We start from the raw sequence: 72089 nt of genomic DNA, 5'->3' as shown, positions 1-72089 counted from the left end.
TCCCTTATCGTTTAAGAAACTGTCTATTTCTGTCTTAAATTTATTCAATGTCCCAGCTTCCACAGCTCTCTGAGGCAGCGAATTCCACAGATCCACAACCCTCTGAGAAAAGAAATTTCTCCTCATCTCAGTTTTAAATGAGCGGCCTCTTATTCTAAGGTTAGTTCTATCCTCTAGTTCTAGTCTCCCCATCAGTGGAAACATCCTCTCTGCGTCCACCTTGTCAAGCCCCCTCATAATATTATACGTTTCCATAAGATCACCTCTCATTCTTCTGAATTCCACTGAGTAGAGGCCCAACCTACTCAACCTTTCCTCATAAGTCAACCCCCTCATCTCTGGAATCAATCTAGTGAACCTTCTCTGAACTGCCTCCAAAGCAAGTATATCCTTTCGTAAATATGGAAACCAAAATTGCCGTAGTACTCCAGGTGTGGCCTCACCAATACCTTGTATAACTGTAGCAGGACTTCCCTGCTTTTATACTCCATCCCCTTTGCAATAAAAGCCAAGATTCCATTGGCCTTCCTGATCACTTGCTGTACCAAAATGCTATCCCTTTGTGTTTCATGCACAATTACCCCCAGGTCCCATTGTACTGCATTCGTATGCAAACACCTTCTGCTTATCAATGTATTTCACGGTCTTTGATTTATAGAGTAGCAATGATTTCCTCTGGTGGGTAATCAAGCACGAGGGGACATAATTAGAGCGAGGTTTAGATGAGGTAGGGTGGGAGGAGGCTCGTGTGGAGCACAAACACCGGTATCGACCAGTTGTGCCGAATGGCCTGTTTCCATGCTGTACATTCGATGTAGTTCTATGTAATAGCAATTAGCATTGCGAACTCTGTCAGATTTAAGATAAAAATAAACATAGAAACATAGAAACATAGAAAATAGGTGCAGGAGTAGGCCATTCGGCCCTTCAAACCTACACCGCCATTCAATGAGTTCATGGCTGAACATGCAACTTCAGTACCCCATTCCTGCTTTCTCGCCATACCCCTTGATCCCCCTATTAGTAAGGACTACATCTAACTCCTTTTTGAATATATTTAGCGAATTGGCCTCAACAACTTTCTGTGGTAGAGAATTCCACAGGTTCACCACTCTCTGGGTGAAGAAGTTTCTCCTCATCTCGGTCCTAAATGGCTTACCCCTTATCCTTAGACTGTGACCCCTGGTTCTGGACTTCCCCAACATTGGGAACATTCTTCCTGCATCTAACCTGTCTAAACCCGTCAGAATTTTAAACGTTTCTGTGAGGTCCCCTCTCATTCTTCTGAACTCCAGTGAATACAGGCTCAGTCGATCCAGTCTCTCCTCATATGTCAGTCCAGCCACCCCGGGAATCAGTCTGATGAACCTTCGCTGCACTCCCTCAATAGCAAGAATGTCCTTCCTCAAGTTAGGAGACCAAAACTGTACACAATACTCCAGGTGTAGCCTCACCAAGGCCCTGTACAACTGTCGGAACACCTCCCTGCCCCTGTATTCAAATCCCCTCGCTATGAAGGCCAACATGCCATTTGCTTTCTTAACCGCCTGCTGTACCTGCATGCCAACCTTCAATGACTGATGTACCATGACACCCGGGTCTCGTTGCACCTTCCCTTTTCCTAATCTGTCACCATTCAGATAATAGTCTGTCTCTCTGTTTTTACCACCAAAGTGGATAACCTCACATTTATCCACATTATACTTCATCTACCATGCATTTGCCCACTCACCTAACCTATCCAAATCACTCTGCAGCTTCAGACAGAGAGAAAGAGCGAGAGAGACAGACAGAGAGAGAGAGAGAGGGGGTGAGAGAGAGAGAGAGTGAGAGTGTCATGTATTCTACTGTCATTGTAATCCATATATAAACTAACCTAAGTTGTGCACTGTGAGAACATTGAACACTAGGTGGTGAACTTGTGGGAGACACTCCTAACCTGGACTTTCAGGTATAAAAGGGGATGCTCCACCCACCTTCATTATTTCAGTGCTGGAATAAAAGTTACTGGTCACAGAGTGACCTTCTCTCTAGTATGGGCCTCGTGTGCATTTGTACTGTATAGTAAGGACATATTATTGGCGACGAGAAACTGGGATTTAAACCACGCGAGTATGGCCACTGGCAGCACAGAAGAGAGGTACTGTGTTGGTGATGATTGGGACGATTTTATTGAGAGACTACAGCAAAGTTTTGTCGCTAAGGAATGGCTGAGACAGCATTCGGCCGACAAACGCAGGGCTCATCTCCTGACAGTTTGTGGATCCAGGACGTACTCCCTGATGAAGGACCTTCTAGCGTCAGAGAAGCCGGCGGACAAGACGCTCGAAGAGCTCAGTATGTTGATCGGGAAACACTTTAAACTGGCGAGCAGCATGCACATGGCGAGACATCGGGTTTACACGCACCGGCGGCAAGAAGGGCAAAGCGTTCCAGACTTCATGGCAGACCTCCGGCGACTGGCGAGCCTATGTAAGTTCCCAGATGTATGCAGAGCGGAGATGCTGCGAGACTTTTTTATTGAGGGCATCGGGCACGCTAGGGTTTTCAGGAAACTGATTGAGACCAAAGTCTTGACCCTGGAAACGGTGGCTTTGATAGCCCAGACATTTATCTCACGGGAGGAAGAGACCAGAATGATGTTTGATAAAAATCTTGGTTTAAATGCAGCAAATGGACAGGGAGTCAACATTGTTAACGTGGCACACAGTACTCCAGGCAGTTAGGGGCAATCGGACATGCCCGAGCAGGTAGTCAAACCCAAAGGGGGAATTCAACAGAGACAATGGCTAGCTGAACGGCGATTCATGCCATCGCAATGGACAATGCGGCCAGTAATGGGGCCATCAACACCTGTCAATGGTGCGTTTAAGGATAGTTACAGAGACAGTCAGAGACGATCGACTGGTAATGGACCTTTTGTTTCCAACAACGGCTCATGTTGGAGGTGTGGAGGCAAACACCCAGCCAGAGCTTGCAGGTATCAGCAATACACCTGCAGAAATTGCAACGTCAGCGGTCACTTGGGGCGTATGTGCAGGAAGCCTTGATGTACGAGGAGGATGGGCCCGATGTAAGCCCTACGAGGCCAAATGGACACTGGGGGAAATTGCTGGAAGCTGAAGTTCAGCGAGTTCATGTGGAGCACGTATATAGTTCATACACCAGGACGCCACCGATAATGATGAAAGTGCTCCTCAATGGCATCCCAGTATCAATGGAGCTAGACACGGGGGCCAGCCAGTCCCTGATGGGTATCAAACAGTTTGACAAGTTGTGGGCATCCAAGGCCAGAAGGCCAAAATTATTGCCGATTGACGCACAGCTACGGACATATGCAAAGGAGATCATTCCGGTGCTAGACAGCGCCACGGTAGTCGTGACCCACAAAGATGCAGAGAATAGGTTGCCACTCTGGATTGTCCCGGGGGCGGTCCCGCACTACTGGGGAGGAGTTGGCTTGCTGTCATGAACTGGAAATGGGGCGATGTCAATGCAATTTCTTCTGTGGAGCGAGTATCATGCTCACAGATCCTGGACAAATTTGACTCACTATTTCAACCCGGCATTGGCACTTTCATGGGGACCAAGGTAGTGATTCACATAAACCCGGACGCCAGGCCAGTAATCACAAGGCCAGAGCAGTGCCGTACGTGATGCGGGAAAAGATAGAAGGCGAATTGGACCGCCTGCTGAGGGAAGGCATCATCTCGCCAGTCGAGTTCAGTGATTGGGCGAGCCCGATCATGCCGGTGCTCAAGGCGGATGGGTTGGTCAGGATATGTGGTGATTACAAGGCCACCATCAATCGGGTGTCACTCCAAGACCAGTACCCGCTACCGAGAGCGGAGGACCTCTTTGCGACGCTATCCGGTGGCAAACCTTTTTCAAAATTGGACCTGACCTCAGCTTACATGACCCAGGAACTGGCGAGTGAGTCGAAGAAGCTGACCACCATCACGACACACAAGGGGCTGTTTGAGTACAACAGATGTCCGTTCGGGATTCGCTCGGCCGCCGCAATCTTTCAACGAAACATGGAAAGCCTCCTCAAGTCGCTTCCAAGGACGGTGGTTTTTCAAGACAACATCCTCATCACGGGTTGTGATACTGAAGAACACCTCCACAACCTGGAGGAGGTGCTACGCAGACTGGACCGGGTAGGGCTGCGACTGAAAAAGGCGAAGTGCGTCTTCCTAGCTCCAGAGGTAGAATTCCTGGGGATGAGGGTAACAGTAGACGAGATCAGACCTACTGCGTCCAAGACAGAAGCGATCCAGAGAGCACCCAGACCCCACAACATGACAGAGCTGCGTTCGTTCCTGGGGCTCCTGAACTATTTTGGTAACTTTCTTCCCAAATTAAGCACGCTGTTAGAGCCGCTACACGTGCTCCTACGCAAAGGTCGCGATTGGGTCTGGGGGGACAGCCAGGAAAGGGCTTTTGATAGAGCACGCCATTTGTTATGTTCCAACAATCTGTTAACGCTATATGACCCGTGTAAGAAACTTGTTTTAACGTGTGAATGCCAAGGGTCAGTTACAGCCGATAGCTTATGCCTCCAGAAGTCTGTCCCAGGTAGAAAGGGGCTATGGGATGGTAGAAAAGGAGGCGCTCGCATGTGTATATGCTGTAAAAAAAATGCACCAATACCTGTTTGGCAGGAAATTTGAGCTGGAGACAGATCACAAACCCCTAACGTCCCTTTTGGCCGACAACAAGGCCATAAATGCAAATGCATCGGCCCGCATATAGAGGTGGGCACTCACGTTAGCCGCCCATGACTACACAATTCGGCACAGACCGGGCACTGAATGGGGACTGGGCAACCACGTACAGGGCATGCCCTGAGGAATTCAAACCATTTCACAGGCGCAAGGATGAACTCTCGATTCAGGCCGATTGCCTACTATGGGGAAACCGAGTAGTCATGCCCCAGATGAGCAGAGAGGCGTTCATCCGAGAACTCCACAATGAGCGCCCGGGCATTGTCATGATGAAGGCAATTGCCAGATCACACGTTTGGAGGCCAGGGATCGGTGCAGACCTGGAACTTTGTGTTCGCAGGTGTAACACGTGTGCCCAGCTGGGCAATGCGCCCAGGGAAGCCCCCTTTGCCCCTGGTCCTGGCCTGCCAAGCCTTGGTCACGCATCCATGTGGACTACGCAGGTCCTTTCATGGGAAAAATGTTTTTGGTTGTACTAGACGCCTACTCCAAATGGATTGAGTGTGACATTCTCAATTCAAGCACATCCTCTGCCACGGTAGAAAGTCTACGGGCAATGTTCGCCGCCAATGTTCGTCTACCGGACATCTTGGTCAGCGACAATGGCCCGTGCTTTACAAGCATTGAATTCCAGGACTTCATGGCAGGAAATGGTATCAACCATGTCAGAATGGCACCATTCAAGCCGGCCTCAAATGGTCAGGCGGAACGAGCAGTGCAGATAATCAAACAGGGGATGCTCAGAATCCAATGGGGTTCCCTACAAAGCCGCTTATCACGCCTCCTGTTGGCCAATAGATCCCGACCACACTCGCTCACAGGGGTCCCACCCGCAGAGCTGCTAATGAAAAGGACGCTCAAAACCAGGTTATCATCCCACCATGAAAGAAATTGTCGAGAGCAGGCATCAGTCACAATATGACTACCATGATGGGAATGTGAGGGCGCGATGTATTGATGTAAATGATCCTGTCTTTGTCCTCAACTACCATGCAGGGCCCAAATGGCTCGCAGGCACTGTGGTTGCCAAAGAGGGGAATAGGATTCTGGTAGTTAAACTTACCAATGGACAAATCTGCCGCAAACATGTGGATCAAACAAAAAGGAGGTTCAGCAACCCCATAGAAGAAGCAGAGGAAGAACACGATATAGAGTTCACTCCACCACAGGTGACCGAACACCGGAACCAAGTGGAGGAGAGCCCAGTCACTGTGGGCAGTCCGGACAGGCCTGAGGCACCGCAAACAGCAGACACTCAGGCCAGCGCCCAACAACCGGAGCCCCAACTCAGGCGCTCCACAAGGGAGCGTAAACCATCAGAGAGACTTAACCTGTGATCCCAATAAGACTTTGGGGGGGAGGTGATGTCATGTATTCAACTGTCATTGTAACCCATGTATAAACTGACCTAAGCATTTATACTGTATAATAAGGAGAGAGAGAGAGAGAGAGAGAGAGAGACAGAGAGAGAGAGAGAGACAGAGAGAGAGAAACATAGAAAATAGGTGCAGGAGTTGGCCATTCAGCCTTTTGAGCCTGCACCACCATTCAATAAGATCATTCCCTCAGTACCCCTTTCCTGCTTTCTCTCCATACCCCTTGATCCCTTTAGCCGTAAGGGCCACATCTAACTGAAGAAAGACTTGCATTTATATCATGCCATTCATGACCTCGGGACATCGCTTTACAGCTAATAAATTACTTTTGGAGTGTAGGCACTGTTGTACTGTAGGAAACGCAGCAGTCAATTTGCGCACAGCAAGCTCCCACACACAGAAATGTGCTAATGTCCAGATAGTCTGTTTTATTGATGTTTATTCCAAGGTAAATTTTGACCAGGATACTGAGGAGAACCCCCCACTCCTGCTCTTCATTGAATAGTGCAGTGGGATCTTCTAAGTTTACCTTAGAGGGCAGACAGGGCCTCGGTTTAACGTCTGTATGTCGCCCGAGGAGTCTGAGATTAATTGAAATGTTTAACTGCTGAACAAACTGAAATTAACCATCAGTGTAGTCTTGTGCTAACCTGTGTGACTCAGTCATCATCATCATCATCATCATAGGCGGTCCCTCGAACGAGGATGAGTTCACAGGTGTTTCAATGAAGGACCCGATGTTCCAGTCATGAACTCCGGTTGAGGGGGTGGAAGATACCTGTGGGTGGATTTTTTTAACATGTGGTGACCGTTGCACATCAGCCACCACACGGGCTTGACAGAGCTCGGCCTTTATCCAGTGGCAAGGGTTAACCAGGACAACTGGAGACCAGCTCTGCTGCACGGTCCTAATGCGCACACATATCGCAGTGTGGGCTGCCCGTGCTGCCCCTGGGCCCTTGGCTCTTCTGGCCCCCTTACATTCACTGTGGAATAGTGCCTGTCCCACACTCTGGAATTCCATCCCTAAACCTCTCTGCATCTCCACTTTCCCCTCCTCCTTTAAGGCCATCCTTTTTTTGACAATGCTTTTGCTCATCCCTTCCAATATTTCCTTTATTGGTGTCCATCTTTGTCTGATTCTGACTCTAAGCATCTCCTGACTCTCCAAAATTTTTCCACCATCTAAAAGACACAAGTCAGGAGTGGAACTCTCTCCACAGCAACAATGAAGGACAGCAATATATTTCCAAGTCGGGATGGTGTGTGACTTGGAGGGGAACTTAGAGGTGATGGTGTTCCCATGCACCTGCTGCCCTTGTCCTTCTAGGCAGTAGAAGTCATGGGTTTGGGAGGTGCTGTTGAAGAAACCTTGGTACCCTGTTGTTGCAAGGCTAATTTTCCTGGTTCTATCACCCCCCCTGGAGCACCTTCAGGTGAGGCCCAGAAAACTGGAAAATTGGGAGACCTGTAAGAGCGGGTGTCCAATCCAAGAAGGCTTCCCGCAAAGCTCCTGTTTGCAGAAGGGTCCCGCGAAAGTTGCTCCAGAAGCAGTTGCCATGGTGCAAATATAAAACTTTCATTGCATTGGTGACATTACCATGACTTGCGACCCAATTTCTTGTTGCAGCATCAGTTATAGGTTGTGTGCAAGTTGCCCACGTAAAGAGAGGGTGCTGTGAAAAAACTGAAGGGGCGGATTTGGATTTGATGGGGACCCAAAACGGAGGAGTTGCATTGGTCGATATTCTGTTCCATTGAAGGCAACGGCACTGGGTATTGGGCGGGGCATATACCGGGTGGCCAATGTGATTCCGCCCCTACTGCATCCCTGCTCACGTTCAATTTCACCCCCTGAGTGTTTTGAAATTGCACATGTTACTCTCTAGCATTTTCTCCACAGGGTTTCCCTCAGAATGTGTGGTGAAGGTACTCCCACAGTGCTGACTTTGTCGTCGTGGTTTAGTACAACTGAGTGGCACTCTAGGCCATTTCCGCGGGTAGCTAAGAGTCAACCACGTTGCTGTGGGTCTGGAGTCACATATAGGCCAGACTGGGCAGGAACGACAAATCTCCTTCCCTAAAGGACATTAGTGAACCAGATGGGTTTTAACGACAATCCAGTAGTTTCATGGTTAGCATTACGGATACTAACTTTTTATTCCAGATTTATTTAATTAACTGAATTTAAATTCCCCAGCTGCTGTGATGGGATTTGAACTCACGTCTCCAGATTGTTAGTCTAGTTCTCTGGATTACGAGCATAGTGGTTACTGTACCCACCGTAAATCTACTTTGTAATCAAAAGAGTAACTATCAGAGGATCCGGCTTATTGCACAGATGTACTTTTTGTCAGCTAGTTATGGGATACCTGTTATGTATGTAAACATTGTAACTGTGTAACACTTTCCACCAGAGGGCGCCACTGTTGGAGGCCCAATGGTCAACTGCACACTTCGTGCAAGGGAGTATAAAAGGTTGTCTGCCATGCTGCTTAGGCACTCTGGAGGTGTATTAAAGAGACTAAGGTCACATCAGTTTTAGCTCACAATACTCAGTCTTGTGGAGTTCTTCCATACTTAACAATTTGCGACGAGTAACAGATTACAAACTTTCACGTGGTCATGGCTGCTGTTGGTATTTTAGAGAGACTTGTAGAGGGTGATGATTGGGAAGCCTTCATTGAGCGTCTCGACCAGTACTTCGTGGCCAACGAGCTGGATGGGGACGATAAAGCGATCAAGCGCAGGGCGATTCTCCTCACCGTGTGTGGGTCCACAATATTTGGCCTCATCAAGAATCTGCTAGCACAGGAGAAACCAGCGGAGAAGACATATACAGAGTTGTGCACCCTGGTTCGGGAACACCTCAAGCCGAAGGAGAGCGTCTTAATGGCCAGGTATCGCTTCTACACGCACCACCACTCCAAGGCCAGGACGTGGCGAGTTATGTCACCGACCTGAGACGCCTTGCGGAAACTTAAAAATTTGCTTGATTTTTAGGGGAAATGCTGCGGGACTTTTTCTGCTTGGCATCGGCCACGAGGTCATTCTTCGCAAGCTGCTGTCTGCCGAATCCCTAGCCCTGAGCAAGGCCATCACGACAGCCCAGGCATTCATATCCACGAGCGATAATACCAGACAGATATCTTCCCAGCATCGAAGTTCACCGGCAAGTACTGTGCATAAAATAACGTCGCTAGCAGGCAGAACTGCATATGGCAGGGCCTACACTTCTGCAGCTGTATGACCTAGGATGACTCAGAGTCCGCCATTGGGCGTGATTGCAAATCCATTAGCACCATGTTGGCGCTGCAGGGTAATCATCGAGCCCATCAATGTGGATTCAAGCACTACGTGTGCAAAGGCTGCGAAACAATGGGGCACCTCCAGCGAATGTGCAAGAGTTCTGTGACTCACCACGTGGCAGAGTCGGCAGAGGATGATCGATCCGGCGCGGATCACGCAGAACAAACAAGAGAGGCAACTCAACCCGAGGAAGAAGTGTGTGGGGTACACACTTTCATCAAGAGCCCTCCTATTATGCTGAAAGCAAATTGAACGGTATTCCGGTATCAATGGAGTCAGTCAATTATGAGCCAGAAGGCTTTTGAGAAACTGTGGGGCAACAAGGCACAAAGGCCCAAACTGAGCCCGATTCAGACAAAGCTGCACACCAACACCAAAGAGCTCATACCAGTCATTGGCAGTGCGGCAGTTAAGGTATCGTATGATGGAACTGTGCATGATTTATCACTCTGGATTGTACCAGGCCATGGCCCAACGCTATTCGGCAGAAACTGGCGAAGAACGATTTGATGGAACTGGGACGACATCAAAGCACTATCTTCAGTGGATGATGCCTCGTGCGCCCAAGTGCTGAGCAAGTTTCCGTCGCTATTTGAACCAGGCATCGGCAACTTTACAGGCGCCAAGGTGCAGATCCATCTCGTCCCCGATGCAAGGCCCATTCATCACAAGGCTTGAGCAGTTCCATATATGATGAGAGAGAAAGTCGAGATCAAACTGGACAGACTTCAAAGAGAGGGAATCATATCGCCAGTCGAGTTCAACGAGTGGGCCAGTCCAATTGTTCCGGTGTTGAAAAGCGTTGGCACGGTCAGAATCTGCAGAGACTACAAGGTAACGATCAACCGAGTCTCGTTACAAGACCAGTACCCACTACCCAAGGCAGATGACCTGTTCGCAACGTTAGCGAGGGGGAAGTCATTCACCTAGTTGAACCTAACCTCTGCCTACTTAACAGGCACTGGCTGAATCTTCGAAAAGATTGATGTGCATCAACACGCACAAAGGACTGTTTATATACCACAGGTGTCACTTTGGGATTCGTTCGGCTGCTGCCATCTTCCAGAGGAACATGGAGAGTCTGCTGAAATCGGTTCTGCGCACCGTTGTGTTTCAAGACAACATCCTGATCACCGGCCGTGACACCACCGAACACCTGCACAACTTGGAAGAGGTTCTAAGTCAACTAGACAGAGTGAGACTCAGGCTGAAATGCTCCAAGTGTGTTTTCCTGGCGCCAGAGGTTGAATTTTTGGGGAGAAAGATTGCATCAGATTGCAGACGGCATCAGACCCAACGACTCAAAGACAGAGGTCATCAAGAATATACCCAGACCACAGAATGTGATGGAGCTGCATTCGTTCCTGGGACTCCTCAACTATTTTGGAAACTTTCTACCCGGGTTAAGCACTTTGCTGGAACCGTTGCACATGTTGCTACGTAAGGGTGATGACTGGGTTTGGGGTAAATCTCAAGAGACAGCCTTTGAGGCCAGAAACCTACTTTGTTCTAATAAGTTACTTGTACTGTATGACCTGTGTAAACTATTAGTGCTAGCTTATGATGCATCTTCGTATGGGGTCGGCTGTGTGTTACAATAAACCAATGTATCGGGCAAACTTCAACCGGTTGCATATGCGTCTAGAAGTCTGTCTAAGGCTGAAAGAGCCTACAGTATGGTCGAGAAAGAGGAGTTGAATGTGTATGTGGGGTTAAGAAAATGCACCAATACCTATTTGGACTTCAGTTTGAGCTTGAAGCCGACCACAAACTGCTCATTTTGCTGTTTTCAGAGAGTAAAGGTATAAACATCAATGCTTCGTCCCGCATCCAGAGATGGGCACTAACATTGTCCGCCTATGACTATGTTATCTGCCACAGACCAGGCACGGAGAACTGTGCTGATGCCCTCAGTTGGCTACCATTGCCCACTACCGGGGTGGCAGAGGCGCAGCCCGCAGACTTGCTTCTGGTCATGGATGCTTTTGAGAGCGAGGGGTCACCCGTCACAGATCGCCAGATCAGGACCGGGACCAGCCAGGATCCTGTGCTATCACTTGTAAAAAGTTGCATCCTTAATGGGAGCTGGTCGGCCATTCCCGGGGAAATGCAAGATGAAATTAAGCCGTTCCACTGACGCAAAAATGAAATGTTCATCCGGCGGATTGTCTCTTATGGAGTAATCACGTGGTTTTTCCAAAAAAAGGCAGGGAAACGTTTATACGCGACCTACACATTACCCACCCAGGCATAGTCATGATGAAGGCTATAGCCAGGTCGCATGTTTGCTGGCCCGGCATTGACTCGGACTTAGAATCATGTGTACACCAGTGCAACACGTGCTCACAACTGAGCAATGCACCAAGGGAAGCTCCACTGAGTCTGTGGTCATGGCCCTCCAAACCTTGGTCCAGGATCCACGTAGATTTTACTGGCCCTTTTCTCGGAAAGATGCTTTTAGTTGTAGTGGATGCTTACTCTAAATGGATTGAATGCATAATCATGTCATCCAGCACATCCACTGCCAACATTGAAAGCCTCTGGGCCATGTTCGCCACCCATGGCTTGCCCAACGTCCTTGTCAGTGACAATGGACTGTGTTTCACCAGCTCGGAATTCATCGAGTTTATGACCCACAATGGCATCAAGCATGTCAGGTCTGCCCCATTTAAGCCCGCATCGAACAGTCAAGCAGAACGGACAGTCCAAACTATCAAGCAGAACTTGAAACGCGTGATGGAAGGCTCCTTGCAGACCCGGTTATCTCGGGTTCTGCTCAGTTACCAGATGCGACCCCACTCGCTCACTGGGATCCCCCGGCAGAATTGTTAATGAAGAGAGCACTCAAAACCAGGCTCTCCCTAATCCACCCGGATCTAAATGATCATGTGGAAACCCGGCGTCATCGACAAAACACATACCACGATCGTGCGGCTGTATCGTGAGACATTGATGTTAATGACCCTGTGTTTGTCCTGAATTACGGTCATGGTCCTAAATGGGTTGCTGGCGCTGCCTTGGCCAAGGAGGGGAATAGTGTGTTTATAGTCAATCTATTGAATGTACAAATGTGCAGAAAGCGGTTCTTTGACAACCAGGAACAGCCTGAAGACATCACCATCATCGATCCACCAACACACACGCAACCAGTAATCAACCACACTGTCAATCAAGAGGATGAACCCACCATTCCCAACAGTCCTGGCAGACCAGCCGTGCCGCAGTGCAGCAATGGTCTGACCAACTCACCCATGCCAGAGTTTGAACTCAGACGATCAACCAGGGAGAGTAGGGCCCCGGATCGTCTCATCTTGTAAATAATTTGTATCAAAGACTTTGGGAGGGAGTGATGTTATGTATGTAAACATGATAACTGTGTAAGACTTGTCACCAGAGGGTGCAACGGTTGGAGGCCCAAGGGTCACCTGCACACCTCGTGCAAGGGAGTATTAAAAATTGTCTGCCATACTGCTTAGGTACTCTAAAGTTGTATTAAAGAGACTAAGGTCACATCAGTTTTAGCTCACAGTATTGTGGAGTTCTTCCATACTTAACAATACCATTGCCAGCAGATATGAAGATAGCAATGGCTGTAGCTCAGCCTGGATCCGGACTCTGCCCGTGTTTCCTTCCATGCTGAAATGAGGACGGGGAGGTGGGAGGGAGGCACAAACACAGTCAAACTCTAAATTATAAATATTCTCCATGTACCAGAAGCAACACATTGGCATTCTCAATATTCTTTCTTTTCTCTTGTGCAGTTCTGATGTGTAACGGTGAAGTTATGAGTAATGGCAGACATCTTTCCGCCATTGACATTTATTCTGTAAATAACATTATGCAGAGAAGAATTGTTTGATGTGGCAACAATATGTCCCAGCCAATGCTCACTTTCAGCAGCCAGACGGGTTGTCAACATGTACCTCCGCAGACTTACTAAGAACAGCGCAATTTATGACCATGTCCTTAAGTGTATTCCCTCGCTGAGGGTCATCATTTACTGACGTTTTTTTCCCCCTCCTGTCAGAGAAGAAGCTTGCTGGAACAAACTTTGTTTGTGGCTGGATTGCTGGTTGAAGAGGCATACAATCTCCGTTAACCTGAGAGAGATTGTGCCGGATGAAGTGTTGGCACCATGCTCTGCAGGTACAAGCTTTTGTTCCCTTGGCGAGTCATAACTTGTTTTCGCTGGCGTGGAGGCAGCAGGTCCATTTCTCTTGGCATGAGGTATATAATTTGTTACAGGCATGACACTCCATTGCCTATTTATTTATTTATTTATGCCAATGTCTTTGAAAGGCATTGACATCTCGCTGACATATGTTCCAGCAGCCCTATGTTGCTTCTCTGAAGTGCCCATTTTGTTGAAGTATGAGCCCAAACATTATGTGAAGGGTATCACTGCTAAATCCAATCCTGTCCTCACCCGACATCCATCCAAGCAATATTTTCCAACAAGAGTCACCAGTAATTAGGGGCGGCATCAGGAAGATGCATCTGGGACTTTCAGCCCTCCTCACCACACCACGTAGTCATCCCCATCATCATAGGCAGTTCCTCGGAATCGAGGAAAACTTGCTTGCATTCTAAAAGTGAGTTCTTGGGTGACTGTACAGTCCAATACGAGAATTACAGTTTCTGTCACAGGTGGGACAGACAGTAGTTGAGGGAAAGGTTGGGTGGAGAGCCTGGTTTGCCGCACGCTCCTTCTGCTGCCTGCGCTTGCTTTCTGCATGCTCTTGGCGATGAGACTCGAGGTGCTCAGCACCCTCCCGGATGCACTTCCTCCACTTAGGGCGGTCTTTGGCCAGGGACTCCCAGATGTCAGTGCGGATGTTGCACTTTATCAGGGAGGCTTTGAGTTTAACCTTGAAATGTTTCCTCTGATCACCTGGGGCTCGCTTGCCGTGTAGGAATTCTGAATAGAGCACTTGCTCTGGGAGCCTCGTGTCAGGCATGCAGACTATATGGGTCGTCCACCGGAGCTGGTCGAGTGTGGTCAGTGCTTCGATGCTGGGGATGTTGGCCTGATCGAGAACAATGACATTGGTGCGTCTGTCCTCCCGGGGATTTGCAGAATCTTGCGGAGACATCGTTGGTGGTATTTCTCCAGTGATTTGAGATGTCTGCTGTATATGATCTACGTCTCTGAGCCATACAGGAGGAAGCATCTGGGACCTTCAGCCCTCCTCACCATATCATATAGTATAACTTCACCATTACACACCAGAGCTGCACAAGAAAAAGGAAAGGACATTGAAAATGCCAACATGTTGCTTCTGGTATATGGAGAATATAGTTCAGAGTTTGAGTGTGTTTGTGCTTTCCCCCACTCATCCTCCATGTTTCAGCATGGAAGGAAACACGGGTAGAGTCTGGATCCAGGCTGGACTACAGCCATTGCTACCTTCATGCCTGCTGGCAATGATATCCCATATAAACCGGTCCATCGGGGAAGTTAGTTGTTTATTTTTGTGTCTTTAAATGATGGTCCGAACCAAACCAATCTCAATTAGGTAAGCTCTAATTCTTTGAAAATGGACCCAGAAGTCTAATACTTCAGAACCCGAATGTTGTTTGGTTCTTGCCTCTACGTGGGCAGGCGTGTGCTGGTGCTGAGCTCCAGGATGCTCAAACTCCTCATGCAGGACTGACTTCTATTAAAATACAGGATCAGATGTTTCAAGTGGTTTGAATCCAAAACCCAGATAAAGCCAAATGTGAGTCTTGAGTGATCATGACATCACTGATCTAAACTCACATCAAAATAAAGTTCCACGTCGCTTTTTCAATTGGTGTGAAAATGTAATTACATTTTATGGTGTATGTAGGCACCTTTAGTAATGATTCCACGAGGCAGGGTACGATACATAAACTGTGCAGACCTGTAGTCTTTTATTTGCAGCTCCTGAGTGCAGACAACAAGCTGTGAGTTCCCTTTTATACTGGGTTACCTGCAGTGTGCAGGCAACCTCTAGGTCTCCAGCAGCAGCATCCTCTGGTGTATAGGCAAGGTGTGTACTGTGTAAGGGTACATTCAGTGTTGCATAACAGTGTTACAGACATCGCACAGTAAATAGACATGCATACACAACAATACTCCCCCCTGAACATTTTTTATATCCTTATTGTCATGCCCAGGGGAGGTGATCAGTGGTGGGCTATGGGAGGTTGTGGTGAGGGTTGTGTGGTTGCCAGGTGTGACCCCTGTGCTTGAGGCTGGCCTCATGCGTTTCCCCCCCTTCACACACAGACCAAGTGGGTGTCACTGTTGTGGGCTACATTCAGGGAGGTAGCCACGGCAGCAGTGGGTGGCGTGTATACACTGTGATGTGGGTAGTTGTGGGGTGGTGGGCAGGGCCACAAGACTGGGTGGGCTCCTTGTCCACCAATTGAGATGAGGGTCAGGTCATCCCAGGGTTTACCAGGGAAGCTGGAGGGTATTGGCCTCATGCTCCTGGCGTTGGCCCTGGTGGCCAGGGGTTGTAGGGCTGGTCTGGTGCAGGTTGCCATTGGTGGTGGCTGGGCTGCCCATTGACCACTGTCCTTGTAGTGGGTCTGCTCCCACTGCATGTGTGTGTCCTGCAAGGGACATCACATTCGTTCCAAAGTTCCAGGCTACATGGTCAGGTAGCCTGCTGAACCTGGGGGTCTCCCACAGGGGGATTCCATTGGCATCAGCATGGTCCCTGTAGGACCCAATGTCCTTTGGCAGTGTCCTACCGGTATACATGACACCTTGGCTCTGATCACACATAGTCGAGCCTGCATTATACATTCTAGCATTTGCATCACTTTTAGGTGTCCTGGTTTCAAACAGACATAGTTACATTAGGCATTTCACAATCTCTATCATTACTGTTAAGCATAATAAACTTGTTCTTAACCTTACTGACACCTGCATTCATATCATTAGTCACCATAATCACAATTCATTGTTACATTGCATACATTTTTATACTTGCACCCTTTAATTGCATCTTTAGCTTTAAAGTCCGTGTACTCAAATAGTTGGAACTTCCCCTTTAAATTTTTTTGGTTACCGGTCTCCTTTAAGGGAGCTTTCAAATCCGATTGGCTGCTCGATGTCACATGATGCTCCTCCATGTTGACTCATGGCATGGAGGAGGCCATTTTGAATGCAGGTCTGCTGCTTGGTGTGCTGCAGCCATTTTGTGGTGCTCCTTTCTTCCACAGTCTTGTGGTGCTGCAGCCATCTTGTGGTCTTGTTGCAGGCAGGCTGTGGTGCTCTTTTCTTCCACATTCTTGTGCTGCTGCCAATCGAGCGGCCAATCGGAGCCTTCAAATCCGATTGGCCGCTCGATGTCATGTGATGCTCCTCCATGCTCACTGGTGGCATGGCGGTGGCCATTTTGATTACAAGTGTTTCTCCTTGTGCTGCTGGTGCTGCAGCCATTTCCTGGCTTTCCTGCAGGAGGGCTCTGGTGGTCTTTTCTTCCACAGCACCACTTCGCCTGATGTGGATCCGGTTCATCCAATTCCTGCCCAGCAGCGTGGGACCGTCGCCGGCTACAATCCACAGGGGGAGTTTGTTCACCTTTAGAAATGACTCCACGAGGCAGGATTTTACCTTTGGTATAGGTGAGCAGCTTTGCCTGAAAGGAGACAGTTTTGGTCGAGTGGCAGGATTCATCCAAATTTTTTCAAAGGTCATTTGGCTCATCACAGACTAGCTCACCCCTGTGTCGATCTCCATGGAGACTGGGACCCCATCGACGTCCACTTCCATCATCCACGGAGAACTTCCAGTGGAGCAGGTAAAGATTCCATACTCTTCTTCCAGGTTTGAACAGCTTCATCTTCATCTGTGTCGGAGCCCCGGTGATTAGCCAACTCTTCAGAGACACAGTGAGTACAGCCTTTTCTGCACATTCTCTGAAGGTGCCCTTTCTCTTTGCAGCCTTTGCATGCATAGTCTTTGTAGTGGCACTGGTGGGCCCTGTGGTTTCCCCCACAGTGCCAGCACGGGGCCATCTGGTTTGCCCCATGTGGTTGACTCAGGGTTGCGGGACTCGGAGCAGCATTTCTGCCTTCAGAAGTGTCCATGCGGTGCACTGCTCTCACCGGTTTAGAGTCCTGGGTCAGTATTTGCCTGGAGTCGCTGGCCGAAACCATGTAGGCCTGGCTCATTTGAATTGCTTTCTGCAGGGTGACCGTGATGTCAGCCGAGAGCAATTTGTGTAGGAGGCCTTCGTGGCCGATTCTGATGACAAACATGTCCCTTAGTGCTTCATTAAGGTGGTCGCCAAACTCACACGGTGCAGCTAGTCTTCTTGAGTGTGCAGCATACTTGGCAATTTTTTGGCCCTCAGGTCGCCGGTAAGTGTAGAACATGGTGCCTGGCTGTGAGGATGCTTTCTTTCGGTTTGAGTTGTTCCTGTATGATTGTTACAAGTTCCTCATAGCTCTTGGTGGTTGTCTTCTCCGGGGCTAGTAAGTCCCTGACGAGACCATAGATGGTGGGCCCACAACTGCTAAGCAGGATGGCCCTGCGTTTGTTCGTTAGTGTAGCTGGTGTGTCCCCGTCCAGGTCGTTGGCCATAAAGAAGCGTTCCAATCTTTCCACAAGAGCATCCCAATCTTCCCCCTCTGTAAAATGCTGAAAGTTGCTGAGGTTAGACATGTTGAGCATATAGTTTGTGACCTCGTATTCCCGTCCCCAGTTTTGGTGTATGCAGGCACTTTTAGAAATGACTCCACGAGGCAGGGTATGGTACTTTAACAGTGTAGACCTGCAGCCCTTTATTTGCAGCTCCTGAGTGACGACACCAAGCTGTGTGTTCCTTTTATGTTGGGTTACCTGCCGTGTGCAGGTAACCCTTAGGTCTCCAGCAGCAGCACCCTCTGGTGTACAGGTAAGGTGTGTACAGTGTAAGGGTACATTCAGTGTTGCATAACAGTGTTACAGACATCACACAGTAAACAGGCATGCATACACAACACATTTCTCCAAGGGAATTCTATTTTCTTGACTGACACTGAGCATGTATATGTCTCTGTTTTGAAAATGGCGCTCTCTGGGTACAGGATTAAACAATCAATCATCTCCGTGAATCTATGTTTCCATGCAGAAGCCAGGACCATGGGGCTTGGATTCACCTTTTCTCGGCAGTGTCACGACAGGGCTGGACTTCCTTGCATCTCCACCACACCTCCGTGTCCCCGAAGCATTTCCCAAGTGATGCAGTTCAGCCTCCCGACGGGATCCCTGCCACTAGGAATGAGCCCGCGTCTTCTGGGTCACAAAATCCAGGTGCCCCGTCTACTCTCTCACATGTAAAAAATCCCATGACACTATTCAGAGAACAGCAGGGGGGTTCTCCCCGGGCATCCTGGCAAATATATTTATCCCTCAACCAACATCACTTAAAAAAAAACGATTATCTGGTCGATTGCTGCGCGTGGGACCTTGCTATGCACTATTTGGCTGCTGTAATTCCTATCATCATCATCATCATAGGCAGTCCCTCGAAACGAGGATGACTTGCTTCCAAGCAGAAAAGGGATGAGTTCACAGGTGTTTCAATGAAGGATCTAATATTCTGGATCCCGAACTACATCCCGAAGGATGGAAGATGCCTGTGCGTGGATTTTTTAACCTGTGGTGACCGTTGCACACCAGCCACCACACGGGCTTGACAGAGCTCGGTCTTGGTCCAGTGGCAAGGGTTAACCAAGACGACTGGAGACCTGCTCTGCTGCACGGACCTAGTGTGCACACATATCGCAGTGTGGGCTGGCCTGTGCTGCCCCTGGGCCCTCGCCTCTTCTGAGCCCCGAACTCACACCTCTCCTGGGCCCCAATCACGTCCCTCCATGAACTCTTGCCGCTCCTCCTCCCCGACCTCACTGCTCCTGCTGTACCTGCCCACGCTGCAGTCAGTCGTCGCCCTCCTGCAGCAGCACGCGCTGCTCCCTGCAGTGGCATGCCACCACACGCTGCTCCCTACAATGGCCCCGGCCTGCCGATGGTCTCGCAGGCCGGGACCGCACCTACCTTAGCACATATTAAAACATATTACAACAGTGACTACACTTCAGAACCATTTAATTGGCTCTAAATCGCTTTGGGATGTCCTAAGGTCATGAAAGGCACTTTGGAAATTCAAGTCTTTCCTTCTTTGCAGCGCCAAGAATTGTGACCAGCCAGTTAAAGAGTTGGGAAGAGGCCCGAAGAGCATTTAAAGATTTATTTTTTAGGCCTTGGCTGAGATTGTTAGGGTCGTAATTGAGGACGAGGAGGCTCTGCGATGCCCTCTCCCTCTCTTAAAAAGACATTTGGGGCCTCATTCCCACTACTGAGCCTCCTGGCACCTTTCTCCAGATGGTCCTGAGGAGTGGCAATACAAAAGAAAGAAAGAAAGACTTGAATTTATATAGCGCCTTTCATGAACACCGGACATCTCAAAGCGCTTTATAGCCAATGAAGTACTTTCGAGTGTAGTCACTGTTGTAACATGGGAAATGCGGCAGTGAATTTGCGCACAGCAAGCTCCCACAAACAGCAATGTGATAACGGCCAGATAATCTGTTTTTGTTATGTTGATTGAGGGATAAATATTGGTCACGACACTGGGGAGAACTCCCCTGCTCTTCTTCGAAACAGTGCCATGGGATCTTTGATGTCCACCTGAGAGAGCAGACGGGGCCTCGGTTTAATCTCTCATCTGAAAGACAGCACCTCCGACAATGCAGCACTCTCTCAGCACTGCACTGGAGTGTCAGCCTAGATTTATGTGCTCAAGTCCCTGGAGTGGGACTTCAACCCACAACCTTCTGATTCAGAGGTGAGTGTGCTATCCACTGAGCTACGACTGACATAAGAGGGGTAGACAGCAGGAAAATCAGGCAGGAAGCCAGGCCCTGCCCCCCGCCACCCCCCCACTCACGACATTTCCATGGAGGGAGGGGAAAGGGTGGCTAGCGGCAAGAGCAGGGGAAGGAAATGGAATTCAGGGTGGGACAGCAGAGGAACAACCAGACCTGAGTGTCAGCAGCCTATTGGAACCTTGATGGGACATAACTCAGCTCAGTGCTGTACACACCTGACATCCGTGCATATGCCAATCTCCATCCATGTACTGTGTGCTGGCTGGGGGGCAGTGCTGTGCGGCGAGGACAGGCTGGTGGAGGACCTTTGTCTTACGGATGTTTAGCGTAAGGCCCATGCTTTAATATGCCTCAGTAAATACGTCGACGATATCTTGGAGTTCAGCCTCAGACAGTACGCAGATGCAGGCGTCGTCCGCGTACTGTAGCTCAACGACAGAGGTTGGGGTGGTCTTGGCCTGGAGGTGGCGAAGGTTAAACAACTTGACCTTGGAAGTGGCGACGTTGATGGCTCAGACCTTCATGGCGGGGGAGGAGGAAACCAAGACAATATACGCGCGCAACTCAGCTTCCAACGTGGCGATGGATCAGGGAGTTAACATTGTAAACGTGACTCAGAACCCCACAGGCAGGTAAAGGCAATTCGACACCACCCAGGCAGCAACAGACTCTAGAGTGGGTCCTCAACAGGTTGAATGGCAGGTTGAATGGACATTTACGCTATCAATGGCAGGTTGAATGGACATTTACGCTATCAATGGCAGGTTGAATGGACATTTACCCCATCACGGTGGACAATGCGTCCCGGGATGGGGCCATTGACACCCACTAACATAGTGCTCAACAGTAATCAAAGAGACAATCAGAGAGGAATGCCTGGTAACAGCCCTTTTGTTCACAACAATCTCAGCTCATGCTGGAGGTGCTGGGGCAGACATGCTGCAAAAACCTGTAGGTTTCAACAATTTATCTGTGGACATTGTAACTTCAGTGGACATTTAGCCAGAATGTGCAGGAAGCCCACAGCGAGGCTAATTTACAAGGCAGATGAACCAGAAGAGGGGTCTGCAAGGCAGGTTGATGCTTGGGACAAAGCAATGGACACTGAAGTTCAGCGGTTCATGTGGCAAACATCCACAGCTCATATACCAAAATACCACCTATGATGATGAAAGTCCGATCACACGGCATCCCGGTATGCATGGAGCTGGACACAGGGGCCAGCCCGTCACTTATGAGTGTCCAACAATTCGAGAAACTATGGCCACTCAGAGCTAGCAGACTCAAACTAGAACGCATTGACACGCAATTACGGACGTACACCAAAGAGATCATCCCAGTGCTAGGCAGTGCAATGTTGGTGGTCACACATAATCGATCAGAGAACCGGCTGCCACTCTAGATTGTCCTGGGAAATTATTCCGCGCTTTTGGGGAGGAGCTGGCTAGCCGAGATGAACTGGAAATGGGGGGATGTGCACGCCATTTCATCTGTGGAGCGAAGCTCATGCTCACAGGTCCTACAGAAATTTGAGTCACTATTTCAACCTGGTGTCGGGACTTTCAAGGGTACCAAAGTAGTGATACGCATCATCCCGGACGCCAGACCAGTGCACCACAAAGCCAGAGCTGTGCCGTATGTGATGCGGGAGAAAATTGAGAGTGAGTTGGACCGGTTGCTGAGAGAGGGCATCATCTCGCCCATTGAATTCAGCGACTGGGCGAGCCCCATCGTCCCTGTCCTAAAAACGGATAGCTCGGTCAGGATCTGTGGCGACTACAAGGCCACTATCAACTGAGTGTCACTACAAGACCAATACCCGCTTCCCGAGAGCGGAGGATCTTTTTGCCACGCTGGCAGGCAGCAAGCTGTTCACCAAGTTGGACCTCACTTCAGCCTACATGACCCAGGAACTGGCCGAAGAATCCAAGCTACTGACCACCATCACCACGCACAAGGGGCTGTTTGTCTACAACAGGTGTCCGTTTGGCATTCGATCAGCGTCCACTATCTTTCAGAGGAACATGGAAAGCCTGCTCAAATCCATCCCTGGAACAATCGTATTTCAGGACGACATCCTTATCACGGGTCGAGACACCGAGGAACACCTCCACAACCTGGAGGAGGTGCTACGCCGACTGGACCGGGTAGGCCTGCGACTAAAGAAGTCCAAGTGTGTGTTTTTGGCCCCAGAGGTCGAGTTTTTGGGCAGGAGGGTTGCCGCAGACGGGATCCGGCCTACCGAATCCAAAACAGAGGCGATTCATCGTGCGCCCTGGCCCGGCAACACATCGGAGTTGCGTTCATTTCTGGGACTCTTGAACTATTTCGGGAACTTTCTGACGAACTTAAGCACATTGTTGGAGATGCTACACGTGCTCCTGCATAAGGATTGTGAATGGTTTTGGGGGGACTGTAAGGAACGGGCTTTCAATCGGGCGCGGAACCTGCTTTGTTCTAATAAGTTATTGACCCTGTACGACCCCTGTAAGAAATTGTTTTTGACATGTGATGCATCATCCTATGGGGTTAGGTGCGTGTTGCAGCAGAGTAATGATGAGGGTCAACTTCAACCTGTGGCTTATGCCTCTAGGTCGCTCTCCCAAGCAGAACGGGGATATGGGATGGTTGAAAAGGAAGCACTCGCATGTGTCTACGGGGTGAAAAAGATGCATAAGTACCTTTTTGGCAGAAGGTTCGAGTTAGAAACGTACCACAAGCCATTAACATCCCTGCTGTCAGACAGCAAGGCTGTCAATGCCAATGCATCAGCTCGCATACAGCGATGGGCTCTCACGCTGGCTGCGTAATGACTACACCATACGGCACCGGCCAGGCACAGACGCGCTCAGCAGGCTTCCACTGGCCACCACTGAGAGGGCAGCGGAGCAAAACGCTGAGATGGTCATGGCCGTTGATGCCTTTGATAGCGCAGGTTGCCCCATCACAGCCCTCCAGATCAAAATCTGGACCAACAGAGATCCCCTCCTATCCTTGATTAAGAAATGTGTCCTGTTTGGGGATTGGGCTCCCGCACATGGAGCATGCCCCAAGGAGGTCAGACTGTTTCACAGGTGGATGGATGAGCTCTCCATCCAAGCCGACCGCCTACTATGGGGCAGCCGGGTAGTTATGCCCCAGAAAGGCAGGGAAGCATTCAACAGGGAACTCCACAGCGAGCACCCAGGCATCGTGCTAATGAAGACCATTGCCCGGTCTCATGGATGGTGGCCGGGAATTGATTCAGGTGCACGACAAGTGCCCAGCTGGGCAATGCCCCCAGGGAGGCCCCACTCAGCTCGTGGCCCTGGCCCACCAGGCTATGGTCACGTATTCACGTACACTATGCGGGCCCGTTCATGGGAAAAATGTTCCTCATTGTTGTTGATGAGTACTCGAAATGGATCGAGTGCATCATTTTGAATTCGTGCATGACATCCACCACTGTGGAGAGTCTGCGTGCAGTCTTTGCGACCCACGGCTTGCCGGACATCCTGGTTAGCAACAACGGCCCGTGTTTCACTAGCTATGAATTCCGGGAGTTCATGTCCGGTAATGGCATCAAACATGTCAGGATGGCACCGTTCAAGCTGGCTTCCAATGGCCAGGTGGAACGTGTGGTCCAAATCATAAAACAAGGCATGCTCCGGATTCAAGGACCCTCCGTTCAATGCCGCCTATCGCGCCTCCTGCTGGCCTATAGGTCCCGACCGCATTCGCTCACGGGAGTCCCGCCCGCAGAACTACTCATGAAACGTACATTTAAAACTCGGCTGCCCCTCATTCATCCAGTCCTATCAGACATTGTTGAGGGCAAGCGCCAGTCCCAAAATGAGTGCTATGATCGCAATTCAATGGGGAGATGTATAGAAATCGATGACCCTGTATTTGTTCTTCATCACGCTTTGGGGCCCAAGTGGCTTGAGGGTACTGTAATTGGCAAAGAGGGGAATAGGGTCATAGTGGTCAGACTTAACAATGGACAGATATGCCGCAAGCATCTGGACCAAGTTAAAAAAAAGGTTCAGCATGGACACTGAGGAACCTGAGGAAGATCATGAGATGTTGCCCACACCACCGCCAGTGAACGAGCAACAAGAACATTCAGCAGCCTGCACAGTCCCTGCGGCCAGCCCGGACAACCCGAATCACCACAGGTGACAGAGACGCATGCCAAGGCTCAACAACCAGAACCCCAACTGCGGCGCTCCACGAGAGAGCGTCGACTGCCTGAAAGACTTAATCTTTGACCCCATAAATCGTTGGGGGGGGGGAAGGTGATGTCATGTATGTAACCTTCATGTAACAACACTGCATACTGTATACACCTAAGAAATGCACACCTTGACCACAGGGGGTGGACTTGTGGGAGACACTCCTCACCTGGTCATCCAGGTATATAAGGGGAGGTCCCACACAGGGTCATCACTTCTTGGTCCTGTGAATAAAGGTTCAGGTCATGGAGTGACCTTGTCTGCAGAATGTGCCTTGTGTGAATTTATAGTAGTGTGTCAGGGCACTACAGTTTGAATGACGAAAAAATGTAATTTGCACTACTTTGGCGTGGCACCTGAAGGTGCCCGGTTCTCATGGAGCTACACTCCAGTCTGGTTCCACCCTTTCTGAAGAGGAGGGTATAAAACTGGAGCGAAAAACACTTGCCCATCCCCAGTTTCAAAACAAAATAAGAAAACCTAAAGGGAAGTTTAGCTGTATAGTTTTCAAACTAGAGTTTTCAAACGCCTCGATTTCAAAATTCTCATTCTTATTTTCAAATCCCTCCATAGCCTTGTCCCTCCCTATCTCTGTAATCTCCTCCAGCCCCACAAACCGCTCCCCCCCCCACCCCACCGCCTCCAAGATATCTGCGCTCCTCTAATTTTGCCCTCCTGAGCATCCCTGATTATAATCCCTCAACCATCGGTGGCTGTGCCTTCTGTTGCCTGGGCCCCAAGCTCTGGAACTCCCTCCCTAAACCTCTCCGCCTCTCTACCTCTCTTTCCTCCTTCAAGACGCTCCTTAAAACCTACCTCTTTGACCAAACCTTTGGTCACCTGCACTAATTTCTACTTATGCGGCTCGGTGTCAAATTTTTATCACATAATGCTCCTGTGAAGCTCCTTGGGACGTTTCACTATGTTAAAGGTGCTATATAAATACATCTTATTATTGTTGTTTATCCATAAAGGAATTATGTAGTCATTTAAAATCAACCTGCTTGGTTCTATCCAGCAACCACTGCTGGAAAGGATGCATGATCCAGCTCGGTTATGATGGCACCTATGGATAAACAGCCCGGCAACACTCTCATCTCTGCTCGCACAGGAAGAATGATCGTTAGGCAAGCTACCAGAGGGCACACAGTGCATGCAGGGCTGTACCTCAGCAATCCCTTTGGCAGAAGTGAGGAGAAAATTGAAAAAAGAAAAGAGTACCTCTTCGCAGCACAGTCTGATGTGACAGACGGTGATTGAGCTTCCAAAGAAGCAATCTGTGGATATACAGCAATGATCTCCACTCTTTGCTCTCAGCATCCTGTGTTCCTAAGTAATCAACCAACCACCGAAAATGATAAGGTGGCTTCGGCTGTTCAAGTCTTCAAAAGTTGACTATTTTGACATACTGTACTTTGTCAGGTATCAGGCAGAGCCACATCAACTGTCAGCGCAAAGCTTAATCAACACAAGATATCAATGTGGCAGATTTTGTCTAATTTTAACCCAGGATGAAGCTGAGGTATGTATATCTCCGTATAACTTCAAGTACTTAACTGGCCGCCTCTCTCATGCTGTCTTTGAGAACCATACACAGTCGTGGCATGTTGTGTGGTGAGGAGAATATTAAGGAGCCTACGCATCATTTCCTTTAATCAGGGAGCCATTAGCAATGTCTGTGAGGGTTCTGTTACAGAGGGCTCTGTCAGAGAGGCAACCAGAATAGTGTGCTGTTATATAGGACAGTGTGATAGTGAAGGCTGTGATGCATAAAGGCTGTTTTATGTGGGTTTTCTGTCACTGCGAACTGCAGTTAATGCTGTCCTATCTGTTGGATCAGTGGCAGTTTTATTGGTTGGGGTGAGTCCAATAAGCTGAACTGTGAAAGATTGCAATATAATGAGTAAGAGTCAATCAAGAGGACATTTTATGCAAATATGTGGTTTCTGCATTTAAATATATGACACAATCACTTTTGTGAGATGGAATCGACAGCAACAGAGCAAGTGTTGCTCGGTCCTGATGAAGGTGAGTTTGGAGCATCAGCTCATGTGGGAAATGTTGGCCAGAGCCAAGATGGCAGTTCCGACATGTGTCATTGGCAATAGCCATTTATGTTTGCTGCCAATGACCCTTTGCCACCTTCGTCAGTGATTATTGGCTGACTATTCACAACCAGGCCCAATCCTGCTCTCACCCGTAGGCCACACAGAGGCCGCTAAATGACACTCACTAATAGGAGCTGACTGAGTTTTCGGCTCGCCAGCACAAGGATGCTGAGGTCAATGATTGTGCTTCCTGGTCTATGCTGCTCAGTAGCCCACGGCCTAGTGTGTTTACTTACTGAACAGTTTGGGCTGATCCTGTCTTGCCTTTTACATTGTCTGGAACCCTATCAATATGAACTGCGTTGGAGACAGTTCAGAGAAGGTTCACGAGGTTGATTCCTGAGATGAAGGGGTTGACTTATGAAGAAAGTTTTAACAGGTTGGGCCTATACTCATTGGAGTTTAGAAGAATGAGAGGTGACCTTATTGAAACGTATAAGATTCTGAGGGGGCTTGACAGGGTTGATGCAGAGAGGATCTTTCCCCTTGTGGGGGAATCTAGAGCTAGGGGGCATCATTTCAGAATAAGGGGTCACGCATTTAAAACGGCGATGAGGAGGAATTTCTTCTCTCAGAGGGTCGCGAATCTCTGCCCCAGAGAGCTGTGGAGGCTGGGTCATTGAATATGTTTAAGGTAGAGATAGACAGATTTTTGAACGATAAGGGAGTCAAGGGTTATGGGGAGCGGGCAGGGAAGTGGAGCTGAGTCCATGATCAGATCAGCCATGATCTTATTAAATGGTGGAGCAGGCTCAAGGGCTGTATGGCCGACTCCTGCTCCTATTTCTTGTGTTCTTATGATTATGCAGTTTCCCCAGCTGGTGCTTATTGCCATTGAGGGATTTTGAAATAAAATAAGTTGGGCTACGCAGTCCATGGACTGTGCACCATTATTTGTAAACACTGAGTTCCACATTGGGGCCGAAATTCATCAACTCACCTCCCACTGCCGCCCACTGCCTCCCACTGCCTCCCACTGCCTCCCACTGCCGCCCACTGCCTCCCACTGCCTCCCACTGTCTCCCACTACCTACCACTGCCTCCCACTGCCACCCACTGCCGCCCACTATCTCCCACTGCCGCCCACTTCCCCCCACTGGCTCCCACTGCCTCCCACTGCCTCCCACTGTCTCCCACTGCCTCCCACTATCTCCCACTGCCTACCACTGCCTCCCACTGCCGTCCACTGCCTCCCATTGTCTCCCACTGCCTACCACTGCCTACCACTATCTCCCACTGCCGCCCACTGCCTCCCACTGCCTCCCACTGCCACCCACTGCCTCCCACTGTCTCCCACTGCCTCCCATTATCTCCTACTTCCGCCCACTGCCTCCCACTGCCACCCACTGCCTCCCACTGCCGCCCACTGCTGCTGGCATTCCTCTGGAAGATCCGCCCAGTGCCACTGTCGAGGTGGCCTGGAGCGGGTGGGAGGGGAGAGCTGCCAGGAACTGCCCACTGACGTAGGCAGACGGCTGAGAGGCACAACTGAGCTCCCAACCGCCGAGCTCCCAGATTCCTGCGGGCAGGAGTCAGCGGCAGAACGGGGTGGATCGCAGGCTGTAGGCTGGTCTGTCCCTGACGGTGAGTGTGAAGAACCTGAAAAAAAGTTAGTGAATATTGAATATATTTTTTTCCACAGCGACTTACCTGGATGGGGTCCCCTGAAGGTCTTCTGATAGTTTTTAAATTTTTTTACTACTGAATTTTTTTTCAGCTGTTCAACCCTCCGTGGGCCCGACTCCATCCTCGGTGGCACTTGGGCGGCAAGCGCCTCTGCCGCCGAGAATGAGAGCTCCCGCCCGCTGCCACCCAGATTGGCGGCATATGACGTCCATTTATCGCCCGCCGACCTTCGAGGGACTTCGGCGATGAATAACCCGCCCAAAGTACCGTCCGGCGCCTCGGTGGTCATCGGCGGCACTTTGGGCGGCACTTGCAATCTACAGTTCATAAACAGGCCATTTGGCCCAAATGGTCTTTGCTGGTGTTTATGCTCCATTCGTGCCTTCTCCCAGTCTAATGGCCTCTCCCCACCCTGTCTCCGTATCTCCATATCCCTCTATTCCCTCATGTATGCACAAGGAAGCTTGATAAATTGCTGCAGTGCACCCTATTGCTGGTACATACTGTAGCCATGGTGCGCACTTGGGTGAGGGGGGTAAACATTGAGTCCAGTGCCAGGGCTGCCAATCAAGAGGACTTCTTTGTCTTGGATGGTGTCCAGCTTTTCGAGTCTTGCCAACCAAATATAAATTGAGAAAGCCCAACTTGGCTTGATGAATGCTTTCTTTCACCGTCATTCCTTGCTATTTCTATGCCATTCAACCATGATGACGTCAGGGCCATGTCACACCCAGCCAACTTCACAAATGATTGACTGGATCAGGGGAGAGGGGCTTCACTGTCCTCCTATTTGGTAGCAGCTGTAATCTAAAAGAGGAAAGAAAAATAGTGGCATCCATTTATATAGCACCTGAGAACATCTCCCAAACATCTCAAAGCACTTCACACACAACAAATTCACTTCAAATGCCACGATTGTTCTTTTTTTATGTAGGCAAACAGGCCAGCCATTTTACATATTCAAGATTGCACAAACAGCGCTGAGATGAATGACCAATTCATCTGTTTTTGGTGGTATTGATTGAAGGAGGAATCTGGGCTAAGATGCTTGAAGATCCTCTTGCTGTTATGCAAATATTACCATCGAATATTTAACATCCATGAGAACAGACAGATGAAATCTGGGTTTAATGCCTCGTCTAAAGGATGGCACCTACCACAGTGCGATATTCCTTCAGCATAGGTGAAACCTGCGAGTCTGAAGGGGGAGTGAGTGACCAAAGCAGAGCTCTGTCATGCCTCCAACAGGGACATGTCTGTATTATTATTAAGCAGCCTTCTGTTTTGCCTCGGCCCTAAGCTCTGGAACTCCCTCCCTAAACCTCTCCGCCTCTCTACCTCTCTTTCCTCCTTTAAGACGCTCCTTAAAACCTCTTTGATCAAGCTTCTGGTCAGCTGTCATAATTTCTTCTTATGTGGCTCGGTGTCAAATTGAATTTTTGTCTGATAACACTCCTGTGTTGCACCTTGTTATGTTTTACTACGTTGTGGTTATATCCTTTTAAGGGGACTTTGTAGACAGTGTAATGTAAGTTAGGGAAACTGGCTTCAGATTGGTTGAAAGTGAGTTTTTCTGCCTTGCTGACCAGGGGACAGGCAATGTACGAAAGTGTCCAGAGATACTGAGTACAGTTTTCTTGCCTCCTCTCCCCCGGCCTATCTGAGTGCTGGTCAGGCAGCTCGCTCACACATTGTGCTCCATCTGACAGGACCTGACCGTGCCACCTATTTCAGCGTTTGCGTTATTTTAAGAGGTTGACAGTGACAATCCTCAACTTGCACCATGGCAGGGGTTTGTGGCCAGAATTGGGAGTGGAAATTCAATCAATGTTACAGGCCTGAGGGGTTCTGCAGCACAGGCTTTGGCCACCAGCTGCAGTATCTTTGGACAATCATCTTGGTTAACCTTTGCCACTGGACCATGACCTAGCTCTGTCAGGCCCGTGTGGTGGCTGGTGTGCAACGGCCACCGCACATTAAAAAAATCCACACACAGGCATCTTCCACCCTTCAAGATGTAGTTCGGTGTTATGTATGCAATAAAGGTTCAAACTGAGTACTGTTTAACTAAGCAAGGTACAACCTTGCTTCGCTTTATTTTGGCCCAAAGTGCCTGACTCACAAAATGGCTGGCCTTTTATACCAGAGCAGCACCATGTGCATGCTGCTCAGTGGCCTCCAGCAATGACACCATCTGGTGGCTACAAACAGCATGTGCATACATGACATTCGGGACCTGGAATATTAGTTCGTTATCTGGAACATTGAAACACCTGTGAACTCATCCTTTTTTGGCATGGAAGCAAGTCATCCTCGCTTCGAGGGACCGCCTATGAAGATGATGACTTTGGACAACAGCCAGATGATCTCCAGCCCTAGCCATCTTCTCGAAAACAACAGGTTTACCTTTGTCTCAGCTCTATCCACCCGCTGCCTTGCCCGTCTCCGATCCTCCAATCTAACCGGGCAGGAGACAGGGCCTAAGGCCTGGCCACTCTTGGCATTGCCCCAAAAAAATGGCCATTTGGCATAGAGCAGAAATTGAGACAGGGGATATGATTACATCACTTTCTCCTCATTAGAATGGAATTTGAATGTTTGCACCTATTCTGTCACCCTCCAGGAGACCCCCCAGAAATCCCAGGCCATTGCAAAAATGGCACCATGGACTTCTACAATTTTTTTTCCTCTACTTTGGTTCCAAGAACTGAACATTTTTCAAGTGTAAAGTCAATTAAAGTCATCCCCATTTACTTATCCATGGGGATCATTTGGCCTAACTGGTTTCCTCCTTTGACATTGTCGCCTGTATTGATAAATGAATTGTGTCAAAAGATTATCGGGCACACTTTTGTCTACACGGCTGGGTGGTGATCTGGCAGAGTGAATCACAACAACAACAACAACAACAACAACAACAACAACAACCTGTATTTATATAGCACCTTTAACGTAGTAAAACATCCCAAGGCGCTTCGCGGGAGTGTTATAAAACAAAATAAATAAATTTGACACCGAGCCACATAAGAAGAAATTACGGCAGGTGACCAAAAGTTTGGTCAAACAGGTAGGTTTTAAGGAGCGTCTTAAAGGAGAAAAGAGAGGTAGAGAGGCGGAGAGGTTTAGGGAGGGAGTTCCAGAGCTTGGGGCCCAGACAGCTGAAGGCATGGCCACCGATGGTGGAGCGATTATAATCAGGGATGCTCAAGAGGGCAGAAATTGAGGAGCAAAGACATCTCGGTGGGGGGGTTGTGGGGCTAGAAGAGATTACAGAGATAGGGAGGGGCAAGACCACTACAGTAGACCCCACTCTGATTTTAGTTCCATTGTGATGTAGGCCTTTAACCTCTAACCCTCTGACCCAGAGGTAAGAGTGCCAAAAGGGCATGGAAATGCTTGCAGGCAAATACTTCAAACAAATAAATTGTCAAAATGATGGCTTAGAAATGCCATGATTTTTTTCAGGGAATAAAATGAGCACAAATTGATTATGCCAGTTTCCCACACCAAAATTGGTCCTTTATACTTATCTGCTGCTCCCCCAGCATGCCAGAAATGGTTTTATAATGGCTCCACTCTAATTTTCATGTGTCCCAGCACATTACTCGCATTTTACATGGGTTTTATGCCAATTACTGCTCCAATGATCATGCAAATGAGCTGACCCAAGAAATCCTTGTGTAAATACCTCTTCAGGCCATAGATGGGTGAAACTCATTTTCCATTGTCATTTTTATTGAGTATGTAGGCACCTTTTGTAATGACTCCACGAGGCAAGGTATGATACTTAAACTGTGTAGACTGTAGTCCTTTATTTGCAACTCCTCGAGTGAGGACACCAAGCTATGAGCTCCCTTTTATACTGGGTTACCTGCAGTGTGCAGGTAACCCTTTGGTCTCCAGCAGCAGCACCCTCTGGTGTACAGGTAAGGTGTGTACAGTGTAAGGGTACATTCAGTGTTACAGACATCATATAACAATACAAGCATGCATACATAACAATTATAGTAGTTCAACTCACCGCATGGAAATTGGGTAAATTCAATGCCTGCTGTCACACTAAGTCATGCAGCTAGTGACCTGGAAGTTCTGCAGTGGTTCTACTGATCATTTGTGGTAACTTTGGTGACAGATCAGCAGATTCCCTGTAGAAATGGCTGAAAACAGCCATTTACACCATTAGGGACCATTGATATCCTGCCGAAACTATGGCAACAGATCAGGGCCAGTGTCTGGTGTAGTATCTAAGCATTTAAGCATTCCCCTCCTAGTCTCACACTATCTTGATTTGGACAGATATCACCATTCAATATCCTGGAATTCCCCACCTAGTACCATTGTGTGAGCACCATCACCACAAGGACTCCATAAATATTGGCTTTGATTCCTGCAGCTGATCACATTACAGTGACTACATGTCAAAAAGTATTTCATTGGCTATAAAGTGCTTTGGTCGTGAAAGGTGTTATATAAATGGCAGTCTTTCTTATTTTCGTTCTTTCACAACTGGAAAGTGAGTGTGTGGACATTGGTTGGGAACAGGGTCTGGCTCAATTGTGATGCCCTCCAACATTGATGTTCATTGTTCAGGCTCCGAGATGAAGAATGGCCATTTAAGCAAGGTCCCCGAGGACTGCTGGCTGGCACTAATGAGGCAGTACCCCAGTGAGGAGTCAAGGCCTTCAGGAGAAAAGGGGAGAAAAATTGGGGGTGGGGGGTGAATTATCACACATGATCTTCATTTCATCGTTACTATCAGCAACGAAACATTGGCCCTGAAACTCCTATTACGGTGAATGAGAAAATACTTTACCGTGCGGATGTCCCAACATCAATGCGCTCCGTTGCGCAAGAAGAGGAGGCCTCGAGTCCGTGATCTCTGGGGAGCGTTCGACCAAAAGGTAAGTACTCATCTTTTGTCCTATTTTTAGTCGAACGTGAAGAAGAAACCGAGATTTCAGGGCCATTATTTTTTAATAATCTGTATTGCAACACTTCGCACACTGATGGCCGCTATAACTAGAATTACTGAGTCAGGAGCAGCAGCATACTGGAACATTATCTTTGCTTTTCCTACATTATTCTGTGAGTTATTTCTGATATTACACTGTTTCTCATGGAGAATTTTGCTTCTCCGTTTACTTGTCATGGTCTATAAATTACATGCAGACTGCATCAGTAGCTTCAGTAAAGAGTGGGATACATCTTTGAAAATGATTTCCCTCTGTCTTTTTATTCTATAAATATTGACTGCAGTTCAGGCTTGTGGAAATTACTGATCAAAGGGTTACCGAAGAACCTGAGACTTTGGAAAGACAGATTTAGCCAGGACAAACCGGGGATAATTCCCCTGCTTATCTTCGAAATAGTGCCATGGGATCTTTTACATCCATCTGAGAGAGTAGACAGGGCCTCGGTTTAATGTCTCATCTGAAAGACGGCACCTCTGACAGTGCAGCACTCCCTCAGCATTGCACTGGAGTGTCAGCCTAGATTTATGCGATTAAGTCTCTGAAGTGGGGCTTGAACCCACAACCTTCTGGCTCAGAGGCGAGTGTCCTGCCCACTGAGCTGACACTTTAGTACACTTCAACCAATGGGAGATCGTTTACTGACTGCACCCTGCCATTGGAAGGTGTTTTCACTTTGCTTTATTCTCTCTCTATATAATGTTCAGCCTTCCTCTCCTGAAGGTGCTGACTCTTGCAGGGGTACAGCTCAGGGCACGATTCCAGCCCTCCAGTGCCGTACCTAAATGGCAATTCTTCACGTGTGACCTAGGGCACTGTCTGTTGGCAGGCTGTTCAACCATAGAGGGCAACACAGAGAAGCCGAAAATAGAAAGAGAAAATGCTGGAAACACGTCAGCAGGTCAGGCAGCATTTGTGGAGAGAGAAACAGAGTTACCGTTTCAGGTCGATGACCTGCCGTTTTAACTGCCTCCACAGTATTTTGCTTTTGTATTACAGAAAAACCTAATCCTGTTTTCATCAGAGATCCACACACAAGCATTTTCCTTCAGAGGACAATTAATCTCTTCCCCCACCCCACCTAATCCAGAGGTATTGAGTCCAATTAAAGTACCTACTCGCTGTATTCATAGACTTGTGACCTTCTGGTCGCTATAACTTACTGCCACATTGGCACCCAGGCTGTCGGGGGTATTTTCGATTGTACTTTTAAGTGGATTTTGTTTATAAATGGGGCGAAATGTTTTATCTCTTTTGCCGCAGGGTATGACCTGTGTGTTATTTGTCAGCATGAGCGTGGAGGGAATCAGTTGCTGATGTCCCTTTTTCTTCCTGGCTGGAGTACAATCCCACAAGTACTGGCTGCCCTCTGTTTTGTCACTTAATTAACTGTTCTTCATTTTGTGTGCCAAGGCAGTAAGTGTCAGCAGGCTATGTGACCACAACATGTGTTATTGCCAAGCCAGATGCTCTCTTCACTCATAATAAAAACATAAGGAATAGAAACAGGAGTAAGTCATACGGCCCCCTCGAGCCTGCTCCGCCATTCAATCAGATCATGGCTGATCATCGACCTCAACTCCACTTTCCTACATGATCTCCACATCCCTTGAGCCCCCTAAGGTACAAAAATCTATCTATCTCAGCCTTGAATATATTCAGAGACTCAGCATCCACGGCCCTCTGGGGCAGAGAATTCCAAAGATTCACCACCCTCTGAGTGAAGAAATTCCTCCTCATCTCTGTCTTAAATGGTCTACCCCTATCCTGAGACTATGCCCCCGAGTTCTAGACTCTCCACCCGGGGGAAACAACCTCTCAGCAACTACTCTGTAAATCCCCTTCAGAATCTTGCATGTTTCAATGAGATCATCTCGCATTCTTCTGAACTCCAGAGAGTATGGGCCCATCCTACACAATCTCTCACCATGAGACAGCCCTCTCATCGCAGGAATCAATCTAGTGAACCTCCATTGCACCGTCTCCAAGACAAGTATATCCTTCCTTAGATAGTGCCCCTGACTAAGACTATTCTTTGCTTTTGTCAGTTACTCGGTAACAGCAAAAGTTCCACACTCATGTCTGGTCACTCTTCACCCAACTGCGTTGAGTGTCTGGGTCCCATTGTATAATTTTAAAGTATATGATATCACCTGTGGTGTATGCGCATGATATCACCTGTATGCAATGAAGGCACCTCGGATTTGAGGAGATTCCTCCGAGCAACAGCATTTGTGACATGGATGTTTTTTAAGACTAATGAAGCTCTTTATATAGGGTTGGAGCTGGTGTTAATGGGACATGTTGGTGCCACTTCAACCCAGGCTTGGCATGACTAGATCACGACACCCGGCTTTACCTCGCCTCCTCTTCTACTTGTTTTCAATCTTGCTGGTATCCTGTCAGATGATTATTTCAAGAACAAAAGAAATGCAGCCAATTCTGGATCTTGGCTAAACTGCCTGATCTGCCTCAAATATCACTGAAGTCAATAGAAGGGACGTGTGTCACAAAACATGGAATGGAGTTTACTAAATACACATTAACATCTTCAGATAGCATGGTTGTGGTTGGGGGGGTGGGGTGGTAATTATAGCCTTTGGCAGTGCCATTAAAGGGCAATATCAGATCACCCATCTGATTTTCCTTTACATTGTATTACCTAGTATTTACAGCACAGAAACAGGCCATTTAGCACAACAGATCCACACGAGCCTCCTCCTACCCTGCTTCAGCTTTTTCCCATCAACATATCCTTCTATTCCTTTTTCACTTGTGCTTATCCAGCTTCCCCTTAAATGCATCGACACTATTCACCTCAATCACTCCCTGTGGCAGCAAGTTCCACATTCTCACCACTCTGGGTGAAGAAGTTTCTCCTGAATTCCCTATTGGATTTATTAGTGACGGTCTTATATTTATGGCCCCTAGTGATGAAGCGGGAGAGGGAAAGAGGCAGAAGTTGGCAGTTGTGCATTGAGGGGAATGAAGGAGAAACTGAGTAGCTTTTCTGAATGGGGGAAGAAAAGAGAGTGTGAGCCTGGAATCTGGGGGGAGGAGAGGGGGTAGGGGGGAGAGTGTGAGCCTGCACTCTAGGGAGAGGAGAGAGGAGAGAGGAGAGAGTGTGAGTCTGCACTCTGGGGAGAGGAGAGAGGAGAGAGGAGAGAGTGTGAGCCTGCACTCTGGGGAGAGGAGAGAGGGGAGAGTGTGCGCCTGCACTCTGGGGAGAGGAGCAAGGAGAGAGTGTGAGCCTGCACTCTGGGGAGAGGAGCAAGGAGAGAGTGTGAGCCTGCACTCTGGGGAGAGGACAGAGGGGAGAGTGTGAGCCTGCACTCTGGGGAGAGGACAGAGGGGAGAGTGTGAGCCTGCACTCTGGGGAGAGGACAGAGGGGAGAGTGTGAGCCTGCACTCTGGGGAGAGGAGAGAGGGGAGAGTGTGAGCCTGCACTCTGGGGAGAGGAGAGAGGGGAGAGTGTGAGCCTGCACTCTGGGGAGAGGAGAGAGGAGAGAGCGGAGAGTGTGAGCCTGCAATCTGGGGAGAGGAGAGAGGGGAGAGGCAAGAGTGTGAGCCTGCACTCTGGGGAGAGGAGAGAGGGGAGAGTGTGAGCCTGCACTCTGGGGAGAGGAGAGAGGGGAGAGTGTGAGCCTGCACTCTGGGGAGAGGAGAGAGGGGAGAGGCAAGAGTGTGAGCCTGCATTCTGGGGAGAGGAGGGGACCTGAAGAAAGAGCACAGGGCTCAGGTGCAGAAGATTCACAAAGAGCATGTAAATGAGCTCCACTTAGTGGACGACTGATGTAATAACAATAAAAGTTCATGTGGCAAGGTCATGTGACACAGTTCTTGTTAAGGAGACATCTTGTGTGTGTGTGCTTGTTTAGTGGTGTCTAAAGATATCACAGATTGGTGAAGAGGATAGGATTTTTGGATTCCCTAGCTGATATTTTTGTTGATGGATAATCCTGCCAACAGATGGAGAGACTTTGAGAGGTTCTTTGTTTTGCAGAACAGCTAAAAATCCACGGTAAATTTTAAACACACTTTGCTGAACTGTCGACGTAGCCAGAGTCCAGATGGCCGCGCCTGTGGGAATAGGATGGTTGGATGAGTTCCATCCAGACCAAGAGACTTTCAGAGCATATGTGGAGTGGCTAGACATGTTTCAACGAAGCTCCCAATGATGTAAACCATAATCGGGTGGTTTTAGAAAAGATTTTCTAATTTTCTTGACCCCGAGGTTTATGAAACCCTGAAAAATGTGCTTGTTACCGACAAGACAAAGGACACGCCTCTGACTGAGATTCAACAGCATTAGTCCTGAGCTCCTAGAAACTGCTCAAAGTTATCATTTTGGAAAACAAAATCAATTAAATGATAAGGGTATCAATGAGTACATTGTAACTTTAAAAAATCTATCCATTCACCGTCATTTCAGAAACTTTCAGGACTGAACATTGCGTGACCACTTTGTTTGTGGGATGAAAAATTAAGCAATCAGAAGGAAGTTGTTGACAATCCCTAACTTGACTTTTGATTTTGCTTGTCAGACAGATATGTCGTTGGATATGGCCGACCAATACTCCCGAGAATTTTGCACGCTTTCAAGTCGTCAGACAACCGAGGTGACTCGACTGCAGATTAAAAGTAAAAGGCAGTTGGGCCCCAAGGTTTCAGCAACTGACCAAGGTATCAGAGCATTGAAGTCATGCTATCGATGCCTGGGACAACACATCGCTCAAAGCGATGTGAAGGCAGAGTGCTTCTGCTTCAAGAAAATAGGGCATCTTGCGAAGACGTGCCGACTGAAGAGTAAACCTAATTTCAATGCTAGAAGTAGAAATCTCCAGAGACTACATAGCATGGAAGAGAAGCAACAGGAGGAGAAGGTTCTGGAGATACACGTCATCAGGAGCATGAGGGTATCTAACAACAATTCGCGAAGTATTGTCATCCTCGTAGACGTTGCAGGAACCAGGATAACCATGGAGACCGACACCGGTACATCCATGAGTGTAGTACCAGAATCGCTTTATCTCAACAAGTTGAGTGATTTTCCACTGGAGAAATCGAAAATAGAACTGTGAGGCTACTCAGGAGAGCAAATCCCTGTTATAGGAAGTATCACCACACCGGTGAAATACAAGAATCAGTTTCAGAGCTTGCCTCTCATAATAGTGGCAGGAGACAAGCCTGCCGTGATAGGTACAAATTTGTTGGGATCACTGACGTGGATTGGAATGAGATTTTCCTGTGGAAATGAAATTTGCATCGAAAGACGATGTCATCAAGCAGTATTTGAAGGTGTTCCGCAAAACAGGCAGTCCGATCCAAGACTTCAAGGTGAGTGTCAGAGTGCAGAAGGACGCAAGAACTGTTTACTGCAAGCCACGTACTGTACCATACACACTCAAGGAGAAAGTTGAGCAAGAACTCAAAAGACTAGAAACTGAGAACATTATTGTTAAGGTTGATCTAAGTAATTGGGCCCCATTTGTTGTTGTACCTAAGTCAGATGGTAAGGTAAGGTTGTGTGGTGATTATGAAGTAACTGTAAACTGAATGCAGAGATGGGCTTTGATTTTGTCAGCATATACATATGACTTTGAGTACAGATGATCAGCTGATAACAGTAATGCTGATGCTATGTCCAGGTTGCCATCTCCATCACAAGTTACACCCAATGGAGAAGAAGTGTTCTATATTTCATACACTGATCAGCTGCCAGTCACAGTTGAAGAGATTGGTTGGGCAACCAAACATGACCCAGTTATGTCAAAGGTGTATGTTTACATAGGAAATGGCTGGCCAAACCAGGAATCAGAGTTAGATATTCATTCATACATCATTTGTAGGAATGAATTGTCAATGGATAAAGATTATATCATGTGGGGACAAGAGTGGTTATTCCAAATAAGTTCAGATCCAAATTGTTTGGAGATCTTCATGACCAGCACCTGGGAATGTGCTTGACCAAGAGTTTTGCATGCAATTACTTATAATGGCCAGGTTTAGATAAAGATATAGAGTACATCGTCAGTCAGTGTACGACATGTCAATCGGTAAGCAAGAAACCACCATCATTACCATTACAACCATGGAAATGGCCTCCCAGGGTGTGACAAAGGTTACATGTAGATTTTGCTGAGCTAGAAGGACAACAATTGTTCATTTGGCCGCAAATATATTCAGAAGAATTTGCACAGTTCATGAGCAGAAACGGTGTGAATCATACCAAAGTTCCATCGTATCACCCTGCTTCAAATGGTGCAGCAGAGCGCACAGTACAAGTTGTAAAACGTGCCCTCATCAAGCAAATATTGGATCCAAATCCAAAGAAACTGCAGTTGTCGTTGGACCACAGACTGGCAAATTTTTTGATTACTTATCACAATACTCCTCATACAACTCCTGGTAGAACACCAGCAGAGTTGTTTCTCAAATGACAGGCACACACCAGGTTCTCATTGTTCAAGCCAAACCTGGCACAGTCAGTAAAAGAGAAACAATTAAGACAGAAAGAGAGTCATGAGAGTGTGAAAAAGTGTGAAATTGAATCAGAAGGTTAGAGAGAAGAACCATCACCAAAAATGGGTAAAATGGTTACCAGGAAGAGTGGAGAAGATATGTGGCCCTTGCACATATTTGGTCAAGATGTTTGATCATGGAAAGGTTAGGTTTGTTCACATTGATCATATTTTAGCTAAAGATGTGGAAGGAGTTGAAAGATGCAATGATTTGATTATTTCTAATAGGGCAGATAGTCTTGTTACTAGTAGAGTACCAGTAGCAAATCCTACATCAGAAGTATTAAAAACAGATGCAAGGGAAAGTCAGAATTTCAGTTTGAGGAAGTCAGGCAGACATAGAGTCTGAAGCTGTAGAGACTTCAAATATAGAACAAGGTTTGCCCTTGGAGAAAAGCATTCCTCAGGATCAGCCTAGAATGAGTCTAAGTCCTACAACAAGATTGGAAAGTTCTGTTCAAGAGCAAAGGTGTCCTCTTCGAAACATAAAACCAGTGGTTACGTTTGATTTGTAAATATGGAAAAATAAGTGATTTTCTTTGTTTTGTGATTTGTTTTGATTAACTTCTTCAATATGGAAGGAACAGTGTAATAGAGATCCACCTGGTGAATAACAATTACTAATGTAATTACAATAAAAGGTCATGTGGTGAGGTCATGTGACACAGTCTTTGTTAAGAAGCCATCTTGTGTGTGTGCTTATGTAGTGATGTCTAAAGATATCACAGAGCACAGTTCTCAGGTACAGGAGATTAACATAGAGCACAGTTTTCAGGTACAGGAGATTAACATAGAGCACAGGGTTCAGGTACAGGAGATTAACATAGAGCACAGGGTTCAGGTACAGGAGATTAACATAGAGCACAGTTTTCAGGTACAGGAGATTAACATAGAACACAGGGTTCAGGTACAGGAGATTAACATAGAGCACAGGGTTCAGGTACAGGAGATTAACATAGAGCACAGAGTTCAGATACAGGAGATTAACATAGAGCACAGTTTTCAGGTACAGGAGATTAACATAGAGCACAGAGTTCAGGTACAGGAGATTAACATAGAGCACAGGGTTCAGGTACAGGAGATTAACATAGAGCACAGTTTTCAGGTACAGGAGATTAACATAGAACACAGGGTTCAGGTACAGGAGATTAACATAGAGCACAGGGTTCAGGTACAGGAGATTAACATAGAGCACAGAGTTCAGATACAGGAGATTAACATAGAGCACAGTTTTCAGGTACAGGAGATTAACATAGAGCACAGAGTTCAGGTACAGGAGATTAACATAGAGCACAGAGTTCAGGTACAGGAGATTAACATAGAGCACAGGGTTCAGGTACAGGAGATTAACATAGAGCACAGAGTTCAGGTACAGGAGATTAACATAGAGCACAGAGTTCAGGTACAGGAGATTAACATAGAGCACAGGGTTCAGGTACAGGAGATTAACATAGAGTACAGAGTTCAGGTACAGGAGATTAACATAGAGCACATGGCTCGTGTACCAATGCCAGCTCTTACACAGTGTGATATTTTAATCTGCTGGAGACAACCAGGAGTCCCATTGGGAGTTCGGTACTTCAGGTTAAATGTTATGGAATTTCAGTTACCCACTATCGGCACTCCCAGGTAAGGCTAGATGCAGAGTAAAACCTCCTCTACTCCGTCTCAACATTATAGCTTAGCCCCAACCTTAAAAGCTACTGTACTAGTGTGACCTATTCCATCTGCTGCAGCAGGCATCCTGTCGCCTCCTCTGAGTGCAGATTTGTAATTTAGTGCTGAATTTGGGGCAGTTTGGGCTGAATTCGCAGCCCACAGCCAGCAAGAATTGAGTTAAAACTGCTCAAACTCATTTCACATTGGATAACATTTCTTGAGCTTCAGCAATTATACTTTAATAGATGTGCAGTCTGAAGGAATGCAAAATTCACAAGAAAACCCCCCTGTGTTTGGTCTCATTCGAAAGGAAATTTAATTTGGGATTATCTACCGAAAAGTTTGGAACTCTAAAGTGCTTATGGAAGAAACTACGAACTTTAATAGAATTATGAACTTTTACAAGACAAATTCAAGCCTGTGGGCGGACCTAGGAAACAAAAGAAGCCCACTTGATTGTTGGAACTGTCTGGGTGTGAGGACTGAGTTAACCTGTCTGGAAGAATAAGTATTTGAAAATCCTTCTCCACAAGAGATATTACCATCACAAAATCATCCAGAGGTAGCTCCCGATCAACATGGGTCTGGACAACCATTTCAGCATATACATCACAGAGAGGCCCAATCCAGCCTGTATGCGAAAAACTAAGCACAAAAGGACATTGCAATTACCAAACTAATATTTCCATCAGGAAACAGTTTTCGAACATCAACCCACCCAAAACATATCAACTTTAATGAACCCGACAAAATATTACAAAGAAGAACCAAGCCCGCCAAAATTATACAAAGGATTTTGAAGAGATTTGGTGGCAAGATTACAATCCTTGAAATCGTATAACTGGCCACTGTTTTCAACAGAGGTTAGAGAGAGGTGGTTGCTACTACCTCATCAAGACAAGGAGAGAAACCAACGCGACAGTTGTAAACTAACTTCTCCAGCCTTGAAGTCTTGAAGTCTTGAAGGAAGGAAGAACATCACCATCTACTATTAACTATCAAAAGGATTGGTAAGCATAAGTCGCTGCCTGCCCTGGAGTCTAACCTAGCTAGAATTAGGTATTGGGAGGTGGGAGGTATAATTTTACTGCAACCCCCTTTGAATGTGTAGTGTATGGTACTTTATTAAAGTGATTATAAGTTTGACCTTGTACCTTTTCTTGTATTCTTCTTTATTAGAGTGATTGTAAGTTTGGCCTTGTATTTTCTTACGAGAGTAATAAGCCTGTATTACTTTGACTGTAATAAAAACAAAGTTCTTTGCATCAAACCAGTGTCCTTTGCACTTTTGTCACCCCCCACCCCAAAATTTAGCTGCCCATCTCTGCAGCTGCTAAATTTTCATGTAATTCGAATTGTGCGCCTCAAATGGGACCGGCGGGCAATTTCACTCCCCTATAACTGTTCACCGCACTCCCAAGTGTGGTCTAACCAAGGTTCTTTACAAGCTTAACATAACTTCTCTGCTTTTCAATTCAATCCCTCTAGAAATGAACCCCTGATCTTTGTTTTTTTAATGGCCTTATTAATACTATCGCTACTTTGAATGATTTGTCCACCTGCAACCCCAGATCCTTCTGTTCCTCTATCCCATTTAGACACTTATTTTCCAAGGACCATTCTTCTGCTGGGGGGGTTCAGCACAGAGAGTGTTAATACTGACGGATACTGAAAGCCTTAGGAAAGTGGATGCTGTAAATGTTACAACATTTGGCTTGGCATTTTGGTTTTTGTGTGATGCAGTACTGAGTGACATTTTGAATCACTGATCCATAAAAAAACTGGTGATAGTGATTAATATTAGTCATCATTATCTCCTGTGCTGTCAGTGAATTATGTCAGCTTGCTGACTATGATGAGCTATACACAGTTAAAGTGATGAATTTCTGGAATTAGGAGATGTCTTAGATATGCTTATAGATCTGATACTTACACACCTCCTCGGGGACTGGATCGACGGCACGAGGAATGGAATTCTGGAACAGCAGCGGGAGCAGACATGGAAAGAATAATGTTGGTCAGTTTTTAAACTTCCTAATCTTCAAGGAGGGAGAGAGAAAACGGGTAATTATACACCGGTTAGCCTGATATCGGTAGTGGGGAAAATGTTGGAATCAATTATTGAAGATGAAATAGCAGCGCATTTGGAAAGCAGTGACAGGATCGGTCCAAGTCAGCATGGATTTATGAAAGGGAAATCATGCTTGACAAATCTTCTGGAATTTTTTGAGGATGTAACTAGTAGAGTGGACAAGGGAGAACCAGTGGATGTGGTGTATTTGGACTTTCAAAAGGCTTTTGACAAGATACCACACAAGAGATTGGTGTGCAAAATTAAAGCACATGGTATTGGGGGTAATATACTGACGTGGATAGAGAACTGGTTGGCAGATAGGAAGCAGAGAGTCAGGATAAACGGGTCCTTTTCAGAATGGCAGGCAGTGACCAGTGGAGTGCCGCAGGGCTCAGTGCTGGGACCCCAGCTCTTTACAATATACATTAATGATTTAGATGAAGGAATTGAGTGTAATATCTCCAAGTTTGCAGATGACACTAAACTGGGTGGCGGTGTGAGCTGTGAGGAGGATGCTAAAAGACTGCAGGGTGACTTGGACAGGTTAGGTGAGTGGGCAAATGCATGGCAGATGCAGTATAATGTGGATAAATGTGAGGTTATCCACTTTAGGTGTAAAAACATGAAGGCAGAATATTATCTGAATGGCGGCAGATTAGGAAAGGGGGAAGTGCAACGAGACCTGGGTATCATCATTTGTCAGTCATTGAAAGTTGGCATGCAGGTACAGCAGGCGGTGAAGAAGGCAAATGGTATGTTGGCCTTCATAGCTAGGGGATTTGAGTATAGGAGCAGGGAGGTCTTACTGCAGTTGTACAGGGCCTTGGTGAGGCCTCACCTGGAATATTGTGTTGAGTTTTGGTCTCCTAATCTGAGGAAGGACGTTCTTGCTATTGAGGGAGTGCAGCAAAGGTTCACCAGACTGATTCCCGGGATGGCGGGACTGACATATGAGGAGAGACTGGATCAACTGGGCCTTTATACATTGGAGTTTAGAAGGACGAGAGGGGATCTCATAGAAAGTTAAAAGATTCTGACGGGACTGGACAGGTTAGATGCGGGAAGAATGTTCCCGATGATGGGGAAGTCCAGAACCAGGGGACACAGTCTTAGGATAAGGGGTAGGCCATTTAGGACTGAGATGAGGAGAAACTTCTTCACTCAGAGAGTTGTTAACCTGTGGAATTCCCTGCCGCAGAGAGTTGTTGATGCCAGTTCATTGGATATATTCAAGAGGGAGTTAGATATGGTCCTTACGGCTAAAGGGATCAAGGGATATGGAGAGAAAGCAGGAAAGGGGTACTGAGGGAATGATCAGCCATGATCTTATTGAATGGTGGTGCAGGCTCGAAGGGCCGAATGGCCTACTCCTGTACCTATTTTCTATGTTTCTATGTTTCTGAAGAACCTGGATTGAGCTGGACCCCAAGTATATATTATAATATTTCTCTGACTATCTCTCAGGCAAACCACTCTAATGACCTTTGCATTCGGTAAAAATTACACAAGGAATGAAGGCTATAGTTTACGGAAACTACAAAAGAATGTGAATGGAGGGAAGGATCAAACCCCAGAGCTGAACCAAAGATAATCGTTGCCCAGTCTCATCAGACTTGCTCTTTTTAATGCAGGGAAGACTGAATGGAAGTGTCTGACCATACACTTTCAGTTCTGATGGCCACCTTTTGCCAAGTGAAAAATCAGACAGAAGGTGGGAGATGGGCAGGATAGAGATTGCTTGTGATATAAATTCACTGAAAGCCAGATAGAACCTCCATAACAAATCTAATGAATTCCGCATCACGTGAGACAGAAAGAATCGGTAGGCCAAAAGCAAAATACTGCGGATGCTGGAATCTGAAATAAAAACAGAAAATGCTGGAAATACTCAGCGGGTCAGGCAGCATCTGTGGAGAGAGAAACAGAGTTAACGTTTCAGGTCGACGACCCTTCGTTAGAACTGGCAATCGGTAGGCGATGGGTTACATAAGAACATAAGAAATAGGAGCAGGGGTAGGCCATCTGGCCCCTCGAGCCTGCTCCACCATTCAATAAGATCATGACTGATCTGATCATGGACTCAGCTATTCAAAATCTTGACATTTTCTGTGCTAGCGATCTGCCTGTTCCATTATTTGCTCCAACTTCCGTCTCCATTCTCCTGAAAAGAGACGCTATCGGCCCCTGTTCTCTGCTTTTCCAAATATTCCAATTTCTTGATTTCTTCACTGAAATCAATTGTTGCAACGTTTCAATTTTACTCAATGTTGTAAGCAACCCAACCTGATTCTCTCCTCATTTTTCCCCAGCTGCTATTACGTTCTTCACTCTGCTTCCATCCGTCCTGTCTAAAGGCATTGGGGGCAAAGCTCCCCTGTTGTGTGCCTCCCGTCCGCGCGTTTGGGGGGCGCTAACGGGGCGTGAAAGTGTTTTTGCCCGGGGGGGTTGGTGGGGGGGGGGGCAAGGGCAGGGGGCATAACCGACTCCTGTCCAGACCCATACAGCTTGCAGCGAGGACGCGGTGTTACTGTATTTGCGGCTCTGCTAACTCCCGCGCGCAATTTCACGAGAGTTAGCGGGGCTGCGAATACAGTAACAACGCGCCCCCCCCGCTGGTAGCGCCCTGGGCCACTGCGCCTCTGGCGATGATGTCATCGGCATGCGCGCCGACCCTTTTTCGCCTCGTGGTGAACCGGGGCGCACACCGACGCGGGGCGAAAGTTAAAGGTGAGGTGCGCTTTGCGACGCCATTTTTATTTCTCCAACTCACCAGTCGGGCCGTTGTCCACCGATGTGGCAGATTTCGGGTCGCGATCGTGCAGCCCTGCACTCCGTCTCAGTGCTGGGCTGTGGCCATGGCACTCCGCATCCCTCGTGGCCCAGTGGAGGCCCATCAATTGGCCTGCAGAGTTTGCAGCATTCTGCCCCTTTAATTTCGCTATGAAATAAACCAGCTGAACTGTAATAGTTCCCCTAGTGGATTACTGCTCCACCTCGTGGACTACTGTGGTACTGCAACTGCTGATTTAAATATAATAAAAGTATCATGTGACAAGGTCACATGCCAAGTTCCTGCAGAGCCATCTTGGTATGTGTGTGTTTGTGATGCCGTAAAGAAGGTATCACATTGGCGAATGACGATAGGGTTTCTGGATTCCTAAGCTGAAATTTTTGTTGGTAGATCATCCAGCCAAACAACAGAGAGATTTTGAGAGATTCTTTGTTTTGCAGAACAACTAAAAATCCAAGGTAAATTAAGCACACTTGGGTGAACATTGTTGACATTGCCAGAGTCCAGATGGCTGCGCCTATGGGAATAATAGGGTGCTTGGGTGAGTTCCATTGCGACCAAGAGACTTTTGGAGCGTATGTGGAGTGACTAGAAATGTTTTTCACTGCAAATAGTATCGTTGAAGTCTTTGATGATGAAAACCATAACTGGGTGGTATTAGGAAGAAAACGGGCTATTTTCCTGACTGAAGCAGGCCCCGAGGTGTATGAAATCCTGAAAAATGTGCTTGTTCCCGTCAAGCCAAAGGACACACCACTGATGGAGATTCAGCACTACAGACCTGAGCCCTTGGAAATTGCTGAAAGTTATTGTTTTGGAACACGGGATCAATTTCATGATGAGGGTATCAGTGAGTACATTGTAGCTTTAAAAAAGCTACCCATTCACTGTCAGTTTGGAACCTTTCAGGACCGAGCATTGCGTGACCACTTTATTTGTGCGATGAAAAATGAAGCAATCAGAAGAAAGTTGCTGACAACTCCGAACTTTTGATTTAGCTTGTCAAACAGCCATGTCGATGGACATGGCCGACCAATATTCCCAAGAATTTCATGCCATTTCAGGTCATCAGCCCACTGAGGTGAATCACCTGCAGGTTAAAAGTAAAAGGCAGTTGGGGCCCAAGGACTCAGCAAATGGCCATGGTAACAGTGAATTGAAGTTGTGCAATCTGTGTCTTGGACAACACATTGTACAAAGTTGTCCATATGTAAAGGCAGAGTGGTTTCTTCTGCAAGAAAACAGGACATCTTGCGAAGGTATGCTGATTTTATCAAGGAGGCTTTGAGGGTGTCCTTGAAATGTTTCCTCTGCCCACCTGGGGCTCGCTTGCCGTTTCGGAGCTCCAAGTAGAGCGCTTGTTTAGGGAGTCTCGTGTCGGGCATGTGGACGATGTAGCCCACCCAACGGAGCTGGTCGAGTGTGGTCAGTGCTTCGATGCTGCGGATGTTGGCCTGATCGAGAACACTGACGTTGGTGCGTCTGTCCTCCTAGTGGATTTGCAGGATCTTGTGGAGGCAATGCTGGTGGTACTTCTCCAGCGCTTTGAGATGTCTGCTGTGTATGGTCCACGTCTCTGAGCCATATAGGAGGGTGGATATCACTACTGTCCTGTAGAACATAAACTTGGTGCCAGATTTGAGGTCTTGGTCTTCAAACACTCTCTTCCTCAGGCGACCGAAGGCTGCACTGGTATACTGGAGGTGATGTTGGACCTTGTCATCAATGTCTGCCCTTGCTGAAAGTAGGCTCCCGAGGTATGGAAAATGATCCACATTGTCCAGGGCCGCGCCATGGATTTTAATGACCAGGGGGCAATGCTGTTTGGCAGGGTCAGGTTAACGGAATGGTTTTACGAATGTTTAGTGTAAGGACAATGCTTTCGTACGCCTCACTCCTTGATAAAGTGCAACATCCCCACCGGCATCTGGGAATCCCTGGCCAAAGACGGCCCAAAGTAGAGGAAGAGCATCCGGGAGGGCCCTGAGCACTTTGAGTCTCTTCGCTGAGAGCGTGCAGAAACCAAGCGCAGGCAGCGGAAGGAGCGTGTGGCAAACCAGATTCCTCACCCACCCTTTCCTTCAACCACTGTCTGTCCCACCTGTGACAGAGACTGTAATCCCACATTGGACTGTTCAGCCACCTGAGAACTCACTTTTAGAGTGGATGCAAGTCTTCCTCAATTTCGAGGGACTGCCTATAATGATGATGATGCCGACTGAAGGGGAAACCGATGTTCAATGCCAGAAGTAGAAATCCGCAGAAACTACATAGCAATGAAGAGAAGCAACATGATGAGGAGGTGCTGGAGAAACATGTCATGAGGAGTCATCATCACCATAGGCAGGCCCTCGAAATTGAGGAAGACTTGCGTCCACTCTAAAAGAAGTAGTAGCAGGACATTTGGAAAAGCAAAATTCGGTCAGGCAGAGTTAGCATGGATTTATGAAGGAGAAGTCATGTTTGACAAATTTGCTGGAGTTCTTTGAGGATGTAACAAACAGGGTGGATAAAGAGGAACCAATGGATGTGGTGGATTTGGACTTCCAGAAGGCATTTGACAAGGTGCCACATAAAAGGTTACTGCACAAGATAAAAGTTCATGGGGTTGGGGGTAATATATTAGCATGGATAGAGGATTGGCTAACTAACAGAAAACAGAGAGTTGGGATAAATGGTTAATTCTCTGGTTGGCAACCAGTAAGTGATGGGGTGCCGCAAGGATCAGTGCTGGGACCCCAACTATTTACAATCTATATTAACGACTTGGAAGAAGGGACTGAGTGTAACGTAGTCAAGTTTGCTGACGATGCAAAGAAAAGCAATGTGTGAGGAGAACACAAAAAATCTGCAAAAGGACATAGACAAGCTAAGTGAGTGGGCAAAAATTTGGCAGATGGAGTATAATGTTGGAAAGTGCGAGGTCATGCATTTTGGCAGAAAAAAATCAAAGAGCAAGTTATTATTTAAATGGAGAAAGATTGCAAAGTGCTGCAGTACAGCGGGACCTGGGGGTACTTGTGCATGAAACAGAAAAGGATAGTAGGCAGGTACAGCAAGTGATCAGGAAGGCCACTGGTATCTTGGCCTTTATTGCAAAGGGGATGGAGTATAAAAGTAGGGAAGTCTTGCTACAGCTATACAAGCTATTGGTGAGGCCACACCTGGAATACTGCATGCAGTTTTGGTGTCCATATTTATGAAAGGATATACTTGCTTTGGAGGCAGTTCAGAGAAGGTTCACTAGGTTGATTCCGGGGATGTGGGGGTTGACTTATGAGGAAAGGTTGAGTAGGTTGGGCCTCTACTCATTGGAGTTCAGAAGAACGGGAAGTGATCTTATCGAAACTTATCAAATTATGAGGGGGCTTGACAAGGTGGATGCAGAGAGGATGTTCCCACTGATGGGGGAGACTAGAACGAGAGGGCATGAAGTTAGAATAAGAGGCCACCCATTTAAAACAGAGATGAGGAGGAATTTCTGCTCTCAGAGGGTGTAAATCTGTGGAATTTGCTGCCTTGGAGAGCTGTGGAATCTGGGACATTGAATAAATTTAAGACAGAAATAGACAGTTTCTTGAGCGATAAGGGGATAAGAGGTTATGGGGAGTGGGCGGGGAAGTGGAGCTGAGTCCATGATCAGATCAGCCATGATCTTATTGAATGGCGGAGCAGGCTCGAGGGGCCGTATGGCCTACTCCTGTTCCTATTTCTTATGTTCTTATGTATATTCCTATCATCATAGGCAGTCCCTTGAAATCGAGGAAGACTTGCTTCCACTCCAAAAGTGAGTTCTTAGGTGACTGAACAGTCCAATACGAGAATTACAGTCTCTGACACAGGTGGGACAGACAGTTGTTGAAGGAAAGGGTGGGTGGGACTGGTTTGCTGCATGCTCCTTCTGCTGCCTACGCTTGGTTTCTGCATGCTTTCAGCGATGAGACTCGAGGTGCTCAATGCCTTCCCGGATGCACCTCCTCCACTTTGGCCAGGGACTCCCAGGTGTCGGTGGGGATATTGCATTTTATCATATCATCAGGAATACGACGGTAGCTAACAACGATACATGAAGTATTGTCATCCAAGTAGACGTTGCAGGAACCAGGATACCCATGGAAATCGACACTGGTGCATCTGTGAGCGTAGTACCAGAATCGCTATAGCTAACTTGAATTATTTTCCACTGGATAAGTCAAAGATAGAGCTGCGAGGCTACTCAACAGAGCAAATCCCTGTTGTAGGATGTATCACCATACCGGTGAAATACAAGGATCAGTTTCAGAACTTGCCTCTCATAATAGTGGCAGGAGACAAGCCTGCCTTAACAGGTAGAAATTGGTTTGGATCAGTGAAACTGGATTGGAATGAGATTTTTCGTGTTGAAACGAGATTTGCATCGAAAGATGACGTCATGAAGCAATATTCGAAGATATTCCGTGAAACAGGCAGTCTGATCCAAGGTTTCAAGGTGAGTGTCAGGATCCAGAAGGATGCTAGAGGAGTTTAATGCAAGCCACGTCCCATACCATACGCACTCAAGGAGAAATTTGTGCAAGAACTCAAAAGACTAGAACTGAGAACATTATTTCTAAGGTAGAAGAAGGGTTCTATTTTTTATACATTGATGAACTGCCAGTCACAGCTGAAGAGATTGGTAGAGCAACCAAACGTGACCCAGTTATGTCAAAGGTGTATGATTACACAGCAAATGGCTGGCCAAACCAAGTATTAGAGGAAGATATTCATCCATACTTTGTTTGTAGGAATAAATTGTCTGTGGATAAAGATTGTATCATGTGGTATGCAAGAGTGGTTATCCCAAATAAGTTCAGGTCCAAATTGTTAGGAGATCTTCATGACCTGCCCCTGGGAATGTGCTTGACCATGAGTTCTGCACGCAATTATTTATGGTGGCCAGGTTTAGATAAATATATAGAGTACATCATTAGTCAGTGTACAACATGTCAATCGGTAAGCAAGAAACTACCATCAGTACCATTACAGCCATGGAAATGGCCTCACAGTTTGTGGCAAAGGTTACGTATGGATTTTGCTGAGCTAGAAGGACAACAATTGTTTATTGGATCACAATTATATTCAGAAGAATTTGCACAGTTCATGAGCAGAAACGGTGTGAAACATACCAAAGTTCCACCATACCACCTGCTTCAAATGGTGCAGCAGAGCGCAGAGTACAAATTGTAAAACGTGCCCTCATCAAGCAAATGTCGGATCCAAATCCAAAGAAACGACACTTGGATCACAAACTAGCAAATTTTCTGATTACTTATTGTAATATTCCTCATACAACTACTGGTAGAACACTAGCAGAGTTGTTTCTCAAACGACAGCCACAAACCAGGATCTCGTTGTTAAAGCCAAACTTGGCACAGTCAGTAGAAGAGAAACAATTAAGACTGAAAGAGAATCATGATAAAGGTAGAGTAAGAGAGAGAAGTGTGAAATTGAATCAGAAAGTTAGAGTGAAGAACCATTACCATAAATGGTTAAAATGATTACCAGGGAGAGTAGTGAAGATATGTGACCCTCGTACATATTTGGTCAAGATGTTTGATCATGGACAGGTTAGGTTTGTTCACATTGATCATATTTTACTTACAGATGTAGAAGGAGTTGAAAGATGGAATGATTTGATTATTTCTGCTGAATCAGTTGTCTTGTTACAAGTCGAGTACCAAAAGCCAATCCTACATCAGATATACTAGAGACAAGTCCAATAGAAAGCCAGAATTTAAGTCTGAGTCCGAGTCAGACAGACAAACAGTCTGAAGTAGAGAGTCAAAATGTAGATCAAGGGTTGCCCTTGGAGAAAAACTGTCCTCAGGCTCTGTCTAGAATGAGTCTAAGTTCGACAACAAGTTTGGAAAGTTCTGTTCAACAGCAAAGGTATTCTCCTTGAAACAGAAAACCAGAAGTTAAGTTTGATTTGTAAATATGGAAAAATAAGTCCATATATTTTGCTATGTATAACCATGCAGGTTATGTATGATGATTATTTTGTTATGATGACTTCTCAGCAACGAGGCCCAGATAAAAGGGCATGGAATTCGGGAGGAGCAACACACAACGGGAGAGCGAGGCCCAGATAAAAGGGCACGGAGTTCGGGAGGAGCCAGCTGTTGCAGGGTCAAAAAGTTTTTAAAAATCGAAATCGAAGTGTGACGTCACAGCCAAGTTGGTAAATGATTGGCTGGTGGATTGGTGAGTATTTTTCTTTTTCTTTTCTGTAGGAAACCTTTGGCATTGTTGTAAGTTTGATCTACCAGTAAATGTATGTGATCTTTATTATCTAAAGAGAGCCAGTTAATTAAATCGGCTGTTTGCTGAGTAGCGGCTGGGTGTGTTGTGCTGAGGTTTAGAGTTTAGTTCTACTTGATAGTTGTGAGTGTAACTAGAGGGATGGCAGTGCAGCTCAGTCCCATGGATTGCACATCCTGTGGCATGTGGGAAGTCCCGGACGCTTCGCGCAGTCGGGGCGACCATATGCGGGAGGTATCTCCAGCTGCACCAACTCAAGCTCCATGTTTTGGAGCTTGAGCAGCAACTGGGGTCACTGCGGTGCATCCGCGAGACTGAGAGCTACGTGGATAGCATGTTTCAGCAGGTGGTCACCCCACAGCTTAAGAGTGTGCAGGCAGAGAGGGAGTTGGCTAAAGTGGACTGGGAAAATAGATTAAAGTGTAGGACAGTTGATGAACAGTGGTGTACATTTAAGGAGATATTTCACAACTCTCAAGAAAAATATATTCCAGTGAGGAGGAAAGGGTATAAGAGAAAAGATAGCCATCCATGGCTAACTAAAGAAATAAAGGACGGTATCCAATTAAAAACAAGGGCATACAAAGTGGCCAAAACTAGTGGGAAGACAGAAGACTGGGAAGCTTTTAAAAGCCAGCAAAGAATGATTAAAGAAATGATTAGAAAAGGGAAGATAGACTGTGAAAGTAAACTAGCACAAAATATGAAAACAGATAGCAAGAGTTTCTATAGGTATCTAAAAAGGAAAAGAGTGGGTAAAGTAAATGTTGGTCCCTTTGAGGATGAGACCACGGAATTAGTAATGGGGAACATGTAGATGGCAGAAACTCTGAACAAATATTTTGTATCAGTTTTTACGGTGGAGAATACTAACAATATTCCAACAGTGGATAGTCAGGGGCTATAGGGGGGGAGGAACTTAACACAATCACAATCACTAAGGAGGCGGCATTCTGTCATGTATGTATGCTTGGGTTTACTAGCCACTAGGTGGCACCACTGTCGGAGGTCATTGGGCTGTGCGCATGTGTGTGCGGCCCAGGTATAAAAGGCCAACCATCTTGTAATGTAATCTCTTTGGGCCCTGATAAAGTAGAGCCAGGTTTGTACCTGTTCAGAGTTTATAGTATTCAGTCTATTGAGTTATTGCATACACAACATTTGGCGACGAGGTAACAAGAACCTTTGCATGCAAAAATGAGCACGATTGGAATTCTGGAGTGATTCGTGGAGGGAGAAGATTGGGCCGACTTTGTAGCCCGCTTGAACCAGTACTTTGTGGCCAACAAAATGGAGAAAGAGGCCGACGCAGTTCAGCGCTGGGCGGTCCTCCTCATGGTTTGCGGTCTGAAAATCTATGGACTCATAAAGAATTTCCTCTTGCCCTTAAGTCCAACAGACAAGGACTATGCAACATTGTGTGCTCTGGTATGTGACCATCTGAAACCAGATGAAGGCATCATCATCTGAAGATATCGATTCTATACGCACGTTCGTTCTGAGGGCCAGGATGTATCGGAATTCGTTATCGACCTAAGATGTCTAGCTGGACTCTGTAAGTTGAAAACTGCATTGGCAGACAAGTTGCGGGTCTTCTTTGCAATCAGCATCAACCACGAGGTGATCCTGCGTAAGCTACTAGTGGCGGAGATGCTGGATTTGAGTAAGGCCATCACGATTGTCCAATCATGCATGACGATGGACAAAAACTTAAAGCAGATATTGAAAAATTGGAACACAGCAAGTACTGTAAACAAGATAGTATCGTCGTTTGACAGAGCTGCATATGGCAAGGCCTACCCGACTGCGTATGCGAAACCTGTGGCTGCTCAAAGTCCGCCAACGGGAATGAATCCGATATCACCGCATTGGCTTTGTGGGGGAAATCATTGGCATCATCAGTGTTGGTTTAAACAGTATATTTGTAAAGGCCGTTCAAGAGTGGGGCATCTCCAGCGCATGTGTCCGCAACTGAGCAAGCGTGCTGCAACACACCATGTGGAGGATGATGACCAGTCTAGCGCGGATCCGGATATGAAATCCGAGATACCAGAGGAGGAAGTGTATGGACTGTATTCATTCCTAACAAAGAGCCAAATGATAATGATTAATGTAAAACTTAATGGTGTGCCGGTATCGATGGAATTGAACACCGGTGCGAGTCAATCAATAATGAGCCAGAGGACATTCGACAGTCTGTGGGATACTAAGGCTGTGAGGCCTAAGCTGAGTCCAGTCAATGCCAAGTTGCGTACGTACACGAAAGAACTCATAACGGTGATTGACAGTGCAGTAATCAAGGTGTCGCATGATGGTGCGGTTCACGATTTACCGTTATGGATTGTTCCAGGCAATGGTCCAACGCTGTTCAGCAGGAACTGGTTAGAAAAAATCAAATGGAACTGGAACGAGATCAAAGCGTTGTCGTCGGAGGATGATACTCCATGAGCTCAAGTGCTGAGCAAGTTCCCCTCACTGTTTGAACCAGGCATCGGCAATTTCACGGGAGCCAAGGTGCAGATCCACGTGGACTCGGATGCAATACCCATCCATCATAAAGCTCAGGTAGTTCCGAGGGAGAAGGTCGAAATCGAACTGGACAGACTCCAGCGTGAAGGGATTCACCAATTGAATTTAATGAATGGGCCAGCTCCATTGTTCCCGTGTTGAAAAATGATGGCACTGTCAGGATTTGTGGAGACGACAAGGTTACGATCAACCGAGTTTTGAAACATGATCAATATCCGTTACCGAAGGCTGATGACCTGTTTGCAATGCTAGCCGGGGGAAGTCATTCACAAAACTGGATCTGACATCGGCCTACATGACACAGCAGCTGGTCGACTCGTTGAAAAACTTAGGTGCATCAACACTCATAAAGGACTGTTTATCTACAACAGATGCCCTTTTGGAATTCGATCGGCTGCAGCCATATTTCAGAGGAACATGGAGAGTCTACTGAAGTCCGTCCCCAGAACCGCCGTGTTCCAAGATGACATACTGGTCACAGGTTGTGACTCCACCAAACATCTGAACAACCGGGAAGAGGTTCTACATCATCTGGACAAAGTGGGATTCAGACTGAAATGCTCAAAGTGTGCCTTCGTAGCACCGGAAGTCGAATTCTTGGGGAGGAAAATTGCTGCTGACAGTATCAGGCCTACAGACTCGAAAACCAAGGCCATAAAAAGTGCACCCAAGCCTCAGAATGTGACGGAACTGCGTTCGTTCCTTGGTCTACTCAACTACTTCGGTAATTTCTTACCTAGATTGAGCACCTTATTAGAACCACTGCACATGCTGCTAAGAAAAGGCGACAACTAGGTTTGGGGTGCATCTCAAGATAGAGCTTTTGAGAAAGCTACTAATCTGCTTTGCTCTAACAAGCTGCTGTTACATTATGATCCATGTAAGCGTCTAGAATTGACATGTGATGCTTCGTCATATGGAGTTGGTTGTGTGCTCCAACAAGCTAATGAGTCGGGCAAATTACAACCTGTTGCATATGCTTCAAAAAGTTTGTCAAAAGCGGAAAGAACCTGCAGCATGGTAGAGAAAGAAGCACTAGTCTGTGTGTATGGGGTTAAAAGATGCATCAATACCTGTTGGGTCTTCGGTTTGAACTGGAAACAGATCACAAGCCACTCATTTCATTGTTTTCAGAAAACAAAGGTATCAATACCAATGCATCGTCCCGCATCCAGAGGTGGGGGTGACATTTTCTGCCTGCGACATGAACATAGCCCCAAAGCGGAGGGGGCAGCAGAAGCAGTGCCGCAAAAAAGTCAATGCCGGAGCACTTAATGATCCAGTTAAGAGAGCCCTATACAGTCAGCGCCTCACAGCTAACCTGGCGACCCTTGATGACCCTAAGATGCAAAATGCCCACAGCGCTTGGTCTGCCCACCAGGCCTCCATAACCAGTGCCTGCAAAGAGACACTCGGTCACTCAACCAGGAAACACCAGGACTGGTTTGATGAAAATGATCAGGAGATCCAAGAGCTAATAGATCGCAAGTACAGGGCATTTCTGAGCCTTAAACAACAACCCAACGCAGGAGCAGCAAAGCAGCATTACAGACGGCTCAAGGCTGAGGTCCAACAAAAAAAAACAAGGACCTAAAGAACAGGTGGTGGATGGAGAAAGCACAGGAGATACAGCAGCTGGCTGACAAACATGATGTGCGAGGATTCTTCATCGCAGTCAAGGCCACCTACGGTCCAAACACCCAAGGTCCCACCCCACTGCTGGACAAGAACGGGGAAACACTCATCAAGGACACCGAGGCAGTCTGCTGGAAGGAGCACTTTGAAGATCTCCTCAATCGAGACTCTGCCTTTGACTCAAGTGTTCTCGACTCCATCTCGCAGCATGCTACCCACTACCACCTCAGTGAGACCCTAACACTGCACGAGGTAGAAAAAGCCATAAGACAGCTTAAGAACAACAAGGTACGGGTGCGGACGGAATCCCTGCTGAGGCATTGAAGTATAGCGGAGAGGCACTGCTGGTGCGAATACACAACCTCATCTCTCTCATCTGGAGGGAGGAGAGCATGCTGGGAGATCTCAGAGATGCAGTAATCGTGACCATCTTTAAAAAAAGGGGACAAGTCTGACTGCGGCAACTAAAGAGGAATCTCCCTGCTATCAGCCACTGGGAAAGTCTTCGCTAGAGTCCTCCTCAACTGTCTTCTTCGTAGCCGAGGAGTCACATGGGGCCCTATGGGGCACAACAGACATGATTTTCACAGTGCGATAGCTACAGGAAAAATGCAGGGAGCAGCGCCAGCCCTTATACATGGCTTTCTTCGACCTTACAAAGGCCTTTGACACTGTCAACCGCGAAGGTCTATGGAGTGTCCTCCTCCGTTTCGGATGCCCCCAAAAGTTCATCACCATCCTCTGCCTGCTTCACGACGACATGCAGGCTGTGATCCTTACCAACGGATCCATCACAGACTCAATCCATGTCCGGACTAGGGTGAAACAGGGCTGCGTCATCGCCCCAACCCTCTTCTCAATCTTTCTCGCCGCCATGCTCCACCTCACAGTCAACAAGCTCCCCGCTGGAGTGGAACTAAACTACAGAACCAGTGGGAACCTGTTCAACCTTCGCCGTCTCCATGCCAGATCCAAGACCACCCCAACCTCTGTCGTCGAGCTACAATACGTGGACGACACCTGCGTCTGCGCAGATACAGAGGCTGAACTCCAGGACATAGTCGACGTATTTACTGAGGCGTACAAAAGTATGGGCCCTACGCTAAACATCCGTAAGACAAAGGTCCTCCACCAGCCTGTCCTCACCGCACAGCGCTGTCCCCCAGTCATCAAGATCCACGGCGCGGCCCTGGACACCGTGGACCACTTCCCATATCTCTGGAGCCTCCTATCAACAAGAACAGGCATTGACGACGAGATCCAACACTGCCTCCAGTGCACCAGTGCAGTCTTCGGCCGTCTGAGGAAAAGAGTGTTTGAAGACCAGGCCCTCAAAGCTACCGCCAAGCTCATGGTCTACAGGTCTGTAGTAATAACTGCCCTCCTGTATGAACCATGTACAGTAGATACCTCAACTTGCTGGAGAAATATCACCAATGATGTCTCCGCAAGATCCTACAAATCCTCTGGGAGGACAGGCGCACCAACATCAGCGTCCTCATTCAGGCCAACATCCCCAGCATTGAAGCACTGACCACACTCGATCAGCTCCGCTGGGCAGGCCACATAGTCCGCATGCCAGACATGAGACTCCCAAAGCAAGCGCTCTACTTGGAGCTCCTTCACAGTAAACAAGCCAAAGGTGGGCAGCGGAAACGCTACAAGGACACCCTCCCTGATAAAGTGCGAGATCCCCACTGACACCTGGGAGTCCCTGGCCCAAGACCACCCTAAGTGGAGGAAGTGCATCTGGGAGGGCGCTGAGCACCTCGAATCTCAACGTCGAGAGCATGCAGAAAACAAGCGCAGGCAGCAGAAAGAGCGTGCAGCAAACCAATCCCACCCTCCCCTTCCCTCAACGACTATCTGTCCCACCTGTGACAGAGTCTGTGGCTCTCGTATTGGACTGTTCAGCCACCAAAGAACTAATTTCAGGAGTGGAAGCAAGTCTTCCTCAGTTCCGAGGGACTGTCTATGATGATGATGATGACATTTGCCATAGACCTGGCACTGAGAATTGTGCCGATGCATTGAGCCGTCTGCCATTGCCCACACCGGAGGTGGAAACGCCACAACCGGCAGACCTGCTGCTAGTCATGGATGCTTTTGAAAGTGAAGGAACCCCTGTCACGGCCCAAGAAGTTAAGACCTGGACCAGCCAGGATCCGATATTATCAGTTGTGAAATGTTGTATCCTTAGTGGTGATTGGCCTGCCATACCCAAGCAAATGTGTGAGGAGACCAAACCTTACATCCGTCGCAAAGACGAACTATCCATTCAATCAGATTGTTTACTGTGGGGTAATCGTGTTGTTATGCCCAAGAAAGGCAAAGAGAAATTTGTGCATGATCTACATAGCACACATCCCGGTATTGTCATGATAAAAGCCATTGCCAGGTCTCACGTATGGTGGTCTAGAATTGACTCTGATCTGGAATCATGCGTGCATCAGTGCAACATTTGCATGCAGCTTAGTAAAGCACCAGCAGAATCGCCACTGAGTCTGTGGTCGTGGCCGTCTAAACCATGGTCCAGGATCCACATCGACTTTGCGGGTCCCTTCCTGGGAAAGATGTTCTTAGTTCTGGATAGAGTGTATAATCATGTCATCCAGCACATCCACAGCTACCATTGAGAGCCTTCGTGTCATGTTTGCTACGCATTACAAATCCATCCTCTTACACATCCATCATATTACACATCCATCCTATTAAACATCCACCCTATTACACATTCATCAAATTATACATGGTCTGCCTGACATCGTTGTAAGCGACAACAGATCTTGCTTCACCAGTATGGAGTTTCAAGAGTTCATGAAGCTCAATGGTATCAAACATGTGAGGTCAGCACCATTCAAACCCGCATCCAATGGACAAGCAGAACGTGCGGTCCAAACCATCAAGCAGAGTATGAAACATGTAACTCAAGGTTCACTGCAAACTCGCTTGTCACGCATATTGCTTAGTTACAGGACAAGACCTCATACACTTACCGAGGTCTCCCCAGCTGAACTATTAATGAAGAGAGCTCTCGGGACCAGGCTCTCTCTTGTCCACTCTGACTTGAATAATCGTGTTGAATACAGACGTCAAAGTCAGCAAGGGTATCAGGATCGCGCTGCTGTGTCACCCAACATTTCTATCAATGATCCTGTGTATGTACTGAATTATGGTCAAAGGTCCCAAATGGATCGCCGGTACTGTTACGGCCAAGGAGGGTAACAGAGTGTTTATCGTTAAGCTCAAGAATGGGCAGACGTGCAGGAAACATGGCATTGCCACTCCCATCAGATTGGCTACCCAGTCCCCAGTCATAACAGACTCAGAACACTCACCCAAGACTGACGTTGAACTGAGACGTTCAACTCGGGAGGGGAAAGCCACAGACTGTCTCAATTTGTAAAAAGACCATTACTAATATGTTAAAGGGTGATATTGTCATGTATGTATGCTTGAAGTTACTAGCCACCAGGTGGCGCCACTGTCGGAGGTCATTGGGCTGTGTGCACGTGTGTGCGGCCCAGGTATAAAAGGCCAGCCATCTTGTAATGGAATCACTTTGGGCCCTAATAAAGTACAGCCAGGTTTGTAATTGTTCGGAGTTTACAGTATTCAGTCCATTGAGTTATTGCATACACAACATACTCAGTAAGATAATGGGACTAAAGGCAGATAAATCCCCTGGACCTGATGGATTGCATCTTAGCGTCTTAAGAGAAGTAGCGGCAGGGATTCTGGATACATTGGTTGTAATTTACCAAAATTCCCTGGATTCTGGAGAGGTCCCAGCAGATTGGAAAACTGAAAATGTGACGCCCCCATTTAAAAAAGGAGGCAGACAAAAAGCAGGAAACTATAAATCAGTTAGCCTAACATCTGTGATTGGGAAAATGTTGGAGTCCATTATTAAAGAAGCAGTAGCAGGACATTTGGAAAAGCAAAATTCGGTCAAGCAGAGTCAGCATGGATTTATGAAAGTCATGTTTGACAAATTTGCTGGAATTCTTTCAGGAAGTAACGAACAGGGTAGATAAAGGGGAACCAGTGGATGTGGTGGATTTGGACTTCCAGAAGACATTTGACAAGGTGCCACATAAAAGGTTACTGCACAAGATAAAATTTCATGGGGTTGGGGGTAATATATTTGCATGGATAGAGGATTGGCTAACTAACAGAAAACAGAGAGTCGGGATAAATGGTTCATTCTCTGGTTGGCAACCAATAACTAGTGGGGTGCCGCAGGGATCAGTGCTGGGACCTCAGCTATTTACAATCTATATTAATGACTTGGACGAAGGGACTGAGTGTAATGTAGCTAAGTTTGCTGACGATACAAAGATGGGAGGAAAAGCAATGTGTGAGGAGGACACAAAAAATCTGCAAAAGAACATAGACAGACTAATAACTGTGGGCATTAATTTGGCAGATGGAGTATAATGTTGGAAAGTGCGAGGTCATGCACTTTAGCAGAAAAAAATCAAAGAGCAAGTTATTATTTAAATGGAGAAGGATTACAAAGTGCTGCAGTACAGCGGGGCCTGGGAGTACTTGTGCAGGAAACACAAAAGGATAGTTTTCAGGTACAACAAGTGATCAGGAAGGCCAATGGAATCTTGGCCTTTATTGCAAAGGGGATGGAGTATAAAAGCAAGGAAGTCTTGCTACAGCTATACAGGGTATTGGTGAGACCACACCTGGAATACTGCGTGCAGTTTTGGTTTCCATATTTACGAAAGGATATACTTGCTTTGGAGGCAGTTCAGAGAAGGTTCACTCAGATGATTCCAGAGATGAGGGGCTTGACTTATGAGGAAAGGTTGAGTAGGTTGGGCCTCTACTCATTGGAATTCAGAAGAATGAGAGGTGATCTTATCGAAATGTATAAGATTATGAGTGGGCTTGGCAAACTGGATGCAGAGAGGATGTTTCCATTGATACGGGAGACTGGAACTAGGGGGCATGATCTTAGAATAAGGGGCCGCCCATTTAAAACTGAGATGAGGAGAAATTTCTTCACTCTGAGGGTTGTAAATCTGTAGAATTCGCTGCTTCAGAGAGCTGTGGAAGCTGGGACATGGAATACATTTAAGATAGAAATAGTCATTTTCTTAAACGATAAGGGGATAAGGGGTTATGGGGAGCGGGCGGGGAAGTGGAGCTGAGTCCATGATCAGACTCTGATATTGAATGGCGGAGCAGGCTCAAGGGGCCGTATGGCCTACTCCTGTTCCTATTTCTTATGGTCTTATGTTCATTAAGGAGAGAGAAGTGTAATATAGAGATCCATCCAGTCGACTACTGCTCCACCTAGTTGACTACTGTGGTAATGTAACTGCTGATGTAAATATAATAAAATGATCATGTGACAAGGTCACCTGACAAGTTCCCGCAGAGCCATCTTGTGTATGTGCGTTTGTGTGTGATGTCGTAAAGAAAAATCATATTAACGAATCATGTCAAGTTTCAGCTCACCAAACCTTAACTCGGTCCAGCAGACAGATTGAAGCAATACGCGTACAGAAGATATGAATATCCACCACACTTTAAAAGGGGATGCTATTGCTACATCTCTGGGTTACACAATTGTACAAGTACATATAGGATGGTGTGAATCAACTCCCATAAAAGTAAGATGCTCTGACTACTTACGGAAGTGACTGATGAAAAGCAGTGACAGGATCGGACCAAGTCAGCATGGATTTATGAAAGGGAAATCATGCTTGACGAATCTTCTGGAACTTTTTGAGGATGTAACTAGTAGAGTGGACAAGGGAGAACCAGTGGATGTGGTGTATTTGGACTTTCAAAAGACTTTTGACAAGGTCTCACACAAGAGATTGGTGTGCAAAATTAAAGCACATGGTATTGGGGGTAATATACTGACGTGGATAGAGAACTGGTTGTCAGACAGGAAGCAGAGAGTCGGGCTAAACAGGTCCTTTTCAGAAAGGCAGGCAGTGACTACTGAGGTGCCACAGGGCTCAGTGCTGGGACCTCAGCTCTTTACAATATACATCAATGATTGAGATGAAGGAATTGAGTGTAATATCTCCACGTTTGCAGATGACACTAAACTGGGTGGCAGTGTGAGCTGTGAGGGGGATGCTAAGAGGCTGCAGGGTGACTTGGACAGGTTAGGTGAGTGGGCAAATGCATGTCAGATGCAGTATAATGTGGATAAATGTGAGGTTATCCACTTTGGGGGCAAAAACGCGAAGACAGAATATTATCTGAATGGTGGCAGATTAGGAAAAGGGGAGGTGCAACGTGATCTGGGTGTCATGGTTCATCAGTCATTGAAAGTTGGCATGCAGGTACAGCAGGCGGTGAAGAAGGCAAATGGTATGTTGGCCTTCATAGCTAGGGGATTTGAGCATAGGAGCAGGAAGGTCTTACTGCAGTTGTACAGAGCCTTGGTGAGGCCTCACCTGGAATATTGTGTTCAGTTTTGGTCTCCTAATCTGAGGAAGGATGTTCTTGCTATTGAGGGAGTGCAGCGAAGGTTCACCAGACTGATTCCCGGGATAGCTGGACTGATATATGAGGAGAGACTGAATCAACTGGGCCTTTATACATTGGAGTTTAGAAGGATGAGAGGGGACTTCATAGAAACATACAAGATTCTGACGGGACGGGACAGGTTAGATGCGGGTAGATTGTTCCCGATGTCCAGAACCAGGCGACATAGTCTTAGGATAAGGGGTAGGCCATTTAGGACTGAGATGAGGAGAAACTTCTTCACTCAGAGAGTTGTTAACCTGTGGAATTCCCTGCTGCAGAGAGTTGTTGATGCCAGTTCATTGGATATATTCAAGAGGGAGTTAGATATGGCCCTTATGTCTAAGGGGATCCAGGGGTATGGAGAGAAAGTAGGAAAGGGGTTCTGAAGGAATGATCAGCCATGATCTTATTGAATGGCGGTGCAGGCTCGAAGGGCCGAATGGCCTACTCCTGCACCTATTTTCTATGTTTCTATTGGCAGACCCTGTGTGTAACCATTACAGATCGCCCAATGATGAAGGAGAGCATTTCAATTTCTATTGACTGCAAGGCAGCTATCCCCAAAGCATTGCTGTTAGCAAATGGTGACATTGTTGGGCCAATTTGAGAGATTTGGGTGTAAGTATTGTCATGTATGTAACCTCTATGTAACACCACTGCAATACTGAATATACTTAAGCAATGCACACCTTGACCACAGGGGGCGAACTTGTGGGAGACACTCCTTCCCTGATCATCCAGGTATATAAAGGGAGGTCCCATGCAGGGTCATCACTTCTTTGTCATGTGAATAAAGGTTCAGGTCATAGAGTGACCTTGTCCATAGAATGTGCCTCGTGTGGGTTTTGTGCCATTGAGTAAGGACATTACATTGGCGATGAGAAACGGGCATCAACGACCCACGAGAATGGCTACTGGTAGCACAGAGGAACGGTATTGTGTTGGTGAGGACTGGGATGATTTCATTGATAGGCTGCAGCAAAGCTTTGTCACGAAAGAATGGCTGGGAGATGCAGCGGCCGACAAGCGAAGAGCCCATCTGCTGACCAGCTGCGGACCTAAGACTTATGCGCTCATGAAGGACCTACTAGCACCTGAAAAGCCGGCGGACAAAACCTTTGAAGAGCTCAGGAAACTAATCGGTGAGCATCTCAAACCAACGAGCAGCATACACATGGCCCAATACAGATTCTATATCCACCGACGTCGTGAAGGACCTCCGGCATTTGGCCAGCCTATGTAAGTTCACAGATGCCTGCAGTGGGGAGATGTTAAGGGACTTCTTTATTGAGGGCATCGGTCACGCGGGGATTTTCCGGAAGTTAATTGAGACCAAGGTCTTGACTTTGGAAGCAGCGGCGTTGATAGCTCAGACTTTCATGGCGGGGTAGGAGGAAACCAAAATAATATATGCGCGCAATTCTACCTCCAACGCGGAGGGGGACCAGGAAGTCAACATCATAAATGCGACTCAGAGCCCCGCAGGCCGGCAAGGGCAGTTCGACACATCGCAGCAGCAATAGACCCCAGAGAAGGTTTTCAACAGAGACAATGGCAGGCTGAACGGACATTTACACCATCACAGTGGACAATGCGGTCCAGGATGGGGCCATTGACACCCACAAACAGGGTACTCAAGGACAGTCAAAAGGATAATCAGCGAGGAATGCTGGGTCATAGCTCCTTTGTTCACAGCAATGGGAATCTCAGCTCATGCTGGAGGTGTGGGGGCAAACACTCTGCCAGGACTTGCAGGTTTCAACAATTTGTCTGCAGAAATTGCAACCTCAGTGGCCATTTAGCTCGAATGTGCAGGAAGCCTGTAACCAGGCTAATTTACGAGGCGGATGGACCAGAAGAGGGGTCTGTGAGGCAGGATGACTCTTGGGACCCTGAAGTTCAGCGGGTCCATGTGGCAAACATTCACAGCTCATATACCAAAATGCCACCAATGATGATGAAGGTTTTATTAAACGGCATCCCTGTATGCATGGAGCTGGACACGGGGGCCAGCCAGTCACTCATGAGCGTTCAACAATTCGAAAGGCTATGGCCACTCAAAGCCAGTAGACACAAACTAGAATGCATTGAGACACAACTACGGACGTATACCAAAGAAATCATTCCAGTACTAGGCAGTGCAATATTGGCGGTCACACACAATGGATCACTGAACCGGCTGCCGCTCTGGATTGTCCCGGGCAATGGTCCCGCACTGTTGGGGAGGAGCTGGTTAGCTGAGATGAACTGGAAATGGGGGGATGTGCACGCAATGACATCTGTGGAGCGAAGTTCGTGCTCACAAGTCCTACAAAATTTGAGTCACTATTCCAACCTGGCGTCAGGACGTTCAAAGGTACCAAAGTAATGATACGCATCACCCCGGACGCTAGACCAGTGCACCACAAAGCCAGAGCGGTGCCGTATGTGATGCGGGAGAAAATTGAGAGCGAATTGGACCGTTTGCTGAGAGAGGACATCATCTCGCCCGTTGAATTCAGCGATTGGGCGAGCCCCATCGTTCCCATCCTAAAAGCGGATGGCTCTGTCAGGATCTGTGGCGACTACAAGGCAACTATCAATCGGGTGTCCCTACAAGACCAATACCCGCTCCCGAGAGCGGAGGATATTTTCACCACTCTGGCAGGCGGCAAGCTGTTTACCAAGTGGATCTCACTTCATCCTACATGACCCAGGAACTGGCCAATGAATCTAAACTACTGACCACCATCACTATGCACAAGGGACTGTTCATTTACAAAAGGTGCCCGTTTGGCATTCGATCAGCGGCCGCGATTTTTCAAAGAAACATGGAAAGCCTGCTCAAATCCATTCCTGGAACAATCGTATTTCAGGACGACATCCTCATCACGGGTCGTGACACCGAGGAACACCTTCACAACCTGGAGGAGGTGCTATGCCGACTGGACCGGGTAGGCCTGCGACTCAAGAAGTCTAAATGTGTGTTTTTGGCTCCTGAGGTTGAGTTCCTAGGCAGGAGGGTTGCTGCAGATGGGATTCGGCCCACCGAATCCAAAACAGAGGCGATTTGACGAGCGCCCAGGCCTGGCAACACATCGGAGTTGCGTTCATTCCTGGACTCTTTGAACTATTTCGGGAACTTTCTGCCGAATTTAAGCACATTGTTGGAGCCGCTTCACGTGCTCCTGCGTAAGGGTTGTGATTGATTTTGGGGGGACTGTCAAGAACGGGCTTTCAATCAGACGCAGAACCTACTTTGTTCAAATAAGTTATTGACCCTGTACGACTCCTGTAAGAAATTGGTTCTGACATGTGATGCACCGTCCTATGGGGTTGGGTGTGTGTTGCAGCAGAGTAATGCTGAGGGCCAACTACAAACTGTGGCTTATGCTTCCAGGTCGCTCTCTCAAGCAGAACAGGGATATGGGATGGTTGAGAAGGAGGCACTCGCCTGTGTCTATGGTGTAAAAAAAATGCATCAGTACCTTTTTGGCAGGAGGTTTGAATTAGAAATGGACCACAAGCTGTTAACATCTCTGTTGTCAGACAGCAAGGCTGTCAATGCCAACGTGTCAGCCTGCATACAGCGATGGGCTCTCACGCTGGCTGCTTATGACTACTCCAACCGGCACTGGCCTGGCACCGAAAATTGCGCTGACGCGCTCAGCATGCTTCCACTAGCCACTACCGAGACGGCAGCAGAACAAAGCGCTGAGATGGTCATGGCCGTTGATGCCTTTGACAGCGCAGGCTCCCCCATCACAGCCCGCCAGATCAAAATTTGGACAAACAGAGATCTCCTCCTATCTCTGATTAAGAAATGTGTCCTGTTTGGGGATTGGGCTCCCGCACACAGAGCATGCCCTGAGGAGATCAGACCGTTTCACAGGTGGATGGATGAGCTCTCCATCCAAGCTGACTGCCTACTATGGGGCAGCCGGGTAGTCATGCCCCAGAGGGGCAGGGAGGCATTCATCAGGGAACTCCACAGCGAGCATCCAGGCATCATGCTGATGAAGGCCATTGCCCGGTCTCATGGATGGTGGCCGGGAATTGATTCAGACCTGGAACACTGTGTTCACATGTGCACGACGTGTGCCCAGCTGGGTAATGCCTCCAGGGAGGCCCCGCTCAGCCCGTGGCCCTGGCCCACCAGGCCATGGTCACGCATTCACATAGACTACGTGGGTCCGTTCATGGGGAAAATGTTTCTCATTGTGATAGATGCGTACTCGAAATGGATCGAGTGCATCATTTTGAATTCGTGCATGACATCCACCACTGCGGAGAGTCTACTTGTGGTCTTTGCAACCCACGGCTTGCTGGACATCCTTGTTAGCGATAATGGCCCATGTTTCACGAGCTACGAATTCCGGGAGTTCATGTCCGGCAATGGCATCAACCATGTCAGGACAGCACCGTTCAAGCCGGCCTCCAATGGCCAGGCAGAAAGTGTGGTCCAAATCATTAAACAAGGCTTGCTCAGGATTCAAGGACCCTCCCTTCAATGCCGCCTATCGCGCCTCCTGCTGGCCTATAGGTCCCGACCGCACTTGCTCACGGGGGTCACGCCCGCTGAGCTACTTATGAAACGAACACTCAAAACTCGGTTGTCCCTCATTCACCCAGTCCTGACCGACATAGTTGAGGGCAAGCACCAGTCCCACAATGAGTACCATAACCGAAATTCAAGGGGGAGATATATAGAAATAAATGACCCCGTATGTGTCCTCAATCGTGCCATGGGGCCCAAATGGCTTGAGGGTACTGTAATAGACAAAGAGGGGAACAGGGCCATCGTGGTTAAACTTAACAATGGGCAGACATGCCGTAAGCATCTGGACCAAGTAAAAAAAAGGTTCAGCATGGACACTGAGGAACCCAAGGAAGATCATGAGATGGTATTCACACCACCGCCAGTGAACGAGCAACAAGAACATTCAGCAGCCTGCACAGTCCCTGCGGTCAGTCCGGACAGGCCGGAATCACCACAGGTGACAGACAGTGATGCCAAGGCTCAACAACCAGAGCCCCAACTGCGGCGCTCCACGAGGGAGCGTAGACCACCTGAAAAACTTAACCTATGATCCCAATAAGACTTTGGGGGGGGAGGTGATGTAATGTATGTAACCTCTATGTAACACCACTGCAAAACTGTATATACTTAAGCAATGCACACCTTGACCACAGGGGGTGAACTTGTGGAAGACACTCCTTACCTGGTCATCCAGGTAAATAAAGGGAGGTCCCACGCAGTGTCATCACTTCTTAGTCCTGTGAATAAAGGTTCAGGTCATAGAGTGACCTTGTCCATAGAATATTCCTCGTGTGGGTTTTGTGCCATTGAGTAAGGACATTATGAGCATCATCCCGAGTTAATAGTCAACAACCTCCGATAGCTGGAACATTACTACTGCCTCCTTTCTGCTACTGACTCCAACGGAATACAAGTGTGAGAGGGAGTGGGTGACTCAGTGAATAAGACTTTTGGGCTTTTTGGATTTTGGGGCGTTAATCATGGCGGGTCATTAAAGTTATCGCCTGAAAATAGTTTGTGCCTTCGACTGCAAGTTATGGTGGAAAAGTAAGTTGGAGGACCGTTGATGTTAAGTCAGGTGTTGCACAACGGACTTTGTGTGCCCAAGCCGAAACTTATGTCATAAAGTAGGCGGCCATTTTGCGCGTGCGCAGTGTTTTTTGTGTTTTTTGCCCGGTTGCAAACGCTAATGCAGGACGGGACAGCTTTCTGCGTGTATGCGCATATAAACCACCCCACTTTCAGCCACTTCTGCAGAGATGGAAGAGCAGGAAGGTAGGCAGCCTGCCAGGTGCTTCAGCAATGAGGTGAGTGAGGCCTTAGTCAGCGCAGTGGAGAGGAGGTGGGCTGCACTCCATCTTGCTGGGGGAGCCAGACTATTCCCACCTGTATTTAAGAGGCTGTGGGGCTACATAGCGCAGGAGGTCCCTGCTGTAGACACTGTGCCCAGAACTGGGACACAATGTCAGAAAAAGATCAACGACCTTACCAGATTTGTCAGGGTGCATACCAGTGACTGCTTCCGTCCATAGCTGGGCCTTCAAGGCCAAGAGCTGGTCCAGGGCATCCTCAGACACCGTCTGCATTGTCTGCCCCCTGAACACAGCAGCCCTCTAGCAGCCTTGCTGTAGGCACTGAAGCCTCATAAGGAGGAGCCATAGGCGTGGGAGGGGGCTGACAGAAATGGGGCAGGAGGGGGGGTGGGGGCAGGGAAAGTGCGGCTAACAGCCATTAAGTTTCAGCTCATGTGGAAATGCTGATATTGTAAATAATTGTATCTTAAGAAATGGAGTAGTTTGCATTGACTTGCTGCAGGAAGCAATTTTGTATTTATTTAGTTTTGGTTTTATCATTGTATCATTTTAGGTTGTGGGGTGTGGGCATTGTTTGTTATTGTTGCTCATTATTGTTTCATGCAGCTTTGCCATTGGTGTCTTGTGTCTCATTGCAGAATTCAGTGTAGATGAGCCGTCACGGTGGCACAGAGTCGCGAGTCAAAGCTGCAGCCCTACCTTCCTCATACAGCAAACTGCTCGATGATGAGCTGGCGACGTAAGGGTCTTGCTGCGGCCGTATCTCCATGCTGCCACCCCTGTGGTTGTGGTGTATCTGCAATGGGTTCCTTGCCAGGATCATCTTCCTCGTCCTCCTCCTCCTGAGGTGATCCCCACTGGTAATGCCTGGCCCCTTATGATGGCTGAGTTGTGTAGCATGCAGCACACCACAATGAATTCAGAGACCAGTTGAGGGTAGTATTGAAGGCTGCCTCCAGAGGGGTCCAGGCATCTGAAGCGCGGCTTGAGCACGCCAATTGTTCGATGATTGTTGCGGGTGGCTGCACGGCTGTCATTGTATCTCTGCTCGGCTTCTGTGGTGAGGTTCCGGAGGGGGAGTCATGGCCAGACCGTAACCTTTGTCCCCGATCAGCCAGCACTGCCCTTGTCTTTGTCACTGAAACATTTGTGACACACTGCTTTCATACAAGATGAAAGCATCATTTGCGCTCCCTGGATAGAGGGCATTCACTGTGTGGTTGCGCTGCGTATGGTCACAGACCAGCTGTATGTTTAGGGAATGGTATCCCTTTCGGTTTCTGAAGACCCCTGCATTGTGTAATGTGCTCGCAAGGTGATGTTTGTGCAGTCAATGGCTCCTTGAACCTTGGGAAGCCTACATTTCTTCCAAACCCTAAAGCCCTCTCATTCTGCCTGTCCCTGCTCATTGGGAACTTTATGAAGTCCATTCTGCCTGCGTACAGAGCCCTTGTAACTTGCCGAATGCAGCAATGTGCAGCGTGCTGAGAGATGCTGCATATGACCCCTGCTGCTGCCTGGAAGGAGACAGAGGCATAGAAGGCCATTGCCACAGTCACCTTCACCTCGATGGGCAGCGCAGTCCTGTTGATGCTGGTAGGCTGTGGGTCTGCCTGGATGAGCAGGCATATCTCTGTCAACACTTCTTTTCAGAAATGCAACCTTCTAACATCTTGCGCCTCAAAGACATGGAGGCGTAAGGCCTCCTCCCCATGTGTCTGCGACCTCTTCAAATCCTTGACCCAACATGGCCAAGAACCTTTTTGAATCCACCTGCCAACAGCAACCAGCATGATACTCTGATGAACTAGTATTGCACCCATTGAAACCTCTCACTGACCTTGTAAGCAAAGTGTCACAGCGCATAAAAGTATCGCTTGCAACTCAGAGCCTCACATAGCATTCTGTGCACAATTGTATAAATATGCTGCCAGTAGCACGTGCTACACCCTAGGACCACCTGTTTTTTTCAGGCGTTTCCTGGGGTGGGCGTTAAACAAGGCGTTAAGGCCGAAAGTTCCATTCAGGGTGTTAGCGCAGCCTCACGCTGAAAAGGGAGGCGGAGCGGTAAGTCTTTGCGCCGGTGCAAACCAATATCCGAATCTTGCGGCTGGGCGCTAAATCCTGGATGCCCGTATTCACACTAAAAAACAGCATTTATCGCCGGGGTGTTAAACAGAGCAACATAAGGAGAAATTAGGGCAGGTGACCAAAAGCTTGGTCAAAGGTTTTAAGGAGCGTCCTAAAGGTGGAAAGAGAGGTAGAGAGATTTCGGCAGGGAGTTCCAGAGCTTAGAACCTTGACAACAGAAGGCACGGCCACCAATGGTGGAGCGATTATAATGAGGAATGCTGAAGAGGGCAGAATTTGAGGAGCGCAGACATCTCGGAGGGCTGTATGGCTGGAGGAGATTACAGAGATAGGGAGGGGCAAGGCCATGGAGGGATTTGACAACAAGGATGACAATTTTAAAATCAAGGCGTTGCTTAACTGGGTGCCAATGTAGGTCAGCGAGCACAGGGGTGATAGGTTGAATGGGACTTGAATTGAATGCAGAGTGATCTAACTGTCACAGCAAGTTGTATTGCCTCAATAGTCTGATGCTTCTTTGTCCCTTCAATTGTTATGAAATGCTGCTGTTATTTTTAGCCTGTTAAAACTCCTATCTGTATTTTGATATTCTGTCGAGAAGATTGAAAATCTATAGAATTTCCAGTGGGCACTTTATTTGTAGTCGGTTATTTGACTGTATAGGGCATCACAGCTGAGCCTGATCCCACACTCATTCATATCCATGCGCACACGTTTGTCAGTGTGGTGGTTGAATAGTAATCAAAAGCAAGAAACTTCTTCCCCACTCTTTCCGTTTCTCAGGAGTGAGAATGATAGTTACTTCTCTCTCTCTCTCTCTCCCATCACTCACCTTCTTGCAACCTGCTCTCCTCAGCACAGCGAGAGAAATATTGAACATCAGTGGAGGAAGCAAGGGATTTGTTGTGTGCACGAGTGTGAATAATACAGGTTTGGGCTATTTAATTTGAAAAGATCCCTGCTGTCCTAACCTTTAGTTTAGCAATACTCCGT

The sequence above is a fragment of the Pristiophorus japonicus genome, chromosome 15 (genome assembly GCF_044704955.1).
Source record: "Pristiophorus japonicus isolate sPriJap1 chromosome 15, sPriJap1.hap1, whole genome shotgun sequence".
Taxonomy (NCBI): domain Eukaryota; kingdom Metazoa; phylum Chordata; class Chondrichthyes; family Pristiophoridae; genus Pristiophorus; species Pristiophorus japonicus.
Note: the sequence above shows the minus strand (reverse complement) of the source record.